Source organism: Camellia sinensis, chromosome 10, assembly GCF_055761805.1.
Source record: "Camellia sinensis isolate YWXY chromosome 10, ASM5576180v1, whole genome shotgun sequence".
NCBI classification, from domain to species: domain Eukaryota; kingdom Viridiplantae; phylum Streptophyta; class Magnoliopsida; order Ericales; family Theaceae; genus Camellia; species Camellia sinensis.
In genome coordinates, this window is record NC_138970.1 from 2,490,413 (window position 1) to 2,562,501 (window position 72,089).

General features: G+C 35.1%; 2 protein-coding genes and 1 pseudogene across 3 annotated transcripts; all 3 read right to left on the reverse strand.

The window, feature by feature from the left end:
• Window positions 1-2,326: 2,326 nt before the first annotated feature.
• LOC114308788 (TATA-box-binding protein) lies at window positions 2,327-8,240 on the reverse strand. Its single transcript, XM_082890744.1, has 9 exons — window positions 7,486-8,240; window positions 6,440-6,527; window positions 6,082-6,153; window positions 5,566-5,616; window positions 4,068-4,112; window positions 3,847-3,939; window positions 3,484-3,585; window positions 3,318-3,391; window positions 2,327-2,663 (listed from the first exon to the last, which is right to left on the reverse strand). Coding segments are annotated over exons 1-9 (603 nt in total). The 5' UTR covers window positions 7,563-8,240; the 3' UTR covers window positions 2,327-2,662.
• A 2,905-nt stretch (window positions 8,241-11,145) lies between these two features.
• LOC114318374 (T-complex protein 1 subunit theta-like) lies at window positions 11,146-23,814 on the reverse strand (annotated as a pseudogene). Its single transcript, XR_014341544.1, has 13 exons — window positions 23,583-23,814; window positions 22,537-22,798; window positions 22,293-22,439; window positions 22,042-22,203; window positions 20,414-20,488; window positions 19,289-19,425; window positions 18,484-18,556; window positions 18,320-18,397; window positions 18,095-18,217; window positions 17,805-17,899; window positions 16,689-16,898; window positions 12,834-12,891; window positions 11,146-11,529 (listed from the first exon to the last, which is right to left on the reverse strand). The product of XR_014341544.1 is annotated as a T-complex protein 1 subunit theta-like (transcript).
• Window positions 23,815-59,110: 35,296 nt separating this feature from the next.
• On the reverse strand, window positions 59,111-63,793 carry LOC114308786 (putative galactose-1-phosphate uridyltransferase). The gene is made up of 3 exons (XM_028254458.2): window positions 63,134-63,793; window positions 62,648-62,938; window positions 59,111-59,436 (listed from the first exon to the last, which is right to left on the reverse strand). Exons 1-3 carry the CDS (start codon window positions 63,599-63,601, stop codon window positions 59,173-59,175), a joined length of 1,023 nt encoding a protein of 340 aa, XP_028110259.2. The 5' UTR covers window positions 63,602-63,793; the 3' UTR covers window positions 59,111-59,172.
• Between the last annotated feature and the right edge of the window lie 8,296 nt (window positions 63,794-72,089).

The window sequence follows — 72,089 nt, forward strand, 5'->3', positions numbered from 1 at the left end:
TATATATTGAAAAAAATAGAAAAGCGCATTTGGCCTTCATTTTTTATTGAAAAATTCAATCAATAAAATCATGTTTTTGTCAAATGCATGGAAAATTAACTTATTGAAAAATTCAATCAATAAAATCATGTTTTTGTCAAATGTATGGAAAATTAACTTATAAATATTTTTCGTTTTATATTATATTTAGATCATCTTAAAATTTGATTGTTCATTGTGAATACATTTATAATCATTTGATCAAGTAATCAAATATACAGAGCTTAAAAGTCTTTCTACCTTCATTCTTACATTTGGGGGTATTGGCGTATCAGTGGTGGTTCTTACATTTAGGCTATATTTGTTTGGACAGACTAGATTAGGTTGGATTAATATTTTTATAATTAATAGTTTCACGACTACGAATTTTTCGGATTATATATCCTATTCTATGTTTGGATTGAATTAGAATTATAGGGAGGGACTAATAGTCCAGATTTTGACTTGGGGGTTATTTGTGGTGTCTTAAATAAATACACTTTTTATCTTTTTGGACTAAAAAGTTAAGGAAAAAATATGGATGTTTGGATTAACTTTTTGACTTTTTTATGAAAAAATGTGTATTAAAATATTGTATAAATAAGTGTGTAGGAGAAGATAATTAATTAATCCGTACAGGTTGGGCAGTGCATTTGGCTGCGTAGGACATGGGAAAAGATTGCCTCATGTTCGGGTTTTGACTGGACGGTGTTGTTCGGCCCATGAGGGCCTACCATGGGTCCCGTTTTTCTAATCGGAACCGTTTAATGTGTAGAAATCGTCGAATACTATATGCTCGTAAAAAATCGCGTTGATTGGATATCGATAGCTATCTGATCGTGTTAGTTTTTTTGTCAACTGTCAACTATAACACCATCCATTTTTTAATACAAAACTGATTGGATCATGTAGTTAGCGATATTCAATAGACGTGATGTTTTACAGGCATATAGTACTAGACGAGTTCTACATATTAGGCGGTTCAGATTATCAAAACAGAACCCATAGTGGGCCCCCACAGGCCCAACTTTACCGTCCGAAAGCCTCGTTTGGGAACAGGCTAATTTAGTAACTTTTTGACTATTTGGCTAAAAAGGTAGGTAAAAAAAACTTGTATGTTTGGGATGACTTTTTGGCTAATTACGAAAAAATGTGCAAAAAGTAGAAAGAAAATAGAATCTTTGACTTTTTGGTATGGGTTGTTGACTTTTTGACTAATTTAATAACTTTTTGACTAATTGGCTAAAATAACCTCTTACCAAACGAGTTCATATACACATGTAAAAAAAAAATTCCTGCCTTTGCGTTGACATCCATACCTAAGTTGGTGCAAAACTAATTTGTATTTTAATATTTGTATATTAAATTTTTTTTTTTGATGAATAGTAATAACTTTTTAATTTTTTTAGTAATTTTTTAACTTTTTTGAAATTGCCAAACCAGCCCTTAATCCTCTAATTTATATCCCACCCCCCTCTATCAGAATGTATAGTCCATCGTAAATAGAATACTATATTCGAATAGATTGTTAATCCATACTTCAATTATTTAACCAAATATCAAATTAATAATTTTATTAGACTATTAATCTAATCTCAAGCTCATAACCACCCAAAACAAACATAACAAAAGTAATGGTGTGGTGGAATTGCCGTAGATTGTGGCAGTAGTGGATGCTGAGGAAAAGGGCATATTTTGTCTCAGAAGTATCCAATTCCGTATCTTTGAAATAAATCTTTTCACAAGTGCCGTAACAAGAAGATTTGGATGGAATCACATTTCTATTCATACACAGTATTATTACTGGCATTCAAGCATAGGATACATATGGCAAAACTAACATCATCCATGCACATATTGCAAGATCCATTTGAATCTGCAACCAGCAACTCATTGATATTTTTCAGACAAAAATATTGTAGAAACAGCAGGCACTTGAAGCGGCTGGCTGCTGCATAAACATCCACATTTTGGTATAATTATGGCCTTACTTTTGTGCAAAATATTGAGAGGCCAAACCACCGCATAAGGTTGGCATTAATGTTTCACCTGACCACAGCACAGCCCAATCATTGGCTTAGTAGTCACAGGCAACTAGCATGGGAGGCGCATAGTCTCCAAGCAGCAGCAATGACCAGTCTTTTAACACATTCGACTCAGTGACGATCATCAGCAACCATAATATTCCCACCACTAGAATTATCAAATAATCCACACTACCACAATTAGTATTCCTTTACAGCCAAAATTTTAGACTAAAAGAGTCACAGTTATACCACAATAAAAGTATTAGGAAAAGAAAAAAAGAAAAAAAAAAACCAGAATTCTTATTGATTAAGAGGAGCCCATAAAAAAGAACCAAACAAAACAAAGAAACTATTCTCCAGTCCCTTCTTCTCATCCATCAAATATTTTAATTGACACAAGTTTGAGAGGGTCATCGTGGGACAACCAACACCCAAAACTCTAGAAGAGAGAATCTTTAAGAACCCAAAGGTTTAACTTGTCAGACCCACAACTACAATCACCCGCATATCCGTCTTCACATATTCACAGTTGAGCACCACCTTCAACAAGAGCCCCAGTGAAAGTAACAGTGATTTGCACTCGAACACCATTGAGCTCATGCCTTCCTCAAACACAGTCTGCCACCAAAAGGACACATCAAACATCAAACACCAAACAAAAGATCAGCAAATTGTGCATTCATACTATCGGTCCAATAACAAGTAGACAAAACATGAACAAAATCCACCAAATCTCTCAGAAACTGAGAGACTCTCTGTGCAGTTTTGATAATCAAGATCCCCGAAGCTCGCTCTCCAAAAACAATGAAAATTAATTCTTATTCTAATATCCTTAACTGAGAAACAAAAGACAGAAGAGAAAAACATCATTTAATACGACTTCAGAAAACAGTTCCCAAATTTTGACCCTGTTTTCAGTTTCTGTGTATTTCTACAACACACAGCAGACAAATGTTTCTTAAACACTCCAACCATTCCCTAAATTTTCTAGTTTAAATTCAAATGAACAATACTTCTTTCTTTGACAAGAATTTTATTTATACATATATATACACACACACTAGATGTACAACGAAACTTGAGACGCATCACCAAAAGGATACAAAGAGCCATTCAGATGGCCAAACATCACCACCAGGGAAACCCAACCCAAGCCTACATTCTGATCATACCACAGAAACTGGAGTGCAAAAAAATACAAATCTAACATGAACTCTCACAACCTGAGAGTGTTAGGTGGAAAAAAGCAGTGGAGAGAGAGAGAGATGCTACCATTGTTGATTCTTCCTGAACTCAGTAAGGACAGGGTATATGTTCTCGAAGGCTGTATATGTCTCATCCCTCACCTGTGAATAAAAAATGACAAGCCAGTGACAGGCATGAAAAACAGCATATAAAATCCAGATATTAATAGATACCAAGAAAAATCCTTCATTACCTTGGCTCCTGTAAGGACAATCTTTCCAGAAACAAAGATGAGTAGCACAATCTTTGGTTGCTTCATACGATATATTAAGCCTGGAAATAGTTCTGGTTCATACTACACCAAGACAACACAAATGAGTCCTGTCAAAGTGCATATTCAGAGCATATGGTACAGCAGAAGTCTACATTCTATCCTACATACAAATTATAAATTTTTAACATCAAACGTCGGATAGGTAGACATAAAATTGATTTACTTTGTGACTCCTCAAATGACAGCAGACAAAGGAATGTGATACTATGATTAATAAAAGAACATTGCAAGAAACCCATATTCAACAGTTGGAGAAACTTTTAAAAGAGGCTTGCCACTCACACTTGAAAAGGCACCATGGGAATATGCAAGACCTTCAAGTCTGATGGGAAATTTTACGTCACAGGAACCAACTATGTTCTGAATCTTGAAATCCTACATATCAGAATAATAAAAATTAATGAGGGGAACAATAAAAATTAATCAACCTAGCAGTAACCAGCATGTACATGTAACTGTATTTTATCACACAGAACAGAAGACAGATGGGTTGGGTGGTGTACCTTGAATTTGGCAGGAAACCCAAGCTTTTGAATAATTCGTGCATACTAGAAGAGAAAAGTTCAGGCCAGATCAAGGAAACTCTTTAGTTACATTGGTCACCAAAATGCAATACATGCATATAATATTATCATAATGATTAAAATATCAGCAATTACAAGAAGGATTTTGCATGATTAAGTTTTCAAAACACAGTTCAAGAAGATTGTAGCTGATACAGACATACAGGCCTGGATTTCAATCAAGAAGCTTTAAAAAAAAATTAAAACCAAAAAAAAAAATACTATGAACAGATAATATCTTAGTTTAAAAATGGATATAGAATATAAGTGAAAGACCATTTTTTAAATTTTAGGGCGAATTCCACTAATAGTCCCTATAGCTTGGGGCTAGTGTTACTTTGGTCCTGACTTTTCAATTATGACACATTTGATCATGAATTTTAAATCTTATTCCAAATAAGGATAATTAAAGATACCATTGCTTAATTTCAAAGGCAAAATCGTCAATTTGATAAAATATAGACTAATTTGACAAAAATAAAACAACATATTTTAAAAATTTTAAAAATTACTTCTACCCACCAAAGATAAAATTATGTAAAATTGATAAATCTTTTAGATATTTATTTATTTATTTTTTTATCAAATTAATTTTTATGTGTTTGGATAATAATCATGTAATGGATGATTGTTAGGATTTTAATATGTAATTGATATATTTAATATATGAAATGTTTTTAGTTTTGAATTTTTTTGATTTAATGGATTGGTTAAATAATGATATTAAAATTGTTGCCATATTTGACTTTTGAAAAAATAAAAATTAATTTAATGAAAATAAAAACTAGATCATCATCCAAACATATAATAAATAGTTTGATAAAAATGAAGAAATAAATAAATGTACACAAGATTTATCAATTTTACATAATTTTATCTTTAGTGGGTAGAAATAATTTTTAAAAATTCAAAAATATTTTTTTGACATTTATTTTTATCAAATTAGTTTATATTTTATCAAATTGACAATTTTACTCTTAAAATTAAGCAATGGTATCTTCAATTGTCCTTATTTGAAACAAGGTTCCAAATTCAAAGTTAAATATGTCACAATTGAAAAGTTAGGGACCAAAGTGACACAAGCCCCAAACTATAGAGACCGTTAATGTAATTCGTCCTACATTTTATAGCTATGGTGATGATCAAACTTACGAATTTGCATTTCAACCCAACTCCACAAGCCTTTGTCCCATAACTTGGGGTCAACTAAGACTTACTAATTTGCATGCTAAATGCATTTCAAATCATTGTATACCTTTCTCAAGTCCCAAATTATAGAGATCGTTAGTGTAATTCACCCTAAATTTTACAGCTATGGTGATTGATCAAACTTACAAATTTGCATTTCAACCCAACTCCACAAGCCTTCGTCCCATAACTTGGGGTCAACTAAGACTTACTAATTTGCATGCTAAATGCATTTCAAATCATTGTATACCTTTCTTGCTGCCAGTTTTGAAAGTTGTTCGCTCTTTGCACCAGTGCAAACCTGATACAGCATGGACAACTTTTGATGAGAAAATATTTTCAGTGGAGAGAGAACTTTAGCAGTGATTTTGTCTAGTGCTCAAACAGATTGATAGGAGCCTGAAAACCCCAAAACAACCCCAATGCAACAAATAAATAATCACCATCTTCACAAGGAAACAAAGATTAAGCCATTTCCCATCCCCGGAATTTGATGTGCCTATATTATACAAGCCTTCAAGCAATATACCAAGAAACAACACAATGGTCACAAATAAATTCAAATATCACTTCTTAAAAAAGGTTGAAACGAATAGCATGAAACATAGAAGTTTTCATGAAAAGCTGATAACGCCAATGTAAGCAAGCCTTGGCACAATAAAATTTCTAAACTATTCAATAAATCTGAAAACTCTGAAAGCAATAGATAACACAAAATCATGCTGTAGTTTATGAGAAGGATTTCAAATAACTTCACAAAACTTACCATCTTCCCAGAGGCAAAAATCAAAGCTGTCGTCTTTGGATCCCTTATCCTCATAATAACAGCAGCAAAACGCTACAGGGCGTCAAAAGGAAAGGCAAAGAGGAGCAGAAAAGAACAGAAGTTAGTAATCAAATATCCAAAAAAGGATAACGGCACCTGGCTGGTATAATAAAGGAATCGCCTTCACAGAAAACTATAGAAGTGAAACAAATGCACCCTTCAGAAAAGTGAATGCTTGAGTGCCGGCATATTGTGTGTGTGTGTGTGTGGTGGGGGGGGGGGGGGGAGAGGAGAGAGAGAGAGAGAGACTTGGAGATGCAATTGAACTTCACAAATCAGTTAAGTTCAGTATCAAAACCTTGGGATTGTATTCGGCATTACGAGCTTGCAAAGCAATGGCTTTGAGATCTAACTTGCAATCGAGGTTCACTGTTGACACAATATTCCTAGAAAGGAATGACGTATGACAATTAGAATGCATAATAAAGCAATTATTTTTCACAATCCAAGTATGCCAGTATCTTAGCAAGACAGTACAATAAAGTAAGGGCAGCTCAACCGAACAGAAAAGACAATAAACACCTAGCTGAGAACAAATAATTATGTTTATGTTCAACATTTCAAACCCTAATCCCCACAATACAGTGAACCCAACTTTTAAATGGCTCAGGCAACAAGTACTCAAAATTATTGTGCGAATGTGTATTCAGTAGTTTTTCAATTCAATAGCCTGTAACAAATTGATAGGCATGTAAAAGACATCCTTACAATTTATAGGCATGAAGGTATCCGTGTAAATCCCCTATTAAAAAATCTCCTTGGTTTAAAAAATTCCTCAAAATGTTGAATGACAGAATCATATCCACTTCATGAGAAGAGCAAATGAAACACTCTAACAAGAAAGCATCCATCCCAAACTTTCCTGTCTTTAAATTAAGCAAATTGAATACATTTTTTTTATCCTCCTCGTGTCCATTCATTTGTAACACAAAACTATAAGCCCAAGTTTGTACCAACTTCTAAAAGGGAATGAATTTCAAACCCAATCATGGTCTTTCCAAGCATTGCATATTTTTCTTTGTAATTACAAATAAAACATTTAAAAACAAACTGCTAAAGCAATTGTGCAACAAAAAAGCCTCTATAAATTAGAGATATCATCCAAATTTACAATCCGGAGCAAAAAATTGTTTACATGAACTTTCTTTCAGTTTACTTATTTCCTTTAGAAAAAATTATACCATTACAACAGGACCTCAACGCTTACAAAATTTGGCTACAAAACACTCTATGCAAACCAACCCAAAAACTGTATATTTATGTGCGTCTATATTGTGTCGATCAGCTCCACAGTCGATAAGAAAATGAATGGATTAAAGGAGGGGGGGAGAAAGAGAAACTCACTGAAGAGTAGGAACGATGCCAGACGGGTGCTTGGAGAGATCCACGGGTTGGCTCCCTTCCAACACTTGATCCGCCATGTCCCCAAACTCTTCTCCTCTCACACAAACTCCGATTTATAATACCTAATACCCTTTTCCCCACACACACACACAAAAAAAAAACGATTCCCAACAAAGATCTTTCTGGGTTATATGAAGACCTCAATCAATCGATGGGTTGTTATCTACTTGCGAGCTCTCTCTTCACCGCCTTTTACGAAATTCGATTTTATGAATTAATTACTGTTTTTGGATGATAAACAATAGAGCTCGGGACAGACCAGAACTTATGTTTTATGGGTTTGCGTATTTCGACAACGACGATCTCTATCAAATCTTGAAGTCTATGGACGATCAGAGATTCCCACGAAGAACAAAGAAGGATACCGAAAAGGTTTGACAGAGATCGAACGATGAACAAGAGCGCTGAGATCTGAAGAACGGAAATCGTGACAAGGGATTGGGGATCTAGGGTTTTGAAGACGATCAGAGCGAGAAATCTATGGGAATTGGTGAGAGAAAATTGAGATGCAGCGGCAAAAAAATTTGAAATCGATCGTTTTTATATGTATGAAAGTATATGTAGTGTGAGGATTTGAAGCATCTTATGGAACAATTGAGAGAGAGAAAGAAAGAGAAATATCTGAGAGGAGGCGAGGAAAGGAAAGGAAAGACAGAGAGAGGATGATAGAGGCGGCGATGGGAAATCTATATCAATCCGGAGCCTTGTATTTATAGCTGGTAACCGGGTAGGGTATTGGTCAGCCGGTGGACCTCATATCTTTACCGGGTGTTGCCGGTTTCGATATCTCAAAAATTGTTGTATTTGGCTGAATTTTTTTTAAATATTTTATTTATTTAGGTTTTGTTTGAGATAAATTTAAGAGTGAATTACATTGAAACCTTTTGAAATTTGGTCTAATTACTATTTATTTTTTGACATTTTGAATATTACAGTTCTACTCTTGTGGTTAATAGTCTCATCTTACAAATCTCCTACTTATATAAAAAGTAACAACTCTTAATAAAAAAATAAAAAAAATTACATTAAAAAAAATAAAGGAAAATGGGAAAAAAAAAGAAAGTAAAGTAAAGGGAAAAAAAAAGAGTGCATAAGTTTAGTATTTTCATTCCGTCTAAATAATTACAATGACAGGGGGTTAGTGTAATTTCTCAAATGTCAGAAAACGATATGTATTAAACTCAAAGCTCAAGGGGTGTAAGTGTAATTTATCTTAAATTAAAAAAGTCAAAAAAAATTAAAAGTTAAAAAAGTCTATACTATTCAAGAGTTGAGTAATTTTATTTCTACACTTATATAACACATTTCAAACAACTACTTAATCACAATGGCTTTTTTGAAATTTCTGGACCTCAACTCTAGTTTTTAAAATTGTAACCTCCTCCATTATTTTACTTGATAATATAAAATGACTTCCTTTTTATATTAAGCTAGTTTGGATATGATTTATTTTATTGACTTATTAACTTTTTGTGAAAATACATATGAAAAAGTAAAGAGGTGGTGTGATGATTCATAATCAATTTTAAATTGGAAAATGATTGGTGGCCCTAAAAAAATTGGCCCTAATACCCCTAATTTCCAGTTTTGGAAACTGTTCTCTTTTTTTCTTTCTTTTTTCCTTTTTTTTTTTTTTTTTTTTTACCTGAAATGGAAATTTCGGGCAATTCGGGGCACGGCTTTCGGGCCCTCAATCACCGCCCTTTTAAATTATGATAATCAAAATATTCTTAAATTACAAAAACACAATTAAAAAAATAATAAAATTAACTTTTCCTAATGCAGATAACCAAATACCCCTTAACAACTCTTTACCAATAATCAAACATCTATTTTTCTTCTTTATTATCATTCTCTTTCTCATTTTTCCTATCAAAATTTTCACTCTGGCCGACACTCTCTTATTATCATGAGTCATTATCCATTTTCACTACACATCTAAGTAGTTGTGGGCAAATTGAAAGATAGCGGTAGTTCTTATTAATTCTCTATTTTTCTCATTAGATGATGTAGTACTATTCTTAAATCACTGATAGTGCAAAAACATAACTAATTATCAAAATCTACCATCACCAAATTATAATACATCGATGAACCCTATCATATAACTATATTACAACTCTCTCCCGTAATGGCTATTGAAGGAGATGGAAAAATATAAAGGTGCAACTATACAACAAAAAAAAAAGAAAAAGAGAAAAGGAAAAAGACATGAAGGGGTGAACAATTCGAGTACAGGTGTAGTTGAAAGTGCGACTTACAAAACTAGAAGTAAATTGTGGGTGGTGATGGTGGTGACCGTGGCAGAGATAGCCCATTGAAAGAGAAAAATAGTGTAAAAAGAGAAAAAGAGAGGTTGGTGGCTAGTATTGGGTAACGGGCAATTTGGATAGGGGCTAGCAGATGTGCTTGTGGACTAAGAATTTGGCCGAAGAACAGAATTGTAGAGATAGCAATCATCATGTTTGTTTTTAGTTTTTTGAAAAAAAATTTAAGAAAAAGCTATTCTTTTATTTTTTGTATTTTTTTTATTTTTATTAAATTTTTTTAGAATAAATTACAAACACGTCCCTTAAGATTTATTTAAATTATAAATTACTCCTTATAATTGTAGAAATTACATTATGCTCTCTAAGTTTTTTAATTTCATAACAAATATGTATTTTTATTAATAAATCATCAAATTAATTAATAATTTTTAATAATGTTAAAATTTTATTTCAATTAATAATTTAGATAATTTTATTATTGTATATGTGAACAGTTAAAATTTTCACTTTTTCAATTAATTATGATTTAAAAAAAAATCTAACAAGGAGGTATTTGTAATTTCACAAACCACAGAGACAATTCGTATTTTAAACAAATCTCAAAAAGTGTATTTGTAATTTATCATATTTTTTTAATATTTTAAACAATTTTTTTTTCTAATTTTTAAATACACCTAACATAAATACACTTAAAAAGTATAATTTTCATAAAAAAAAACTTTGAAAAATTCGCTAAAAAACAAAAAATATAAAATAAAAAAAAACGAAAATTCAATATATTTTTCATATTTTTGTGTATTTATTAATTTTTTAAAATATTTTTTTACAAATATTTTACTTTTTAGATACATCTAGGTAAAGTACATCTAAAAAATATTTTAAATTTTAAAAATATTCACTAAAAATAAAACAAAAAACACGAGAGAAAAAAAAAAAAAAAAAAAAAAAAAAGGCAATACTGATTCATACCAGTAATACTAGTGCTTCAGCAAAATGGGTGCACCATAGTAATGTGTGATGGCGAGTGGATATTGGTTGATGCTGGTAGGCCAATGCTTATCAATTGATCGAGGAAATGCCTATGAAAAAGATTAAATGCATGCCTGTTTTCTTTTTCCCCATGCCATTTGTTTCAATGTTACTTGGGCCCTTAGTCAACATCTGTGAAGTTGATACCTGAAAATTATGCGTTGAAACAGTGCTAATAGTTAGAGAGTACACAAACAATACTAATAGTCGTTACAATTTCTATTTTGAAGAGAGAAATTCACCCACTGAATGGAAAAAAAATAATAAATAAATTGAAAAAATAAAATCTGCCCCCAGACAGTAATTGGAAATCAGGCTCTAAGATTTCAACCAAACAATTTAAATGCTAAATGCCAAGTGGTATCCCTGGTATCAGTTTTAAGTTCAGCACCACAGCACTAATGCAAGAAAAATTAGGATCACCCCAAAAACAAACTTCAATTTTTTTTTCCACAAAAAAATAAAATAAAATACAAGTAAATTATACAAGAAAGAACACCATCTATGCCATTTTAAAACAAAAATTTCTTAGGCTGTGTCTTTGGCATGCAAAAGGAACAAAAGCATAGCCCAAGCATGGTCATTACAGTCACTTGCCCCAAGCTCATACAAAACCATAGTCCTCATCCATCCCCGCAGCAGGCTGCTCCCTCCTTGGGCCACCAGCTGGTTTTGCCATTATAATCTGCAGTATATACAAGTCAAGGGATGATTTAATAAAAGAAATGACACCAGGTGGACTGCATGGGTTGACACTACACTTCCAAAAGATAAAAAAAAATATTGCAAAAACAATAAGCTCCAATAGATAGACTAAAAATCACTGGACAAATCATTTCCGTATTTGGTGACAGCTCTAAGTAGCCTTTTGATTTTGGTCTGTCAAACCAAATTCCCCTCCCCACCAGAACAAACAAAATAAAAAAAAGTTTTGGAAACAACAGTTCTGCTTTTTAACCCAAGCATCAAATCCACATTTCAACCAATTTCCTCTCAACACTCTAGTGGATCACACAGGTAAATTTGTTATGGCACTGGCATCTCACGCTAATGGAGATTTTACCACAATGCCCAAATCATTTTCAGCAGTTGATTTAAGTTTTTCAAATATTGTTTTGACTGATGTGTCTTTCAGTGTGACGCACCTAATTAAATTTTTGGGAAAATACAATTCAGTGTAAAAAACCAAAAATAATTACAAACACATGGGGCTGCAACTTTTTCTGTGCAACAAAACCACAGCAAAAGGTGCACCCCCCATCTTTTGGTAAATATTTCCCCATTTCCTACTGTCTTGTAATTTCCGCTTAAATTTTTTGTCATCTCCTGTCATGCATATTCATTAACTACATGTTTTAAAGTTCATGATTCATTTCTCTTTAGTTCTCTTACTTGGTCTAAAGTTCATTATTCACTTCTCTTTAGTTCTCTTACTTGGTCTCCCCTCCCAAAAGCCAAAATATACGTAACAGCCGTTTTTGCCAAAATGGACCCCTTGATTTATGTATTATTGGACAAATTTTACAAGTGTCTACAATATTCTCAAGTTTAAATTCCTTGTATTTTTCTCTATATTTTGCGTACTCCAATCCTGTAGTCTTTGATGATACATGTTCATTGAACTCATTGTCCATCACAAAATAAAAATATTTCTTCCCACTAGGGATCAGTACTTCACATATTGTTCATTCAAGAGAATTTACTCTCTCCACCAATTCAGTATTATGTTGATGACCTATTACTGCATTGTGATTTGAACAAGTTTGTTCAAGGAGCCTCTGAATTCTTTAGTTCTTTGATTTGAACAAGTTTGATTTGTTCCTTTTAACGGCCCAAATAAATCCCATCACATCTTGATTTATAAACTTCACCCCTCAAAATGAAATCATTAAGGATGAATTGAACAGCCAGAGATGAGGGATTCAATAGTCAATTCAAAGGTGGTATCTCAGAAGAAATAAACCATGAAACCAGTAGTTAATGGCTTACCTGATCTACACGCAGCACAGTGCAAGCAGCATCTGCAGCATATTTGAGAGCAAAAAACCTGTAAACAGCAAAATAGTTTGCATCACATAAAATGAGTCAAAATTTTAGCATGGCATGCATACCAATCCCTCATCTAAGTAACTGTGAATAAGTATTTTCTGCCATGTATTTTCAGAACAACTCAAGCAGGGTATATTAGTGTTAAAGGCCAGGACAAGTCCAACCTTGCCTCAGCTTCAAAACACTTTGGACAAATACTTCAGGTACACACAATATGATCAAAAAAGTAAGAAAAGGTTGGATCACAATAACGAAGTTAATATATGTAAATTACTTTAGCATGAAAATTTAAAAACAAAAAGCCGACAAATATACTAGTTAAAAGTCCCCCTAAGTTCATAACCAATAGACTATACTGTTAGTATATTATTCTATGTTAGTGTATATCAGCTGTTAGTAGGGTATATTTCTTTTCCTTTTACTTTATTTTATTAGTGCAACTTTCGGCTCCTCTCCTATATAGAGGAGTTCAACTGAACCTTTGTAATATCGATCAATAACATTCAATACAACATTTCAATACACAATTCTTTCGCTTTCTTTATACATAAAACTTTCATGGTATCAGAGCTAAGTTAAAAACTTAGTATTTTTCGCTTCACCGGCGGGCGGCAACCTCGCCTTGGCCGCCCGCCGGACCTCAACCTAATCTGCTAAAATTTTCTACACATACCTTGAAATTTCCTTTCTTCAACCTACTGAGTGCACAAAACACAGACAGCACAACCTGCTACATCAAGGACCTCATCCACGATTTTTGCTATCTTGTTGAAATGCTCATATTGCCTTTTCGTATCTCGCTTTACCTTCCTCAGCAAGTGCCTTGGCGAATCCTTCTGCGGTACCAGTCTGTGTGCCAAAGAAGATGACAACCTTCGTCTTTCCGTCATCGACCTCCGGTTCCGGCTCCGGATCCGTCGTCACCGTCAGAGGTTTCAAAGGCTCGGCCACCTTGGAAGACTTCTGGCCGGCCGATCGCCGCCACACCAGTACCACCACGCAGCAGATCAGCACCGCCACCTGAGGCAACTCAATCTTCGGAAGCTCGCTGCCACCGCTGATGGGAGCGAAGGTGTCTTGAAGCTTGTTGATGATGGGGGTTTACGGAGGAGCCGATTGAGGATGGCTTGGAGGATGTGGATAAAGAGGGAGAGAGTAAACAAAATGATGCTGCGTTTTTGCCTTCTAATAGACCCACACGGATTTGCCAACTCCACTAACACCTAGACTGGTTCTCCAACAACCCGAATCAGTTCATGCTTACATGAGGAGTGGCAGAGAACCCATCATCCCCATCCCAGCTGCGATTCTCCAACCCATAACCCACTCCTGTTCCCCACTCACTATTCTTTTGTTTAATAATAACAATAATAGTAATATAGTAAGGGAAAGCATGTGTGGGTTCTGAATGCGGTCCGAAAAATAATAATAAGAAAAAAAAAAAAAATACACAGTTTTTCAACACCCAGCACCCCATTGCCACAGACCACCCACTCACACAACGCATGTGGTCTCATTTTTTTTTTTTTTTTTTTTATTCACACGCCCACCCCAGTGGTCTCATTTTTTTATTATTATTAAAAAAAAAAAAACAACAAAAAAAAAAAACAAAAAATGGTCTCCTTACTACCCTCATGTTTTTCACTGGCAGTATCCACCTTTTGCACTCCACTTTCTTTCTTTTATTTTCTTTATTTCTTTCTTTATTTATTTATTTTTTTTTTTGAATGAAAAAAAAAAAAAAAAAAAACAGCCGAAGACGACTTGCACACCAACCTCCTTTTATTCATGTCGGGGCTCCCCCGTTCACCATTTTACATCAAAACAAAAAAAAAAAAAAAAAAAAAAAAAACACAAACAAATCAACCACACCCACCACAGTGGGATTTTTCTTCTCTACTCTGCTACGGGTCTCTTCTTTTTGCCTCCGTCCTGGGCGACCCTTGCCGGTGTTGCCTCCGTGTTTCCCACTCCACTGGGCATGATCACTACTCCCTGCTCCTCCACTGCCGCATATGGCGGCCCTCCAAATCGGAACATCACGGTGGCCTTCCGCATCAGCTCCTTGTTTTCTGCCCTTAGCACGCTTATCTCTGCTCGCGCATCCTTATACATGCGTTGGAGCAGAGCCAGCTGGGAGTTTAACTACTGCACCTCATTTGTCCTACTCTGCAGCCGGTGCGACAAGTTTGTGACCGCCGTCATGGACTCCACACATGCCTTCAAAGTATACTGATTAGCCTCCACATCCGTTTGCACTGCCATTTTTTGCTCCACCGACTGCATCGGAAAGTTCAATGGAGCAAACCCAGTGGTGTTTGGTTGAGGTTCACGGGACACCGCACCCGTTATCTCTCTTGTTGACTCGTTGAGGTCGGGAAAGAGAGTCAGCAGACCACGGGACAACGAAGCCATTTTCTCTCGCAACAGAGTGTTACAGACTCTCTCTCTCAGCACAACAGTGTTACAGCCTCTCTCTCTCTCAGCACAACGAAGAGTTTTACAGAGGATTTCGCAAGTTTCTTGCTTCTGCCTCGGCCTCAGGCTCTGTCTTGGTTAAATAGCCGAGGCAGCCACGCGCATCGCGCGCCTCTTGACGCCAAACAAACGGGCACGCCAGCCAAAGCACTCACGTGCCTCGCCATCATATCTGGCACGCCTTTTGATGCATCGGGCACGCCTTTTGATGGCACGCCTTTTGACAGATTGGGCACACCTTTTGAGGGCACGACTTTTGAGGGCTCGATATCTACATCCATGTATATTTTTTTTTGGGCAGCCTATATACACACTCATACAGTGTCTTCTACACCGGTCAGCTTTATCAATCCCTTTGTTTCAACCTCAAATAGGTTTCTATCTTCACACCTATTTGAGTTTGAGGGGGGGTTATACACAGTATCATGTATAAGTCGCTCATGGCGCACTCCCTAAGTCGCCCCCTTGGTGCACCACCACAACCTCTGCTACAACGGTCCGACATGACCCCATAAACTGTCCCGACATTGATTCCGGTCAGCTTCTACAACGGTCCGACATGACCCCATAAACTGTCTTCTACAACGGTCCGACATGACCCCATAAACTGTCTTCTACAACGGTCCGACATGACCCCATAAACTGTCTTCTACATCGGTCTGACACGACCACACAATGTCTGCTACAACGGTCCGACATGACCCCGTAAACTGTCTTCTACATCGGTTTGACACGACCACACAGTGTCTGCTACAACGGTCCGATATGACCCCGTAAACTGTCTGCTACAACGGTCCGACATGACCCCATAAACTGTCTGCTACATCGGTCTGACACAACCATACAGTGTCTCCTATCCCATTTTTAATTTGTCAGCTTATTTTTCTGTTTTGTTACTCTCTCCAAACTCAAGTTGGCTAGTATCTATCCTCCTTGAGTTTGAGGGGGGCTGTTAGTATATTATTCTATGTTAGTGTATATCAGCTGTTAGTAGGGTATATTTCTTTTCCTTTTACTTTATTTTATTAGTGCAACTTTCGGCTCCTCTCCTATATAGAGGAGTTCAACTGAACCTTTGTAATATCGATCAATAACATTCAATACAACATTTCAATACACAATTCTTTCGCTTTCTTTATACATAAAACTTTCATATACACCAAAAAGATGATACATATACTATATATAAGCAAACAATGATTTTTATACCATATATACCATGCTATATTTTGACAACAACAAGCTTTTTACCATACCATTGAAGAAGCTCTTAGAAGGAAAGAATAAATGGCTTTAAGACAGTGAGAAGTAGCTTACTTGGTGACATGCAGGTCCCAAATGTTCATGGGAGAGACATCCTTGCATACACCTTCCTCCAAGTCAATGCCTACCTTGGTGTTTCCAGAAGCGTGTTCAGCATACAAAGAAGATATTATTTCCATTGCGTTCAGGCCAGCATTCTCAGCCAGGGTTTTAGGTACCATCTCAAAGCTATCAGCAAATTTTGCAATAGCATATTGATCCAATCTGCAAAGAAAGAGTGTTAAATCCTATCACCGAGCAAGTGGAAACACTACGCACAGTGAATCTTTATGCAAAAGAAGAAAAACTACATATTTAGCCAGTTCACAATCATTAGTTTAGTAGAAGAAATATCCAATGCACAGGTAATAATAAAACGTACGGTTTTGAAATATAGCCATCAGCTGAGATAAGCACTAATCAACAAATCATAAAGGTAACATCTATTTTGCACAGACATCTTAGACATGGTTATCAAAATCGCGATCTAGATCGTAGGATCATAAGATCCTAAATTGCCAAAACAATCTAAATCATTGTAGAATCGGTGTTATAGCAGGATAGGTAGGTTCATAAGTAAGATGCTGAGTTTTTTACTTTTAATACACATCATCCTTGTTTGCATTTTTATTTTATTTTTAACAGAAAGCAGAATATTATGCACAAGACCCTCTCACCAATCCTACATAGGATCCGGATTTTAACAACCATGATCTTAGAATGTGTAAAACAATTGTCTCAAATGATAAATGGGGGTGGAAATGACTCTAATATGTGCTGAATAAGCCTGCTGTAAGATGAGTAACAACTAAGAAGAAACACAATTTTGACAAACATGATCAAAACAGAATTCAAGCTTCTTCTCTGGAACCTCCCCAGGATACTGTCATCATCTACCATAGTGTTACACAGATCTCCAAAAACAGTGATGTAGCATGTTGGACATGCAAAAAAAATACATAGACAATTCACCCAACCTTGAAGCACATGAGTACATTAAATTAGGCACTCCCATGAGCATCACAAACATTCTCAACCATGCATCATATCACAATATATACATCATAAAATATATCTCAACATGGCATATCTCATATCTATCTATCTATGGAGAGAGAGGAAACTATGTACCCTGTTTCCTTGAAAGAAAACTCCTTCAGTCTTCTAGCCAACTCAATTTCAGTAGCTGCAGCTCCAGGTACCATACGGCTGTCCCTGCACATTGCCTGGCACAAAGATGCATAAAGCCACATTCAGATTAGCTCCTTAAGGTTCAGTAGAAACCGATGCAACACTTATTTAAAAAAAAAAATCAATATGCAACACTTTTTATGAAGTGAAGGATAGATTCAAATAAAAATGACAGGTAAAAGATGACCTACCTAAAATAAGTATCATAGATGTGTTATAGATAGAATTACCTTGTATGTATTCACACCATCATCCACTGCTCTTTCAAGGTCATCCAATATACTATCGGTACTTCCTCGTAGGACCACAGTGCATACGGAGTTTCCACCATCTTCATTTCTCACAATGGTGACCTATTATTTATTAGATATAAAGATCATGTTGGGGGAGAAGAAGATGAAGAAACACAAGGAAAAAGCCCAACAAAATTAAAACCAAAAGCAGCTTGATCATACCCTAACACCGCCAATTTCCTCCACTGACACAGAATCAACGTACCCCAAATCATCTGGATTTGGTGGGCCAAGCTTCAACTGTTTCCAAAATTTAATAAGAACATGAGAAAGAGGTCAAATAAATTTTTGCACCGAATGAAATGCAAATGCGCTAGTATGCTTACAAGAGCAACAGCACCAGTTGTACGGCAAAATCGTCGCAGTTCAAATTTGGAGCTGATTTTTAAGACCATAAGCCTGTGAATAAATTTGTTGTGAATTAGATTAGTAAAGCAGGCTTAAGAGAACCTCCAGAAGAGCATATGTAAGGTGGTAGCACTACATAATAGAAATTTCCCGTATAGAACTTGGCTTCAAATTGGATGGGGAATGACAACGTTGCATCATGCATACCAATCAGAATAAAATCAACAGAAAAAAAAAGAAAAGGAATAAAATAAAATACTGACAAATAAAAAGATGTAGATGATATTGTCTAATGGACATGGATACACAGACACGCTTACCAAAAATATTATACATACACTGACAGGAATACAAGAGAGGATGTGAGAATGATAGCTGATGTCTGTAAATGCATCACTAGAGGGTTATTTAAGGGACATTATTCACTTCACCAACTACGAAAGTGGAAGAAAAAAATATTGAGTTACAATTGCAACTATCCATTAAAAATCAGCTGCTGCTTCAGAAGGAAAAGAATCTTGTATGTCTCCGAATATACACAATACCTTTACAGTGTTGCCTTAGCTATGATTCTAATATGTTTACATATAAGCAGTGAGAATCATACACATGTAACAAGGACCATTCCAACTGGAAAAATAATTGTGTAACATGGAGCATTAACCATCTTTCAAAACTATTCAAACCACAATTGTTGGTAAATACTTTTGGCCACAGGTTCAATAGAAACATGATAGCAAATGAAAATGACAAAGAAAAAAAAAGGTTGGAGAGACAATATACTTGTAACACTCACAGAAATGCAGTGCCATCTCTCCAACTACTGCTCCACTAACAATAACCTTGGCACCTGAGTTTGCAACTGCTTTGATGAGCTCCTCAACTTTGGCTTCTTCAGTTTTTGCATAATTCTCTAGTTGGAGGATTCCAAAATGACAAGAGGAAGATTGCCAGGAAAATTTAGCATCAAATAATGAAAGAAGCTATACAAACAATATCTGACTACAAGTATATGCATCAATTGTTACAAAAAAGCTATAGAAAAATATCTGAATCCAAGCATGCATTGACAATCCAAAGAACAGTGAACGAAGAATTACATAACAGCCGGTGCATCCAACAACAGAACCAAGATATAATGTACATCACAACATATAGTCATTCACCGGAGGCAAATAGGAAAAGAAGGAAACTGAGAAGATGCCATCTCAATAAATCAACTCATGAGACATCATCACTGTCAGCAGTACACACCAATGAAAAAGTTAGCAATCATTAACATCTATCCATTCTCAGAGCTAGTTGGATCCTATATTTCTTGAGGATTTACACACAAGGTAAATTAGTTACTCAACTAACACTGAGTGGAAAACCTATGCACAAATTCTTTCAATTCTGAATGACAACAACTCATTTAAGCCAAACCAAAACAAACAAACAATCAAATGCTATCGAAAGCCAGGACCTTTGGGGAAACTGAAAAAATATATATATTAAAAGCATTCTCAACTCAATGCACAAATACCCTATCCAGACTCACAACCAATATGTTAACTAAAAACACATGCTGCAATCAAAAGAGTGAGTCCAATGAGCAAAGCAGGCAGTTAAGCTCCAAGTTATCGACTAAACTGTCACTTGCAAGATGATAAGCCGTTTGTCAACACTTATAGTTTTTTCAATTATTAGCTTTGAATAAGTAGTAAACAAGTCAATTATGTATCAAGACAATTTTGCACATTATAAGAAAAGAAGCACTTTTAGGTTCACACACAACACCCCCAACTCCACCCCCACCACCACCACCACCACCAAAATAAAAAGAATTAGGCATGATTATCTAAGGAAGACATCAGAAATAGTAAAGTACAGAAAGCACATGGTAGAATGTAGACAAGAATGTACCTGCTCAGCACTATGAATAAGGATTGTTCCTTTTGTTTCAGTTGCAGATGTATCAACACCACCAACAAACACAGCAACCTACAAAATTATGAATAACAAGTGAAGTTCAGTAACTTGATACACAATGAATTTCCACTTCAAAGCAATATACCCATTCATCTTTGGCCTATACATATAAAGTCGTCATTCACATAATTTGCTCATACGGCCAAAGAATTGTGTTGATAGTCTATAAAACCATTTCACAACGAGCTTTTTAAGATGCAATCACAAAAATACAATTACAACCTACCTTCAACTACAATTACAATATCAAAATGATCATAGAATATTATTCTTATTATTTTTTGATAAATAATGATCACAGAATATTATTGATAGTAGTTAGTCCACTAAAAATTGATGAGTGTAATCTATCTCGCATCAGGTAGATATAAACTTCTAGGCAACATTTAATATGTGGAAAAACAAGGGAAAGAGAGAAGGGCGAGGACCCATGAGTCTGTACACTGCCACACGTAAGAAACTGCCTAATTTAAACATCTTGTGATTGTGATGACTTGCAGAATAATATGCCCACCAAAGAATTATGCAAATACTGCAAGCAAGAAGTTGAGCTACACAAGGCGATATAGAAACCCCAAAATATGTTACAATGGTTTAACCCTTAGGATCATAATCGTTAAAAGATGCCATTCTTGTTTTTTTTTCCCGGTCCTAGTACAGGTTTGAATAGTACGCTTTGGAGACCCGCATCTAGGCCTTTTATATAATCGAGTAGCAAGAGAACTTCCAGAAACATGTAATACAATGATTTCCACAAAGGCTGCAAATTGATCAACCCAATTTAATTTGATATCACATTTAATCTAACCAAGTAGATTTGTATATTTTTATACACACATGCACTACACATGCACACTTTAGATGTTCATGTTAAATTTTGTTGCAATTAATTGATCTTCTATTGATTTATATTTGGGACCTTCTGGAATAAAATAACCTTGAACTGTAGAATGAAAACAGAACCAAACTGTGGGTCAGTTGCATAGCTTCAACAGTCTGGTTTTGGTTCCAAGTTTTCTAGAACTATATGGATCAGTTTGGTGCCAAATTCACTTTGAAACAATACCAATTCGGTCCATGAACACACCTAAATTCTTTCCCGCAAGGGAATCACAATGATTTAATTTATCAAACAAAAAGTGCCAATAACAATTCATTCTACATGTAAATCATTGGAGTTTGATACTGCTTCAAATTATTTCCTTACTTGAGAAATTCCATAAACCCATTCCACCATATAAATCATTTACGTAACAAAAGCAATAGCATCCAAATAAAGGTTAATAATAGCAAGTAAAAGTTTAACCTTATATATGAATAGCAGTCAGAGAATGACACGTACTAAACTAAGTTCCCTATCCTATTCCAAGCATCAAACAAGAAAATTGAAATTTTCCTCAAGGGAAAAAATAAAAGTAAAAAACTACAGAACTGGAAGAAATTCAAGATAAGATCATAGGTGGAAAAAAATTGCAATATATCCTACGGTTCAACATCAGTGCGCGAGAGAAAAATGTCTATGAAAACTGAAAAGACTTTAAGAAAATGGATAGATTGGAGCCTACCTTGGATTTCTCTACTCGCTTTATGGACCCAACAGTATCATTCTTCAGAACCATAACTCGAACAATAGTGCAATTATGCAAACCTCCACCCAAAAGCCTTGCAACCCGGACATTGTCCACATTAAAGTTTGCAGGATTCTTGGGGCATACTTGTATGCAAGCCTATATTGCAGCCATACACCGATAGTTAGAATCTAATATACCTAATGCTATTGCTAAAAACAACAATGGCAAAGGTAGGGAAGATTCACCTCAGCAATAAGAGGACATAAAATATCCTCCAGCCCAAATTGCTTGCTAGCAACAGCAGCTTTCATTCGTTTAATAACTTCATCCTTATTCCTTACATCCATCTTTTCAGAACCTTTTGCAACCAATTCATCCAAGATTTCAATAGTCTGCAAGCATGGTAAAAGATAATGAGATATAACAATTACTTGTACTTTTTGTACATAAGAAATACAAGTGATTCCGGACACAGTAAGATTGGCAAACCTTATTAATTGCTTTCGTGTAGCCTATGATTATCTCACTTGGGTGCAATCCCATCCTTATGAGCTCCTCAGCATTTTGAAGGAGCTCCCCAGCAAACGAAACAGTCAAATTAGCTCCATCTCCTATCTCCTCCTGTTGAGCCTTGCCCGCCAAAACCAAAATCTTGGCTGCAGGATGCTGAACCTCAAGTTCATTCACAATAGTGGCAGCATCATTTGTAATGAAAAGCTTGTCCAATGATTGATAACCATCTTGTTCATACCTGAATATATCAATGCATTCACGATAAAAACAGAAAGACGGAATATTCCAGAAGTTCACTAAAATTAAGACTTAAACTGCTTCTACAATAGCAAAAACCACAGGCGTTGAAATACCAGTTCTGCGAAGTAAGTCTTTAATCTTTAATTGAAGTAAGTATTGCATAAGGATCCCCCCCCCCCCCCCCACAGGCTTTGTTTCGATTAAGGATTTAACCCAAAAAATAAAATATAGAAAAAAACTTATATTTCATTCACCTTCCCTCCTCCTTTTATTTTCCCTCTACAAATCCCTACCCAAACCCTTGGTTCAAACACAGGGTACTAGCATTTTATGGTTAGAGTGTTGTAGAATGTTCTCCCCCTACAAATTATTCAATCAAACAATTCAAGTTTTAATTCCTCACAAAACTTAAGTGGTAATTGTTTCCACACACCAACGTTTAAGCAATAGAGTACATAAAGGGACCAACAAACTCTCCGGAAATTCAAAATGATGTCTATTTTATGTTAAATTGAATGACAATTAACTCAAATCCAGCACTTGAACGAATATTTTTTCATATTTAGATGAAGAAATTTTGAAATATGTAAATCACAAACAAGCAAATCTACTTATCTACACATTTCAGAAAACAAGTAGCCTCTTTACATATCCGAGACACTCAAAATTTTGCATACATGCAAGTGAATGTACAAATCTTGTCAAAGTAAAAGGCATGGAGGAAATTATGAGTATGAAGAGATCTAAAAGAGGGTAGAGAGAAACAAAGAGAATAGGAGTACCATTGGGACCGAGAGAAGTTCTGGTGATGGTAGAGAGCTGTTTGCAGGCATCGATGTTCTTGAGCACAGCTTCGTCCAGTCCAGACATATGCTTGTGCTCTTCTTTCAGCATTGATTGAATCCCATATGGTGGCATTTGGTACACCATTTTCTTCCAACTACGAAAAACAGAGAGAGAGAGAAACCCTAGCAAATGAGCTCGGTGGTGTGTACTCTACTTTGGTCGAAAAGGGCGGGAAACCTAAAGAAAACCTAGAACTTCACTCCTCTGCTGCCTGTGTCTCTGTGCTCATCGATTTAAAAAGGCCCCGCTAAGATTACACGGGGCTATAACCTTGGAAAATAACAGCCAATTGGAGTTCTATTGAATGACACCTGGTAACAATTTTTTTTTAAAGGATAAATTATAAAGGTTTGCTTTTTAAGTATAGATTATCTTATATAATTTGAAAAATTACAAATATTACTTATTAAAAATTTTTATTTAATAAAATTAATTAAAAAAATAAAATTTATATATAATAATAAAATTATTTAAATTATTAGTTGAAACATATTTCTAACATCATTAAAAATAGTTAATTGAGTTAATGATTTCTCAATAAAATGGGCAATTTTTTATGAAAATAGTAATCTCAAGAATGAAATGTAATTTTCATAATCATAAGAGGACGATTCGTATTTTAAGAAAATCTTAGGAGCGTATTTATAATTTATTCTTTTTTAAATATACTCTATATAATAATAAATAGCACCTTCATGTTTTACTCCTAACTAACAATTTAATTTTTAATTAACATGCCATAAACTTAATTAAATTATTTATGTGTATGCAACATATAAATTATAATTTTAATCCTATTGTGCTATACAAATATAATTTAAATAAATATACATAATAATAAAATTTAGTTATTTCCTTTTTGATGTATCTAAAAATAATAATAATATTTAGTTATTTACATTTATGTCTATGTGCATATATTTGATTATTTTAAATTTTATGTCGCAATATATGTAACACAAAATAATAATCACTTTGCTTGTTTTTTGTTTTTAAAAACATTTTTCAAAAAATTTTGCTTTCTTGTCTTTCATTTTTTTTATTGATTTTTTTTTATATATTTTAAGCAAAAAAAAAAATTAGACATGCCTAACATAATTACACATAAAAAATTAATTTTTGTGAAAAAATATTTTAAAAATTCACTAAATACCAAAAATACAAAAAAAAAGGCGAGAATTCAGTATTTTTTCGTATTTTTATGTATTTATTAATTTTTAAAAATATTTGTCACAATTTTTTTACTTATTAGATACATCTAAGTAAGGTGCATCTAAAAAAGTAAAAACAAATGCTTAGGCGTCGTTTGGTAACACTTACGTTTTCAGTTTTTTATTTATATTTACAAAAATTTTAAAAACTCAAATAAAAACTTATTTGGTAAAATTTTTGATTTATAAATTAGTGGTCTTAGTTTATAAATTTGGCCAAAAAATGAAAATACAAAAAATGTGTTTCCATTTAGAGTTTTCACTTTTTTTTTTTTTTATCACCCAACACTAGCCACCACCTGCCACCATTTTCCACCATTGTCTTCCAACACCACCATGCACCCCCACCATCACCTGCCACCGCCACTCACCCCTGATAACCCACCTGTCACCACCACCCACCCACTCGCCACCACCCACCCACTCGCCACCACCACCCACCCCTCGCCGCCGCCACCACTACCACCCACCTACCATCCACCCGCCACCCGTCACTACCATCCACCGCCCACCACCACCACCCACTCCTCGCCACCACCACTACTACCACTACCACCACCACCCACCTGTCATCCACCAGCCACCACCCACCGCCCGCCACCACCACCCGCTGCCCCGCCACCTACTTGCCACCACCACTCACTACCCACCTGTCACCTGCAACTCACCCACCGCCACCACCACCACCACCACCCACTCGCTACCACCTACCACCCGTCACCGTCACCCACCCACCAACCACCACCAGCCATCCGTCACCCACCTACCGCCACCACCCACCACCCGCCGCCATCACCAACTCGGTACCACCCGCCACCGTCACCCACCCACCCACCCTCATCCCCACCCCCACCCCGCCACCTACCCGCCACCACCGCCTCTACCCGTCATCCACCACCCACCACCCGCCACTGCCACTGCCCACTCGCTACCACCCACCCATCTAACACCACCACCCACCCGCCACCACCAGCTACCCACCACCCACCGTCACCACTTTCCACCACCGTCTTCCGCCGTCACTTACCACTACTTGCCATTTCTCACTCTTTTTTATATTTTTAAATTTTTTTAAACATTTTGTCAATTACCAAACGCGTTTGTAGTTTATATTTTTCTAAAAATAAACAAAAACTAATTTATAAAATTTTTATAAACATAAACGTTACCAAACACACCCTTAAAATTTTAAAAATATTCACTAAAAACTAAAAAATACTAAAAACAAAAAACTTAGTTTTCAAAAAACTTAATCTAAAAAACTCAAACCAAACACACACAACATGTTTTATGAAAATTATGTTTATTCTCAAATACATTTATAAAAATTGGTATAATCACAATATCATAATGTGCAGACCATTAAAACTAATATTAACATTTATATTATTATGTTAGCAATATCAATTTAATACTCGAATTGGTGAATGAATTGTGAATTGTGAATTGTGAATTGTGATTTTTCGTTCATGATAGGTGAGTTTAAGACACCGAGACCATCCATAATAATATAAGTGTGAATGTAAATGGAAAAGAGGAATGTTTAAGTGTAAATGACATCATTTTTATAAGAGTCCCGTTGCATACCCTCAGTGGGGGTCGCACCCCAGAGACGTGGCGCGCCCTCACTAGCTGAAAACCAAAAAAAAAAAAAACAACTTTTTTTTTGTCCAATGACAGAGCTACACCTCACTGGGGGTCGACCCCAGTGGGTGTCTGAAGCATTTTTGTTTTTATAATACATCAATTAAAAAGATGCAATCTAGCAATGGTCTCTTAGAGTATCTTTAATTCTGCATCAATTTCTTTATTAAATTTGGAAAAAAATTTGAGTAAAAATTTCATTTGATATAAAATGCTCCATTGAAGAGTTTTGGAGTTCATCAAACCACTGGATGATCGGCCGGTGCAACTTTTTTATAATTTTTTGTCTTGAGGTGGTCATCTAGAGGACGATCGGACGGACGATCGGCAATGGTAATGAACAATAATTTGATAAAAAACACATTGATCCTCAGTTTGGTAAAAAAAAAAAAATGAAATACTCAATTTAATACCTATTTGATGAAGCCGTTAAAGCAGAAAAATGAATTATTTTTCATCAAATTCAATTTTAATGAATGATTTAAGTAACTATTAGAGATAGTCTTATGTCCCAATAAATAGTATAAATAAATAAACAATCTTTTCATCTTTTCACTCCCTCTTCTCTCGTTTTGACTTTCATCAGGATGAGACCCAAACAGCCAACACCAACTCCGGTGACACCAAACCAAATTTGTATCCTATCCCTTCTCCGACCCCCACCACCTTCTTCTTAATTTCCGGCTACCGACGTAAATCTTCTCTCTCTATCTTCACATTCAACGTTGGCTCGAGAAGCCCTAGTAAGTCCAATCCAAAAGATATTGAAATTATATCAAGCACATTTATTACAGTTGTGGGTTCGCATTATTTGGTTGGTACTATAATGAAAATTATGGGGGCAGAGTAGTTTAATGGCAGTGATTTCTTAAACCAAGCATGATCCGATAAGGCCTTGATGCTCATTCCCCCTGAACTTGAACTGGGGGTTTGGATCAAGCATTTGACAGATTATGAACTTTGCTTGATTTTACACCCACCGATGCACCAAAATTCGCAGCGGCAGATTTCTGGTGCGTAGCTGCAAATTTGGAGTCATCGAAATTGAGGAGGTCGCTAGTTGAAAAAGGAAGAGGATGACCCCATTAGACCAGGCATTGGCTTTGGGCATCAACCTGCCGAGAATCATAACAAAGGGATGATGGGATGAAATGAAACAATGAAACTTCTATTTGTTTCCCTTCTATTAAAGATAACTAGTGTAACTGGTGCTATGTACTGAATTTTATAAATTAAAAAAAAAAATTATTATAATTATTTTAAAGTAATTTAATATTTTATATTGCAATATACATGAAATTTGTAAGTTAACTTTTATATTTATAACTTTTTAAATTATTAATTTAAAAAAATTAAAAAATATATATATATATATATATATTTAGTGCAATTTTGATAATTTGTATTAAAAAAGAGTTAAACCTGATTAAATGAGACTAATTGACTGATGACATATCTCTTCTTGTTCAAAAAATATACAAATTTAAAAGTTATAATTAAAACAAATATATAATTTTATTATTAAATATGAAGTGAAGTGATATTTAACAATAATTAATATGATGTTTCTATTATTAATCCAATAATTTAAGTTATATTTTTTTTATTTCAATTTCATAACTAAAAATACAATATGAATATAATACACACATGAATTTCTAGTTTTTATGAATAAGAAGGTTTCAAAATATTTTCAAACTTTCATCATTTTTTTTTTTTTTTTTTATTTATCTAATTTGATTTTAAATTTGAATAAAATTTTTTATTTGATATGAATTACTTTAACTTTTTTATTCATTTTTTATCAATTTTTAAAAGAATTTTCATTCTTATCCCAAATTTTTTTCTTTTCGCCAATTTTGATGGAAAAAGCATAATTTTCAACGTTTCATTTTAAATTTTTTTTATCAAATTATAATTTGATAAAAAAAATATATTAAGAATTAGAAATTCTCTTAATTGGAATTATAATGAAATAACATCTTGAAATAGTCAAAGTTTAAGTATGTGGTTGGTTGAAATGTATTTAATTAATTCTCTTTTCATATTTGTATAAAAATTGACACTTATAACTACATCATTATAAATTGGATTATGGAAAAAAAATTTGGGGCGTCAAATATTTTCTATTTCTAAATATGTTACATATTAAAAAAATGAAAAAGAAAAAGAAAAAAAATGTGTGGCTTTTTGATATGTGTTTATCAGTTTTTTTTTTTTTCTATATGGACATAAACAATTGATGTTTCAATTTAAAAAATTAAAAAGTAAAAAAAAAAAGATTGGATTTTTTAGAGATAAAAGAAATCATCTAACTCTTCTATATGCTATTAAGATCGACTATTTTAATCACATAAAAAAATAGAAATTATATTTAGAGGTAATCCTTATATATTATGCTATTATATACAACTATACCTGTAACAAATTAATTATAATATATATGAAAAGTTATAGTAAGCTTTCATTTTCAATTAATTAAATTATAATTAACAAACTAACAAATAGTAGTAATAGTCTAATGGGATAGAAGGAGGATAAAAAAATAAAAAATAATGATATTTAAAAGTTTTAAATTTACCTAATTATACAAAAATCTAATATTATAGTAAAATCTTAAATTATCAATAAATTTTCACATTTTTTATAAAATAAAATGACAATAAAAAATTTGACACCCATTTTTTTTTTTTGCTTTCATTGAAGAAAACAAAATCCGATCAAAATCCTTGGCATGGAATGGACATAGATATTTCAGTTGCAACCAAAATCACAAATAATTATTCTCTATCATGCAAACTTGTAAAGAAACACATAAACCTTCCTAAAACTAAAACTAAGACTAAAACAAAACCAATAATAAAGAAAGAGAATCATACAGGGAAAAATAAAATTAAAAAATAAATAAATTTATAGAGCTGATAATGTTACCTCAACAACTTAAATCTCACCTAACTCAATCCGTTAGCTCCTTTGCCAGTGCCTGCAAAGTTTAGGAGTTGGGATGATTAATCAAATTATTCTTTAAATAAGACTTGAAAATTGATTAATTTTTCTTATTAAGTGATTTAAAATTTTGATATATATATATATATACACCAGAAAAATAGATAATTATCTTACAAAATCATATTTTTTTTTAGTTTCATATCTAAATCTTATCTTTTTTATTGTTGTGTAGTTTCTATTCGGGTTTTTTTTTTTCCAATTTATTTAAGATAGAGTTGTAGGTTTTTATTTTTAAAAAAATTAATTTATCTGTGATTTCTATTTATTTTTAATTATTATTATTTAGGTAAATTATGATGTGAGTTAGATATGTGACAGACATGCGAGTTTTATTGGTTTAAAGTATAATGGTGGGAGATATTTTCAAATTAAATTAGTTTAGATAAACTTTAAAGATTTTTAAAACTTAAAATTGGATACTGAGATACAAAAGAAAGATTTTAACTGAATAAATGAAAATCAGATTTATTAATTTTATCTGTTTGTATATCTGATTTTTAGTTTTTTTTTAAAATTTTTTTTATGTTATGATATAATATATAAGATATAGATAGATATCTACAACTTTCATGGAAAATATTATTTGATTTTTTGGGAAAGAGAGAAGGAAGACAAGTTTTAATATTTTTTCTTTTGGAAATCAGTAAGAGATATTAGAATGGAGAGATTATGAAATATTTTTGTTATTAAATAAATAAAGCAGTCAATAGTTTTTTAATCTATTTTATAAATTAAAAAATCAATAATTTTAGAAAATTGATTAATTTGTCACATTAAGTGGAGTTAAAATTTTGATAGATATATATTAAAAAAACAGATAATTATATTACTAAATCATAATTCCAATTTAGATGTCGTTATATATTTGTAAGTTCTATAGTTAAATTCTTATCTTCTTTATTTTTGTGTGTAACTATAGTATATGAGAGAAATTGAAAAGGACATTGCAGTAATTATGAGAGAAGCCAAAAATGTTTGTGAGTTAAGAGAAGTTAATAAATGCTGAGATTTTTTTTTTAAATCAAAAAATTAAAAAATTAAAATTAAAATATTGAAACTCTCACAAAGCTTGTAGATTAAAAATCTCATTTTCCTTATATAATATATATAGATAGATAGATAGTGAATAAAGTGTAAACCCATTATTATTATTATTTCAGTAATAAAATATCCAAACAAAGAATTTTATGAATGTGGCCTGAATTATTCTAACCAAGTAAAAGTTGATGTCACACCAAGCAGCAACAATGTTGACATATAGTCGAGAAATGTATAGTGATATCATTCAGAATTCACAGATAACTCCCTATTGGATCGAATAATACAGGACCAGCATGGTAATCCCCTCATCCAAACAGCATTGAATCATTTTTAGGTTAGTATTTAGTCTTATTATTACTATTTGGTAAGATATAATTCATTTAAAAACACACGCACCAATATACGTAGCAGAGGCAATGGGGCATACCCACTCGTAACCAACAAAAGAAACAACCACCACCTCAATAAAGTGGAGGCTATGGTCAAGTTTGGAATATTTAAAAAAAAATTAAAAAGTAAAAAATTATTCAAAAAGTTAAAAAGTTAACACTATTCATCAAAATTCAACAATTATGGCTGCACAACTCCCAATCCTAATTTTTCTCTATAAATTAATTTTTACAATTTTTTATTACACATTTTTCCATAAAAAGTCAAAAAGTTAACCCAAACATTCATATTTTTTCCCTCAACTTTTTAGTCCAAAAAGATAAAAAGTTCACTTATTTAGGACACCCCAAACAACCCCTAAATTACAATCTGCAAACTAATACAGATACATAGTAGAAGAAAAAAAAAACCACCAGATATTTTCAACACAAAAACAAACAACTCCTACAAAAAAAAACTATAGTCATACTGAGATTGTTTGAGATGTCCTAAATAAATGTACTTTTTGATTTTTTCGACTAAAAAGTTGAGAAAAAAAATATAATTATTTGGGTTAACTTTTTGACTTTTTATAAAAAAATATGTATTAAAAAATTGTATAAATTACTGTGTAAAGAAAAATTAGAATTGAGAGTTGTGCAGCCGTACTTTTTAACTTTTAATAAATAATAATAATTTTTTAATTTTTTAAATAACTTTTTAACTTTTTAGACACATGCAAAACCTGACCAGTAGACACTGCATTACAACAACCTTATTAGTCCCGTCCTCATTTTTCTGCAAGACTTTCGGGGAAATGTTACAAGATAAACATGTGACGGTGTTTGGGGAAAGGATTTTTTTTTGTTTTTTTTTGTTTTGTTAGTTTTTTGTTAAAAGGCAAAATAAGTTAAAAAATTCAAAAAATAAATCTAGATAAAATATTACATTAAATCTATAATCATTTCATTTTCTCTCTCACAAACATCAAATCAAACTACAAAAAAATCTAACTATCTTTCCAAATACAAAAAAAATTTCCTCCAAAAATAATCCAAAACAAAAAAATCTACTAAAATAACAACTTCCCAAACACTCACATAGTTGCTAGTTAGGAAGACTATCTTGAACATTCTTCCAACAACTTTTAAATATTTTATTTATTTTTTTAATATTCTTACAAGAATTTGTTATGGACCTCACATGCTTTGGTAACCAGTAAAAAGCCAACTTTTAGCTTTGTACTCATTTTAAATCACATCACCTTTCACATTTTTTACACACAAAAAAATAAAATAGACTAAAGAAACCAAAAAACCAACTTTTTACCAACTTTTCAAAATACCACATCCTCTTCTAGCAGCTTGATCACACTTCCAGATCTATTTTTTTCTAAACAAACACCCTGTTATTCCCTTTTCTCTCTCAAAAAACGGTACACAGAGTCAGCCATCTATATAATAAGGAAGCTCTGTTTTTCAAACCAGATGGGACATCTATCTTAGGTGGCAATGAGATTGAAAGGCTGAGATTAATTTGAGGGTTGTGTTTTTACCTTTACCATTGGATATATACTTCGATTTTGAAACCCATTTCAAACACATTTCAGTCTTTTCGTCATCTCTCTCTTCAAACCCATTTCACTGTTTCTCTTCACCGTTGGATATACCCTTCAATTTTGAAACCCATTTCAAACACATTTCATCGTCTCTCTCTTCAAACCCATTTCATTGTTTCTCTCTCTCTTCAAACCCATTTCACTGTTTCTCTCTTCAAACCCATCTCTCTCTCTCTACAGTGGTTGTATTCAAACCCATTCCTCATCACTGCTTCGGTGGTTCTTCGTTACTTCATCGGCTCTTCGTTGCTTCGGTGGTTGTCGTCGGTAGCAGCTGTTCGCCTTCAGGTAACACCTCTCCTTCCCCCTCAAGATCTAAGTCCCCCCTCTCTTCCCAACCCCACCTCAAACTCCCCACTCTCGCCTTCAGACAGCAGTTGTTCATTGCTTCGGTTGTTTTTCTTTGTTGTTTTCTCTCAAATCGGATAGTTTTTTTTTTAATTTCTGTTTTACCATATTAATCAACAAAACCAATTTTAAACCCTTAATTAATGACTTCGGAAGTACGAGTTTCTGTCTTCATGGTTTTGCTCTGTTAAAAAAGCCACAGACAAAGCATCGATCGAACGAATTGGGGCAACGATTACACTGAAGATCTCCTCGAATCAGGTCTATTTCTCTCTCTAATGCTCAATATACTTATTGGGTTTTCACTTCTCATCAAAATCTCATAAGGGTTTTCAATTACTTCTCAGAATCACACTTTAATTTTGTTCATCTTACTTTGTTTATCTTTCTCCCAATTTTGTTCTAATTTTTGTTCATTTTATTTTTTGTTCATCTTAATTTGTTCATCATATTTTTTGTTCATCTTAGTTTGTTGAGATTTAGAGATTGGAATATGTATGTATATATATAAGGTTGAAATGTGAACATTGAAATGCTTAGAGATCACCCCTGTTATTTTTTTTTTTATTTGTTTTTTTTTTTGGTAGTTGTCATCTATGTATATATATATATATGCATTTCTGTGTATTATATACATAATTTTATGTATGATTATGTATCTATCCCTGTTTTTTTTTTTTTTAGTTGTCATCTAGGTAGAGTTGTGTTGAATGTATCCCTATATGTATATGTTCAGTACTTATTTAGGGGTTGGATTGATGTAATAAAACATACAAACTGAACTTTGAGACCCCAACAGCAAGGGTGCAAAAGTTTTATCTGGTTGCTTTAATTTTGATTATGTATGTATGTATATATATGATTATGATTATGTATATAACTGATTTCAATATGTAAATCTAAACAACATTTCATTTTTCTGTTTCAACAAATAGGCTCTTATAGAATTCATGAGTTAATTTTTTAAATTAATTGATTTTTAAATTCATACTGTGGTAGCATACCGTTTGATTTCTCAAATTCATACTTTGGTTTGAATATGTGGTGTTATATATTGTTCGAACTTTAATTAATCTCATACTTTAATTAATCTTATTCGAAACCTTGAAACCCTTGTTACTAAAATTTATTTCTTTTTCAAAAGGAAAAAGACAAGGCTAAGGTGTCTTAATAAAAAAGAAAATGAAAGCTATGCAGGAATGGGAACACAAAATGTACCGCAAATGGTATGATTCTTCAATCATTACTTTTTGAGTTTGTTTTTTGAATATTTAGCAAGTAAAGCAATCACTACAGAATGTGTATATTTTGGAGCATGCAGAACCTATTTTAGTGTAAAGTTTCTAAAGATGAGCATGATTCTTTTCTACTAAATGATTGTATAAATTTAATCTATAATTTTTTCTTATAAACTGAAAGTGTATTTTTGTAGTTGCTATGGTCCATTTTTTATTCTTATTCTCATTCCCTCTCTCTCTCTCTTTCTTTTTTTTTTTTTCAAGACCTCTGAATCTCATTTGTGATTGGTAGTAATAGGCATTGACAGGTGTGCTTTCTTATCAACTAAGCTGTGCATATATCTTTGCTTATACTCTACAAAATTGAAGACTCTTATGAAATAGTTTTAATCGAGTGTGACATAGTTTTTTAAAAAATTATTGTTGACATAAATTGAAAAACTTCATTTTTTTTATAAAATTTTGTAGTGTTTCCAATATTAGGTAATCCATTATATTGTCATTGCTAACTTAGTTTTAGTTTTAGTTGCCAAGAAACATGAAGGGAGAAGCATGGGAACAACGTGGATACATCTATTTTAGATTGGAAGATTTAACCTAACAGGAAAATGTGCATAATGAAAAAAATAAAATAGAAAATATTGCAGATCTTAAGATAATATATATATCTTTGTAAATTTTGAGTTACTTTAGGAATAACATTGTGCTAAGTTGTTGTCAATATTGAAATTTATGTCTAATTGCAAATGTTTTTTTTTCCGTTTCCCGTCTCTATCGTATTTGTTTTAATCTCCAAACCAAGCCTTAAGTTCCATCAAATGGAGTTGGCTACATGAATTCCTTTGTTTTAATCCCCATTGGAATAAAAGCTAACAAAATCATAGTGTAGTGCTTTTGTTGTCCCATTGTTCTTCCTACATGTGAGCTCATTTTTTTGTTAAGAGAAAATATGTGTGCTCATTTTTTTATCAAGTGCTTTAGAGGAGATAGTAAAAGTAGATGAGGAAAATAGGTGAAGAACGTGGGAGCAGGTACCACAAGAATTAGCATATTTTTTAGCAGTTACAAAGTTCATTGCTTACTATGTGACATGATTTGGAAATACCAAACATTAGTTATTTTTTTAGGAAACGATTTTGATTTCTTTGTTAAGATTTTCTATTTAAAGTTTTGAGAAATATGGAAGTGCCTTTCTCCCTTTAATAATTAGTTTTCCTAAATTCCAGTTTGTTTCTTTTTGCCATTTTCATGTTATGTTGTGTCTTTTTGTTGTAGGTCATCAATTTATGGGTTTGCGATATAATCAAAGGTATAAACTCTAAATGATTTTTTATTTTATTTTATTATATTTGTTTCATTACTCAGAAAATTTTAGAATTTTCTTTTTTTTTTAGGTCTATTACTTATTAGGTCTTTTGTTGGATCTTTTGGTATTTTGTGCTTTTTTTCCCCCACTCCTCTCCTCCTCTTCTCTCCTTAATCTTTCTTTCATTTGAATGGTGGTATTGTGGAAGTCTTTGTAGCTTTCTTGTGAGTGGTTTCGATAGATGTTAGAGTTGTATACTGAAATATAATGACTTTTGCATGATATTTTGGTTTCTGTATTTTGCTATTTGTTAGCTCCGGGCTGTGCACAACTAGCATAGTTTCCCACCCATAAAAAATTGTTGGCTTGACTATTTCATATTTTGTTGATTGTTGGGATGACTTCAATTCCATGTCATGTAATAAATGCGTTGAAGATTTAAACTAACAGGAAAATGTGTATAATGAACAAAATAAAATAGAAAGCATTGCAGGTCTTAAGATAATATATATCTTTGTAAATTTTGAGTTACTATAGGAGTAACTCTGTGCTAAGTTATTGTCAATATTGAAATTTATGTCTAATTGTGATTTTATTTGGGTTTTTGGTTTGTATACATTTTAAGCGGTCTTTATATGGGAGTGCTTTGTGGTTAAACAAATTATAGCCGGGCCTTTTTTTCTTTATTTTTCTCACTATATTTCGGGTTTATAATTTGCAAAGAACTGTTAAAATGTGATTGGTAGTAATAACACTAGCAGGGTGTACATTGTTTGGTGAGATTGTAGAGCACCAACTAATGTGCATTTTAATTTTAATTTTTTTGAATTGCAGAGTATTGGCTAGTGTCCATTTTATTTTTACTTTTTTTTTATATTGTAGTGTACTGGCTGATGTACATTGTTTGATGTTTAGTTTTAATTTTTTGGGATTGCAAAACACTTGCTGGTGTGCTTACTATTTTTTTTTTTTGGATTATAGAGTTAACATGTGTACTATAGCTTTGGTTTGTGTGCTTTGCTTAGTTTTACAATTTTTTCTTGACTTTCTTAGCAGGTGTGGGGACATATTTTCTGAATACCAACACGTGGCATGGTGACGCCGACGTGTCAGCCGAGGTGCCACGTGCCCTGATAGTTAAGCCGAGGTAATCTCGGATAAGCCGAGGTCATCTCCGAAGATGTCGGAATCCGAAGATAAGGGACAAGAGTCCTGAAGCAAAGAGGGGACTTAATTAAGATAAGGATAAACCTCTTAGGGAGTTTATCTCTATCTCCCAAAGAGTCCAGAGTAAGTACTAAGATTGGGGTACACAGAAGTCATATTTCTAGTTGGACTTGGATTAGGTATATTATAAAAGAGAGGCACCCCCGTGGGTCTAAGGTATGTAATTCATACTTTGAGTATTCAGTTTAATACTTGATTATCCTTGAGAAACATACTGACTTGATCGTCGGAGTACCCCCGGGTGGAAGAACCACCGCCGGAGCTTTTCCTTTCTATTACAGGTTGTTAGAGCCATCTATTCTGCCGGTGCTTTGCTGCTGATCACTAAACGGGCAGTGTGGTCAGATTTTTACCCACACAATTTGGCGCCGTCTGTGGGAATCGAAGGAAGAATAGATGGCCAGTAACGGACAGCAGGAAAATATTGGGGAGGACGCTCCCACTGGGAGGGACAGCCCAATTGATCTCGATATCGAAGGAGATAATCGCAATACAGAAGCCCGTGACTAGGGTCACAGAGAGAACGACGTCATCCCAGAAGGCGACACGACAAAAAGAGCTAACCAAGGAAAATACTACAATGAAGATAACCTCCAGGTATGGAGGGACAAGTGCTTACGGAGAGATGAGGAAGTAAAGGAACTAGCAAACAAGTTGGCGGACCTTCAGTCAGTCGTCAACTTCATGATGCAAAACAATGTAATGCAGCCACCATACCCGCTGCAAGATACGCCGATACCAGCGACCAACACCCAAAAGGGCGGAAGAAAAACAATCCCCGAGGTTCCTCAGCATACCAGGAGCGGAAGGCACTCTCACCGGCCTTCCGGGGAAGTCGGGCGAGAAAAGCCGAGGCAAGAGGAGTCCCGAAGGACGCAACACATGAAGAATCCAGATCCCAAAGAACATCGACACGTTTAGGGGCAAATACTCCACTTTGACACAACCCATGAAGAAAGACCCAAACGGACCCACCTCGAGGCCGAAAGCAGTGTGCCAAAAAGATTAAAATCCAGAGACAGCCGAGCCCCAGGGAGGAGCAAGGAAGACCTAAGGGACTACCTCAAGAGGAGGCAACAGAATGGAGAAGCCGAGGTAAACTCCCCAGTGAAACCAAAGACGGCCTTCTCGGCGGAACTGGACAAATTTGAACCACCCAAAAGATTCAGTATGCCGAGGTTTCAAATCTATGACGGTAAATCAGATCCGAACTTTCATGTTGGGTTGTACCTAAATTCAATGGCACTATATAGCGGAAACGAGCCGTTGCTCTGCAAAGTATTCCCCTCGTCCTTTGGGGAAATTGCATCTGATTGGTTCCACAAGTTACCAAAAGGAAGTATAAAGACATGGGAAGGCTTGGCCGAGATGTTTGTGGCCAGATTCGTGACCAACAAGCTGCAACCCCTGAGGGTTGATGCTTTGATGGCTCTACGGATCACCAAAGAAGAAGGCCTCAGGGCCTATGCGAAGAGGTACTACGAGGTGTTCAACCGAATACCTGAATGCAACCAGGAAGTAGCAGTCGTATCCTTCAAGAACGGCCTGAAAGATGACTGCCCACTACGGAAATCTTTGGCAAAAACATTGCCAAAAAGCATGGAAGAACTCATGGCAAGAATTGAGAAATACGCCAGGGCCGAGGAAGATACATCGGGAAACAAAGAGGTGAAGCAAGAAAAGGGAAACGGCTCGCCAAAGCGAGGCCGAGTCAACAATGGACCCACCAGGCAAGAAATAGAATTAAGAAATAAACAGGCGGTAACCACGGTATTCCGGATCCCAATCCATAAAATCTTGGATCGGATTCGAAATCAACCATATTTCAAGGTTCCGGAAAGAGCACCAGGGGAATACATGGGAAGAAACGTCGGCAGACGTTGCGCCTACCACAATGAAGAAGGGCATCCAACTCAAGGTTGCAGAGCCTTAAAAGCACACTTGGAGGACCTAGTAAGGCAAGGCCTTCTAAGGGACCTGGTCGATGAGGCCAGAACAAGGGAAGAACAGGCAAGGTTGCCTCAAGCACCAGCAGCACCCCCTCCCCCAGCACAGCAACCACAGGCAGGAGAACCAAGGGTGGTCAATGTGATCCACTCAAGGGTCAACGAAAACGAAGTCAGAGGAGAAACCCAGAGGGTAAGACATCTACAGCATATCTACCAAGTCGGGGACAAGAGACATCGGCCAGAAGAATGCCAAGGGCCAATGATAGCCTTTACCGAAGCCGACCTAGAATTAGTCCAACATCCGCATAATGATGCCTTGGTAGTATCCCTCCAGGTTGGGGAGTGCCAAGTAAAACGCATCCTAATAGACCAAGGCAGCTCCTGTGATATCATGTACGTCAGATGTTACAAAGAGCTAGGCCTTCACCCCGATGACCTAGAGCAATCCAGCGGCCCGATGGTCGGCTTTAATGGAACGCCGACATGGCCACTGGGTGCAACAAGCTTGGAGGTTCAAGCCGGCACTAAGAAGATCAGGACAGAATTCCTGGTCATTGACACACCCTCACCATACAACATCATCCTTGGAAGACCGTGGTTGCATGCAATGGGGGCAGTTCCCTCGACGTTGCATCAACTACTACGGTTCCCAACAGAGCATGGGATTGAAGAAGTCAGAGGGGACCAACTACAAGCCAAAAATTGCTCCATGGCAGCGATAAAGTCCACCTGTAGTATACGGGAGCCAAAGAAAGCAGAAGTTGAAGATGAGGACGTAGAAGTCCTGGAAGATGTAGGGAAAGAACCAGCCGAGAAAAGCGAAGAGGCGCTAAAGAAAATCCTCGTCCAGGAGGGCGACGAAGAACGATTTTTTCTTCTCGGCTCCGGCTTAGCCAGAGAAGAGGAAAAGGAACTGGAAGATTTTTTAAGGGCAAACATAGAGGCGTTCGCCTGGACACCCTATGAAATGCCTGGCATTGACCCCGAGGTCACTTGCCACAGTCTGAACGTCGACAGATCGGCAAAACCAGTGATTCAACGAGCCAGAAGGCCGACGTTATTGCACGTCGAAGCAGTGGAAGAGGAGGTAGACAGACTCCTCGAAGCCGGGGCCATCCGAGAAGTTCAGTACCCGACATGGCTGTCCAACACAGTAGTAGTAAAAAAGAAGAATGGCAAGTGGAGGGTTTGTGTAGATTTTACCAGCCTCAACAAGGCTTGCCCAAAAGACAGCTTTCCTCTACCCAAAATCGACCAACTGGTAGACGCCACCTCGGGACATGAAAGGATGAGTTTTTTAGATGCGTACAGAGGGTACCACCAGATTGCTATGTACCCTCCAGTTGAGGAGAAAACCGCGTTCATCACCCCGAAAGGCCTGTACTGTTACAGGGTAATGCCTTTCGGGCTGAAAAACGCAGGAGCAACCTATCAGAGGTTAGTGACAAAGATGTTTAAACACCTGATTGGCAAAACGGTGGAAGTTTACATCGATGACATGGTCGTAAAGACCAAGAAATCAGAAGGTCATCTTGCCGACCTAAAAGAAGTCTTTGACATACTTAAACAATATCGGCTCCGACTCAACGCCTCGAAATGTGCCTTCGGAGTTGGGTCAGGTAAATTTCTAGGGTACCTGGTAACAAGAAAGGGCATTGAAGCCAGCCCAGACCAAATCAAGGCCATCCTGGAACTACAGAGTCCAACATCGGCAAAGCAAGTTCAAGTGCTTACTGGAAGGGCCGCAGCCCTGAACCGATTCATCAGCAGAAGCTCAGACAAGTGCAGACCCTTCTTTAACCTGGTGAAAAAAGCCACAGACTTCCTGTGGACGGAAGAATGTGAAGCTGCTTTAGCCGACCTGAAAAAGTACCTAACCACAACCCCAGTCCATTCTAACCCAGTCCCAGGGGAGGAATTATTTTTATACTTAGCAGTCTCTGAGCACGCAGTCAGTGCAGTGCTAATCCGAGAGGAAAAAGGGGAGCAGAAGGCTGTCTATTATGTAAGCAAGACTTTGGCTAACGCGGAAACAAGGTACCTTCCACTGGAAAAATTAATGCTAGCCTTGGTAATGGCCTCAAAGAAATTAAGCCATTACTTTCAGGCACACAAGATTGTGATTCTAACAGAGCACCCATTGAAGTCCTTATTACATCAAGGAGACTTGACAGGAAGGATAGCAAAATGGGCAGTAACACTGGGCCAGTTTGACCTGGAATTCAGGCCAAGAACAACAATAAAAGGCCAAGTTTTGGCCGACTTCGTCGCAGAACTCACACCTGAAGCCATCACACCTCAGGCCCCGTCGAGCCGAGATAAGCATCACCCCGACAAACAAAAAGAAACCCAGTCAAAGACAAAACAGCAAGAGAAAGAAAAATTCAGACCATGCAGCATCTACATCGGCGATTCATTCAGACTATTTGTCGATGGAAGTTCAAACCGCCAGGGAGCAGGAGCAGGAGTACTGCTGATATCTCCAGATGGAGAAATTGTAGAACAGTCCATCCGGCTGGGGTTCAAAGCCTCCAATAATGAAGCGGAATATGAGGCATTAATTGCAGGACTAAAGCTAGCAGCAGCAGCAGAGGCAGACGAGGTAATTGTTTTTTGTGATTCACAATTAATTGTTAACCAGTCAACAGGAGAATTTGCAGCCAGAGACGAAAGAATGTCGGCATATGCAAAGGAAGTCATCCGACTGGCGGGCCTATTCCAGAACTGCAGATTACTCCAAGTAAGCCGAGATGACAACACCCACGCCGACGCGTTAGCCAACCTGGCCAGCTCAATACAAACTGGAAAAACAAGGACAATTATGATCGACTACATGTCGGCCCCGAGCATAGATAAACAGAACATCGAACAAAAAGCAATGTGCGTGGGCTTTGGACCAAGTTGGATGGATGCAATCATTGCATTCCTGAAAGAGGGGAAGCTGCCAGCAGACCATAAAGAAGCACATAAAATTAGGCTGAAATCGGCCAGATTCAGTCTAACAGCGGAAGGCCATCTCTACAGGAGGTCCTTCACTGGACCACTTTTAAGGTGCGTACACCCTTTACAGGTTGAAGATTTTCTTTATGAGATTCATGAAGGAATTTGCGGAAGCCATACTGGGGGCAGATCGTTAGCCCATAGGGCCATTACCCAAGGATATTGGTGGCCCTACATGCAAAAGGATGCCGAAGCCTATGTAAAGAAGTGTGAGCAATGTCAAAATTTTGCACCTCTGATACATCAGCCAGCTGCCGACCTAAACCCAGTATCCAGCCCTTGGCCGTTTGCCCAATGGGGCATGGATCTGGTTGGACAACTTCCCCAGGCAACTGGGCAGAGAAAGTACTTGTTGGTAGCAACAGACTACTTCACAAAATGGATAGAGGCAGAACCTCTTGCCAAAATCCGAGATGTGGATGTCAAGAATTTTATTTGGAAAAACATAATCACCAGATTTGGGATTCCAAGAGCTATAGTTGCCGACAACGGAACACAATTCGACAGCAAACTCATCAAGAACTTTTGTGCAAAATTCAAGATCAAGAATTATTTCTCAACACCAAGCTTTCCTCAAAGCAATGGGCAAGCAGAGGCATCCAACAAAGTAATCCTGGATGGAATAAAGAAGAGGCTCCAGGCAGCAAAAGGAAAGTGGGTGGACGAGCTACCCAACGTACTTTGGGCATACCGGACTACGCCGAGAAGATCAACAGGAGAATCCCCCTTTGCCATGGCCTATGGCACAGAAGCAGTCATCCCATTAGAGATCGGCATCCCAGGGATCAGAACCCAGGGAGTAGAGAATGGCACCAATGACATACTCTTAGCCCGAAACCTGGATTTACTAGAAGAACGAAGAGAGAAGGCTGCAATTCAGCTTGCAGTATACCAGCAACAGCTTGCCAGAGCTTACAACAAGAAAGTTAATCCAAGGGATTTTCAAGTCGGCGACTTAGTCCTAAGAAAAGTCGTCGGGAACAAGAAGGATCCCAGGGAGGGCAAGCTTGGCCCAAACTGGGAAGGACCCTACAGAGTTACTTCAGTATTAGGCAATGGAGCATATCGGCTTGAAGACAACGAGGGCAAAGCATTGCCCAGACCTTGGAATACTTGTAATTTGAAATTTTTCTACCATTAGAAAAACATCATTGTTTGGCCGATGCTATCAATAAAATCTTTTCAGAATCCTTTCAACATGATCAATTGATAAAGTTATGCATGGATGTTTTTGAAGGCATGTCAAACTCGAAGATAAGCCGATGTTATTCCTTGATCCACTTGTTGAAATTTGTAGCAATTTACAAGTTGGAATCAAGCTGATTCCTTATCTTCACTTGTTGAAATTTGTAGCAATTTACAAGTTGAAGATAAGCCGATGTTATTCCTTGATCCACTTGTTGAAATTTGTAGCAATTTACAAGTTGGAATCAAGCTGATTCCTTATCTTCACTTGTTGAAATTTGTAGCAATTTACAAGTTGAAGATAAGCCGATGTTATTCCTTGATCCACTTATTGAAATTTGTAGCAATTTACAAGTTGGAATCAAGCTGATTCCTTATCTTCACTTGTTGAAATTTGTAGCAATTTACAAGTTGAAGATAAGCCGATGTTATTCCTTGATCCACTTGTTGAAATTTGTAGCAATTTACAAGTTGGAATCAAGCTAATTCCTTATCTTCACTTGTTGAAATTTGCAGCAATTTACAAGTTGGAATTAAACTGATTCCTCATCTTCACTTGTTGAAATTTGTAGCAATTTACAAGTCGAAGATAGGCCGAGGCTATTGCTTAAGTTTTCATAGCAATATGTGGGTTGTTTAAACCCTAGAGAAGATGCTTAACACTTGTTGAAATTTATAGCGATTTACAAGTTTATGTTAAGCCGACGTATGACCACCCACTAAGGTATACAGAAAATCAACGGGTTGAAGCAAAGGTTAAGTATATTGTTTAGACGCTTGTTGAAATTTGTAGCAATTTACAAATAGATTAGAACGAAATCATTATTTAAGTACTTGTTGAAAACTTAAAAAAAAAAGAAGAAAGAGAAGAGATGGCAAAAGTATACATTGAGTAGTATATGTTTTGTGCTTATCAAAATTTATACAAGGTTTGCAGGTTAGTATCTTGCCGAAGTAAAGCTTTGCAGTTATACCCGAGGTATGCAACCCCGAGAAGATTGCACAAAGAAAGCAGAAAACAAGCAAAAATTTCTAAGTATAGAACTACGCAGAAGCAAACACCAGAACATCATAAGATTGAAATATCCATAGCAAGAACAGTTGCAGTTACATACTGAAAAAGGCACATCGGCCATAAGAAGGAATATACATTGTCCAGGAATTGAAAGAAAAAACAAAGTCCAAAATCCAGAAAAGAAAGAAGGAAAAATCAAGACTCTCGAACATCAGCAGCAGCAGGAACTGGAACCTCGGATGATTCAGCTGGAATCTCCTCGGGCACCTTCTCCGCTTGTATTTCGGCATCTATCTCTGCCAAAGTTGTGTCAAGACTTTTTTCAGTCAGGAGGAGGTCAGATGATAGACGCCCTGAAACAGACTCCTTGGACACTTCCTCAGCATCATCACCCCCCTCATCTTGAGTTAAGTCCATAACCAGTTCAGCGGGAGGAGGGGACTTGACTTCGGCAGCATTCTTGGGCTTTCTCACCAAGGCCTCACCATCATCATTTTCTTCATTTTCCTCCTCGGCCTCGGACTCTGACTCACCAGCAGGAGGAGGTGGAGGAAATGGTAACGGAATAGCATCGGCCTGACGCAATGGCGAGTCAGCAGGAAGGTCAAGCTTCTTTATCAAGGACATCCAACCAAGGGAAAATCCCCTATTTCATGCTTGCCTGACTTGGAGCTTGTAGTCTTCTGCAACGTCGGCCATACCTTGAGCATAGGCTTTTTCATCGGCCTCTTTGATTTCGACCTCCTTGGTGGCCAGCGCTTGTCGAAGTTCTTTTTGCGCTTGGACCTTCTGAGCCTCGGCCTCCCTTTTCTCGGCTTCAGCTACTTTTTTAACGGCTTCAGCAGCTTCGGCCTTTTCAAGAGCTAAGGTTTGGTTCTTTGTTGCAGCCTCGGCTTGATCCTCTAGTTTTTTCATTTTTACTTCAAGGGCCCTTAATTCTCTCTTCATTGAAGTCGCTTCCCTCTTCATATCAACCAATCTTTGACGATTTTCAAAGGATTGCATTGAAAATGAATGGGCATGTTGGATAGCCTGAATGAAAACAGAAGTATCAGAAAATTTTCTCAGAAAGAAAAAGAAGGAAGAAACATAAATACAGACAGAAATACTTACTTGAGCAGAATGTTGGAGCATAAGAGCATAATTTTCATACTCACTAAAACTGGCATTTCGCTCCAAGTCATTCGGTAGAAGGAGAGCAGTGCTAAGAGCGACAGCAACATTAATGTCGTCAGCACTCTCGCTAGCCATAATGGGCCTGTCCTCCAGAGATAGATCGGGGGCCCATGGGACGTCGGGCTTCTTTGAAGCCGAGGTCATCGCAGACGACGACCTTGGCCGCTTCGTTTGTGTAGACCCTGAGGGTTGACCCTCAGCAGATCTCTTGGTGGAGACAGAGGCTGATTTCTTGCTTTCTGCCAGCTTTGAAATAGGCACAGCATCTTCAGCTTCGGCATCTATAGCCTTGGCCTTAGGCTGAGCCCTTTTTACTCTCTTTTGTTTGGGTGGGAGCATTGTTTGCACTGGTGCGGCTTCGGCGTCAGTTGGAATGTCGGCAAGAAGATCTTGGACGACAGGCTTTGAACGAACCATTTCGGCTGTTTTTACAAGCTTTCTTCGGCGTTTACGTTCTGAAATTGGTATTAAGTAGGGGGCCAAAGTTGATGGAAGATCGGCTGGGTCAGATGTGGATTCTTGATCTGTTCGGGATGTAGAAGCAGTTAAGGTTGTGGCTGTAGGTGGAGAAAGGCTCTTTCTTGGGACGTCGGGTAAGGTGGATTTGTATGTAGGGATGAAGTTTAGTAATACTGGGGCTTTTCGTTTATGGATTGGGAGGCCAAGAAGTGTTTTCAGGTCTGTTCCTGGGAAGAAGGATTGGCGAAAATTTTTCGGTGGTTGATGAAGATCTGCAAAGAATCAGACGTCAGAAATAAAGTATTAAAATCTTAAGTAAAAACAACTAAGTGTTGACTCAGGGCTCTTACTCTTGCCCTCTGTAAGTGTTCGAGGAAGAGGGTAGAGGTGGACATCTTCATCTGGGCCAAATTCCCAATTTCCAGAGGCAATAAGAAAGTCATCTCCAGCCCCCTTGTTGGAGTCTGGAAGGTCGGCTATAATCTTGTACTGAGTGGATCTCGGCTTAAGGTAATAGACAAAACCCCTATCCTTCAGATCGAGAGGACACATGGTATAACAATATTGAAGGTCGGCTAGGGTGATTCTAAGGTTTTCTTGCCTAGCTAAGGCAATTATACCGTTAATTACCCTATAGGAGTTAATAGTGAGTTGCATAGGGTTCAGCCTATAGAAATGGAGAACTTGACGAAAGAGGGGATCGAGTGGAAGCCGAAGTCCACATTCGGTAAAAGCAACTATTGGAAAGGGCATTGTATGATCTGTGGGCACGATGGTATCATTATCCCCAGCCAATTTAAGATGAACATCGGCTGGGATAGAGAATTCTTGTCTAAAGTATTCAAGTTTTGTTGGGGTATTCACCCTATGCCTCCACATACCCATTATGTTGGCTTAAACTAAGAGGAATCTGTCTTAAAAGATGGGCGTTTTTCAAGTTTCCCTAAGGTTTGAGGGTTCTACAGACAAATCCCAAATCTATGAACTATGAAGATAAAGGTCGAGGGCATAGATCTGGGACAGATACAAAAAAAAAAGAAAACAAAGACGAAGTTTCAGATTCAAGAACAGAGGTATAGTTCTCAGAAGCAGTAGAGATACAGAAACAAATCAAGAAACAGCAGCAAAGAGAATAATGGAAAAGCATAGAAACTCAAAGTATAGCCACAAATTCAAGAGACAAATAAATCCCAGACCTCGAATAAAAACAGTAATGGCAGTAGACAGACAAGAGCACACAAAGAGAATTGAAGAATTAAAAGAAAGGGTCTTACCGGAACAAATGAAGCCAGGGCAGTGCTCACCGAACCCAGAAACCAGTTGCAACAACGAAGAAGGCTTTTGCAAGAATGAAGAATCAAAAGCAGTTCCAGAAGAAAGTTTGAAGCAATGGCGGATTCAAAGAAGAAAAAGCTTTCAGAAAGAGAGAGAACGAGAAGACAGAATGAAAAAGTGAAGGAAAAGAAGAGGCAAAAAAGAGTTTTGTCAAAAATTTGAAACGGCGGCAAAAATAGGGCAATTATTGCGCCTAGAGCAACGCACGCGTCAGACGGCGCAGACGAACGAACAGACGGCTTCAGGCGCGTCTCTAACACGCTCCAATAAAGATGAAACACGTAAAAGAAACAGTTAGATATGCATGACAGCTCATGCGCGTAGGGGAGTACGACCGAAGCCTCGTTCTCCGAAGAGAACACGTCGGCTGAAAGAAGATAATTTTGGCAAAACAGTTTTTTTTTGAACCATTGCTCAGAAAAGAAGTAACAAAATTTCGAAACAGTGTAGGTTCCATCACCTCAGAATGCCGAGGTAATGGAATCTAGGGGGCAGTTGTGGGGACATATTTTCTGAATACCAACACGTGGCATGGTGACGCCGACGTGTCAGCCGAGGTGCCACGTGCCCTGATAGTTAAGCCGAGGTAATCTCGGATAAGCCGAGGTCATCTCCGAAGATGTCGGAATCCGAAGATAAGGGACAAGAGTCCTGAAGCAAAGAGGGGACTTAATTAAGATAAGGATAAACCTCTTAGGGAGTTTATCTCTATCTCCCAAAGAGTCCAGAGTAAGTACTAAGATTGGGGTACACAGAAGTCATATTTCTAGTTGGACTTGGATTAGGTATATTATAAAAGAGAGGCACCCCCGTGGGTCTAAGGTATGTAATTCATACTTTGAGTATTCAGTTTAATACTTGATTATCCTTGAGAAACATACTGACTTGATCGTCGGAGTACCCCCGGGTGGAAGAACCACCGCCGGAGCTTTTCCTTTCTATTACAGGTTGTTAGAGCCATCTATTCTGCCGGTGCTTTGCTGCTGATCACTAAACGGGCAGTGTGGTCAGATTTTTACCCACACAGCAGGTGTGTTTTTATTTTTTATTTTTGTGTTGACGCGCGGTTTATACTTTGGTATTGATGTGAAGCTTACACTTTGGTGTTTGTTAATAGAAACGAAATGTCTATAATAAAATTAAAATATATTCTTAAGTTTTATTGGGCGTGCCTTCAAGCACAGGGTTATTCCTAGAGTTTACACATAAAGCCTTCAGGCATGCCTGATGACTGTAATTGGAGCCTCTATTAAAGTACAAATATGCAAGAAGCCTAATTTTTTATTATTATTTGGGAATATGGATTGGTATGTTGTGATAGAAACTATACTTCGAGCTTTGTTTATTAATTTTTTTCCTTCTTTTTTAGACTCGATAACTCAAGCAGTGCTTAAAGCTCAAACAATTACATTTTTTCTCATTTGTTTTGTTATGCATGTGTTGCAGTTGAATTGGGATTTTAATGAATCAATTTGATTTGGGTAATGCTTTACATTTGAATGACTTCTTTTTTCTTTTTCTTTTTTTTTTTCTTTTTCTTTTTTTTTCTTTTTCTTTTTCTGTCAATCACTTCATTCATCTTAGTAACAAAATGATTTTTTTTCTTTAGTTCGTGTTTTAGGTGTGATTTTTTTTTTTTTTTTTTTTTGAAAATGCTATACTCTGTAGAGTATGGACATCCATGTTGATGATAATGAACTATGAAAGTGATTCGAGCTGTGACTATATTTCTATAAATCAATTTCTAATATCTGATTTCCTCTTGCTGCAGTTCATTAATTTTTTACGCAGTTTTTAAAAAAATTATTGTTGACATAAATTGAAAAACTTCATTTTTTCTATAAAATTTGGTAGTGTTTCCAATATTAGGTAATCCATTATATTGTCATTGTTAACTTAGTTTTAGTTGCCAAATCCATGGACACATTATTTGGAGTTTGGATTTACAGAAAAACAAGAAACATGAAGGGAGAAGCATGGGAACATGGTGGATACATCTATTTTGGATTGGAAGATTTAACATAACAGGAAAATGTGCATAATGAAAAAAATAAAATAGAAAACATTGCAGGTCTTAAGATAATATATATATCTTTGTAAATTTTGAGTTACTTTAGGAATAACTTTGTGCTAAGCTATTGTCAATATTGAAATTTATGTTTAATTGCAAATATTTTTTTTCCATTCCCTGTATCTATCGTATTTGTTTTAATCCCCAAAGCAAACCAAACCAAGCCTTAAGTTCCATCAAATGGAGTCGGTTACATGAATCCCTTTGTTTTAATCCCTATTGGAATAAAAGCTAACAAAATCATAGTGCAGTGCTTTTGTTGTCCCATTGTTCTTCCTACATGTGAGATTATTTTTTTGTTAAGAGAAAATATGTGTGCTCATTTTTTTATCAAGTGCTTTAGAGGAGATAATAAAAGTAGATGAGAAAAACAGGTGAAGAACATGGGAGCAGGTACCACAAGAGTTAGTATATTTTTTAGCAGTCACAAAGTTCATTGCTTACTATGTGACATGATTTGGAATACCAAAAATTAGTTATTTTTTTAGGAAACGATTTCGATTTCTTTGTTAAGATTTTCCATTTAAAGTTTTGATAAATATGGAAGTGCCTTTCTCCCTTTAATAATTAGTTTTCCTAAATTCCAGTTTGTTTCTTTCTGCCATTTTCATGTTGTGTTGTGTCTTTTTGTTGTAAGTCATCAATTTATGGGTTTTCGATATAATCAGAGGTATAAACTCTAAACGATTTTTTATTTTATTTTATTTTATTATATCTGTTTTATTACTCAGAATATTTTAAAAAATTTATTTTTTTTAGGTCTATTACTTATTGGGTCTTTTGGTATTTTGTGCTTCCCCCCCCCCCACTCCTCTCCTCATCTTCTCTTCTTAATCTTTCTTTCTTTTGAATGGTGGTATTGTGGAAGTCTTTGTAGCTTTCCTGTGAGTAGTTTCGGTAGATGTTAGAGTTGTATACTAAAATATAATGACTTTTGCATGATATTTTGGTTTCTGTATTTTGCTATTTATTGGCTCTGGGCTGTGCACAACTAGCTTAGTTTCCCACCCATAAAAAATTGTTGGCTTGACTATTTCATATTTTATTGATTGTTGCGATGGCTTCAATTCCATATCATGTAATAAATGTGTTGAAGATTAAAACTAACAGGAAAATGTGCATAATGAAAAAAATAAAATAGAAAACATTGCAGGTCTTAAGATGATATATATCTTTGTAAATTTTGAGTTACTATAGGAATAACTTTGCGCTAAGTTATTGTCAATATTAAAATTTATGTCTAATTGTGATTTTATTTGGGTTTTTGGTTTGTATACCATTTATTTACAGAGACTATAAATTGCAAATGTTTTTTTCCCTTCCCCGTCTCTATCGCATTTGTTTTAATCCCCATTGGAATAAAAGCTAACAAAATCATAGTGTAGTGCTTTTGTGTCCCATTGTTCTTCCTACATGTGAGCTCATTTTTTAACAAGTGCTTTAGAGGATATAGAAAAAGTAGATGAGGAAAACAAGTGATGAACATGGGAGCAGGTACCACAAGAATTAGCATATTTTTTAGCAATTAGAAAATTAATTGCTTACTATGTGACGTCATTTGGAAATACCAAACATTAGTTATTTTTTATTTGAAAATGACTTTAATCCATCTCGACTTATTCTTTTCAAATCCTTTTAATTTGGCTATTTTTTAGGGATATGTTTTTTTTTATTTTTATAGAGAGTAAATTTCACCATTTAAGTGATCTTTTATATGGGAGTGCTTTGTGGTTAAAAAAATTATAGCAATGCCCTTTTTGCTTTATTTTTCTCACTATATTTCGGGTTTATAATTGCAAAGAACTGTTAAAATGTGATTGGCAGTAATAGCACTAGCAGGTGTACATTGTTTGGTGAGATTGTAGAGCACCAACTAATATGCATTTTAATTTTAATTTTTTTGAATAGCAGAGTATTGGCTAGTGTCCATTTTATTTTTACTTTTTTTTTATATTGCAGAGTACTGGTTGATGTATATTGTTTGGTGTTTTGTTTTAATTTTTTGGGATTGCAAAACACTTGCTGGTGTGCTTACTAATTTTTTTTTATTTTTTTTTCTTGGATTATAGAGTTAACATGTGTACAATAGCTTTGGTTTGTACAATTTTTTCTTGACTTTCTTAGCTGGTGCGTTTTTATTTTTTATTTTTGTGTTGACGTGTGTAGACACCCCATTTTTGACCGACCATAAGACTCAGACGTCACCGATTGAGCGCTTGGTGATATTACATAATGTGCTCGTTCAGAAGTCTCAGAGTCGCGGCCGTGAGCCCTGCCTCCGGACTTCCGAACCCTCTTCTGTGCCTTGCCTCGGTTTGCGAACCAGACTCGGTTTTCTCTATTTCTTTTCCCGAGGGGAGGGAGAGGTCCCGTAGACCACCTCTCAGTGGCCGTGGGCTACATTTGGTGGCCGTAGGCCATTTTGCCCATTTCGGAGCTCGGTTTTCGATTTTTCGGAATCATTGGCCATGTGCCTCGGTTCGGGACCGCCTAACCATCTCCGTTTGCTCTGATTTTCGGCATACTTCTTATTTACTCCCTTTTGAGGGACACTGGGGTCTGAGAGACCCACTTTGTGGCCGAACGCCATTTTCGGTGCTTAACAGGCAATTTTCGGGACCCCAAACTGCGTGTTTCGGCCCCCGAGCATTCGTTTTGCATCGGTTTTCGTTCATTTTTGGCGAGTGCCTCTGTTTCATCACCAGGAAGGTCACTGGAGGGTGGGAGGCCAGCAATTATCTTAGCAACCGGTTATATTCCATTTTTGCCCTCCGGCGCCCGTTTTTCTCACTTCCGAGCCAATGTTGAACACCTTGGGGCCACTTTCTTCAATCCCAAACCAAATATTTGTGTTGTACACACATAGGAGGATCCTAATATGATAAGGCCGGCCAAAAATCCCATTTGAACCTTTTGAACCCCTCTTAAAAATGGCCTATTCTCTATCCTGTTTTACAAATTCCAAATTCGAACCACAGGGTTGTGAAGAGGAGACCTGGGAGGCCACATTTTTGTGGTGGCCGGCCACTAAATCAAGTTGACCCTTTTGACCCCTAGCCGGCCGGCTAGGGGAGGTGGCCGGCCGGCCACCTGCAAGCCCAAAAGGTGGCCGGCCATGTTCCTTATGCTTGGTACTTTACAGCTGTATGGCTGTTTCCCCCAGAAAATATCTCAATCCGGGGGATATTTTGTGGGGAAAAGCCTTGGTCCTTTTCCCCCACCCTTTCCTTCCATACTCCCTCTCCTTTTGATCCTTATAACCAGCTGCAAGCATTGGTTTTAGGGGTTGGAAAAAAATTGCTTCAAGCATAAGCATCCATATCTCCATCCATCTCTCTCATTTTCCTTGAAAAACTCCTAAGTTCTACCTCATTCCTTCATCACCACCAAGCACCACCACCACCACTCCATTCCAGCCGCAAGGGGAGGAATTCCAGCAGCTTAGAATCATGAAAGTTGGTCCAAGAAGCAATAAAAGCATTGGTCTTCAAGGGTGAGTAGCATTTCCCCCTTTTCGGTCCATTTCTTGCACCATTTATAAGCCATACATGCTTGCTGATTTGAGCTCCGACCAAAACTGAAAAGGTCATTTTTTTGAGCTCATTTTCTTGTTTCATTAAGGGTTCAACCCTGTTTGAGCCCTCCATATTGCACTTGCTTCAATATCCTCATTGAATGCCATTTTCTTGCATGCTTTGGCAGCCTATTATGCTTCTGTTTTTGGTCTTTTTACAAGCCTAGAAATAGTCTTATTTTGGCCCATTCTCCATGTTTCATTAAGGGTCTTTGGCCGTTTGTGGAATATTTTGTATACTTTGTGTCATAGCCTCTTTTGAGCCTCATTTTGCATTGCATTTCTAGCATGTTTGTATATTGTTTTGGGTTTTTTAAAGTTCTGTAAACATGCATATTTTTGGTCCCTCTTCAATGTTGTAGAAGGGAATTTTTCATTTTGGGCTTTGCATATGTCACTTGCCTCTTTGGCCACCTTTTGGCCCTTTTTCTTGCATAAGAGTTTAGCCATATCTTTGTTTGTTTTTAGGGTTTTTACAGTTCTGTAAAGTGGCTTATTTTTTGCCCCTCTTCAATGTTGTTGAAGGGCCCTAACCTATTTGGAGTTAGCAGCTGTGAGTTGCTTCATAATCTCATGTTTAGGGCCATTTTTGCATGCCTTTGTTGCCCTATCTTTGCTTGCTTTTTGGCCATGATTTGTACTGTAAAAATGCTTAGTTTGAGGCTGCCTTGCTTCTGTCTTTTCATCTCATGTACCAATTATGCATGCTTTGTATAGCTGTAGTTCATTCTATGTGCCTAATTTTGCATTTCGGGAGAGATCCCATGCATCGGGTGTGTTTTCGCCTCATTTCGGGGCTGTTTGCCCCCACATTTCATTGCTAAAAGTCCATGTTACATTCTATATGCCATTTTAGCCATATTGCATTGCGTATGCCATTGCCTCGGTTTGCGTGCCCGTGTGCACGCACTTCGAGGCACCTCATTTTCATCTATCGGCCTCTTATGTGAGTGTGGCTGAGGCTCTCTCATGTTAGTGTAAGCCCATATCATATTTCTATGTCATTTGCATTGCATATACCATTGCCTCGGTTTGCGTGCCCGTGTGCACGCACTTCGAGGCACTTCATTTTCATCCATCGGCCTCTTATGTGAGTGTGGCTGAGGCTCTCTCATGTTAGTGTAAGCCCACATCATATTTCCATGTCATTTGCATTGCGTATGTCATTTTCTCGGTTTGCGTGCCCGTGTGTACGCATTTCGAGGCATCTCATTTTTACAACATGGTGCATACTAGGTTGTATCTTAGATCGCATTCTGTCATTTTCTCGATTTGCGTGCCCGTGTGCACGTATTTCGAGACATCTCATTTTCATAGCATTGTGCATACTAGGATTGTATCTTAGTTGCATTTCATGCATGCCATGCATATTGCATCGTGTTCGGGATAGGAGTTAGCCCGGGCACGGGAAACGAGGTACGTTTCGTACTCCGAGTGACGGAACGTGTCTCAATTCCCAGTCACCAACACTCCGGATTATCCATGATGGAGTTAGGTTTTGTTGTGTTTATACGTGCATTCATTCTATATTGAGTTGCACATTTCGACTCCTCTGCCATCATGCATCGATATGCGTGATTGGTGGCACGAGGATCGAGGCATGCATATATTTGTGAAAATACATTGCTATGCCCCTTTCCTGCTTTCTGTTGCAGCAAAATGAAGAATTAGCAACTTTTCAAAGTTTGGCACGCTTTCCAAGAATAACTGCTAAACAGAGGCTAATTGGGGCATCCCAGTGGATTTCCGCGCAAGGCAGCCCAGACATGCATCATTCATCAGGAGCAAGGCAGTCCCTGGCTTGCACGCCAGTTTTACAGCTTTCTTAGTTAATTTGATTAATTAATTAGAAATTTGTACATTATTTGGACTGTAACATTTGGACTGTAATATTCTTTTATTCGGGACTGTATTATTTATTCGGACCCTCTGTGCGAGGGCATAATTGTAATAAGTGTGCGTGTGTGTGTTGTATGTCTTCCAACCCCACGTTTTTCTCCCTTTTATTTATCCACTTATGGCGGTTAGATTAGGGCATATTTCAATTAGCATACAGTATGATAGCATGTTTGCATTCATTCATCTGTTTTGCATGCACCGGGCTCGGCGCACCATACTAACTGCATCGTACTTTCAATTCCAAATTGAATACATGTTAGTTGTAGCATTTCATATGCCATGTTTAGAATAGCCGAGCCTGCTATAGTTGCATTTTTGCATGTGTTGCATTAGGCATTTTTGTATACTTAGGATCATGCATGATTTCTAATGTAGTTTCTATTTTGGCTTGGAGTACTCGGTAAGTTCTATGCTTTAGCATCCTTGCATGCGTGTGAGTGACTGCCATGAATAGCATGCTTACCATGAGGCAATATGCTTAAGTGATATAACTGCCTGAATGCCTGTGGGTGAAGGTTGGGTTACTTGGATTGGAATAAATCATCAATTGTTTGTTTTAAGCCCACTAGATAGTGGCGAAACCATCTTTTCCTAAGCCCACCTGCGGGTGACAAAATCTGCATTTTAAGCCTACTTGCGAGTAGCAAACCATCTTTCAAATAAACAAACATGAAATGTTTTGTTCCAATTCAGACGATCCAGTCTATACTTATATGCTGTGTGCATCACATAGTAACCTAGGCTAATAACCGGAATAAGGACATACAAAGTTTTCAAAAATAGATATCATGGTTAGTAGAGGCCGATCTTTGATCGGGCGAGCGGGGGTGCTCACGAAGTGACCTTCCCCAATCGTACCCAAGTTCCCGAGCCGAGGCAACTTTGGTGATGACGGACACGTGGCCTTTGGCACCGAGTCAGGGTTTCCTAAATTTCCCATTAAAAAAACATTTAGGTGGCGACTCTGTATCTGGCAAAGCAGTCCATGTTTGGCACTTCTTTCAAAAATCTGTTTTCTCAAAACGATTTGTCGGATTTGGACTCTTTGGTTCAGACTTAGAACCGTGACAAATTTGAGAGTCCTGAGCTGTAGTGACCCCCAAAATGAACAGAACGGGAGCTCGTTCCTCCCGGGGCGTTCGGGGACGTCTACAACGTGTGGTTTATACTTTGGTGTTGATATGAAGCTTACACTTTGGTGTTTGTTAATAGAAACGAAATGTCTATAATAAAATTAAAATATATTCTTAAGTTTTATTGGGCGTGCCTTCAGGCACGGGTTATTCCTAGAGTTTACACATAAAGCCTTTAGGCACGGTCGATGACTGTAATTGGAGCCTCCATTAAAGTACAAATATGTGAGAAGCCTAATTTTTTTATTATTATTTGGGAATGTGGATTGATATGTTGTGATAGAAACTATACTTCGAGCTTTGTTTATTAATTTTTTTTCCTTCTTTTTTAGACTCGATAACTCAAGCAGTGCTTAAAGCTCAAACAATTACATTTTTTCTCATTTGTTTTGTTATGCATGTGTTGAAGTTGAATTGGGATTTTAATGAATCAATTTGATTTGGGTAATGCTTTACATTTGAATGACTTCTTTTTTCTTTTTCTGTTAATCTCTCCATTCATCTTAGTAACAAAATGATTTTTTTTCTTTAGTTCGTGTTTTAGGTGTGATTTATTTTTTTTTTAAATGCTATACTCTGTAGAGTATGGACATCCATGTTAATGATAATGAACTATGAAAGTGATTCGAACTGTGACAAAGTCACCTAAGATATCATTATTTCCTTTTAGTTACTCTGTATATAATGGACGTCCATGTATATTTTCCCTTGCACTGTCTACAAACATTAATGGTACTTTGATTAATTATTTTCTTTCCTTTGTTTCAATTGCTATATTTCTATAAATCAATTTCTAATATCTGATTTTCTCTTGCTACAGTTCATTAATTTTTGACGCAGTTCATCAGTTTCTTTAATGAAAAGAATTCTATTTTTTGATTTCTTTGATAATATTTTTCATTAAAGTTTTGATAAATATGTCATTTCCTTTCTCCCTCTAATCATTAGTTTTCTCTCAAGTTTTAGTTTGTTATTTTTTGCTATTTTCATATTGTGCTGTGTTTTTTGCTGGTGGTCATCAATTTCTAGGTTCTCGATATAATCAAATGTATAAACCCTCTCACACAAATTTTCTTTATTACATCTGTTTCATTACTCATATAATTTTGATAAAAGTTAAATTTTTTGGTCTGTTACTTTTGTAGTTATGTTTTAAATAAAGCTCCCTTTCCATTTGCATAAAAGATCGAAGCAAAATGGGACTAATGAGTAGTAAACAACGATAAAAATAAAAAATAATAATTAGTATTGCTCAAACATTTTTCTTTAATTTGCTTTTTTCACTAGATTTTTTTCTCAATTTTTCTTTCTTTTTTTCTTATGGAGCTTAGTAAAGGGTGTTGTAGTAGTCTTTGTAGCTTTTCTATGAGTGGTTTTGGTGAATGTTCAAGTAGTGGAATGAAATAGAACAGATTGGTATGACCTATGAGAAACCTAATAGAATGGCTTATTTGAATGACTGTACCCTAGATTTCTTTTCCCCCCCATAAGAAAGTGTTGGCTCGGCCATTACATATTTTGGTGAATGTTGGGAGTATGTGTTGAAGATTTAAACCAAAAAGAAAATGTGCATAATGACGATTGAAAAAATTGAAAAAATAAATAAAAAGGGTAGATAAACATAGATAAATCTCTTTTTTTTTTCTTTTTTTTTTTTGGGTGAACAGACAAACTAATCTTGGTAACAAGATAAATGTCTTTCTTAAAACAATATACGTTGGTAAATTTTGAGTTACTTTGGAACCTTGAAAGTAACTTTGTGCTAAGTTTTGAAATCCCCTGTTGTCAAAATAAAAATTAATGTCTAATTGTCTCTTAAATTGGTTATACATGTGCTTCAGTTGAATTGAGATTTATAAATTTATATTTTATTTAAGAAAAAACTAAAGTTGCAGGTTCTTTTTTCGTCTCTATTTCTATGGTCTCTTTTTTAACCTTTTGGAATATGAGGACAACAAAATTGTGGTGTAGAGCTTTTGTGTCCCATTGTTTTTCTTGCCTGGTTTAGTTAGTAAAGGAAAACATGTGTTTTCATTTTTTGTCAAGTACATAGTAGATGTAGCAAAACTAGATAAGGAAACATGTGAAGAAAGTGAGTTGGACTGTGTGTAATGGCAAGTGGTGTCTAATAAATGATAGATGCTTTTGAGCAATAAAAAAGTTTATTACATATTATGTGACGTTGATTTGAAAATACTGAACATTAGGCATTTTTTCTCCTAATTAGATTTTTTGCTTTAATCCATTTAATCTAACTTTATTATTATTTTTCATTTTTTTTCCGGATATCGATACTAGAATGGCTATTGAATGACTTTCAAATCCTTTTATCTCTGGCTAATTTTTAGGGCAACAATTTCATTTTTAAAATTGTTTTAGTTAATGTAATTGATGACTTTTTTACATTAACTCTTTGGTTTAGCCATTTTCAACCGTTATATGAATGCGATGATTTTTGTTGACAACTTACTCGACTTAGGTTTGGATGTATACTATATATGCCTTTCAAACTATATGATTGGCTGGAAAGAGAGTGTCTTTAGGTTTGGGTAAAAATATTGTTGAAATTATGCACCAATTATAGAGATAAAATTATATAGGCACTGGTGAACCCACTTAATGTAATAAGGTAATTTCAATTTCAAAGTATTTTGATATTATTTTTTTTTCAACAAATATACTAATCTATATTTTTTTGCTTCTACAAATTACCAGATTGTTGTGCATGTTCCTCATTGGGGATACATACAAGTTGATACAAAGACTATTTAGAAAGTAATGAAGAGGAAGTTTGGGCAAACACATATTTGAAGACATTATCGACACATCTTTTGTAAAGCATACATCCACTTTTTATGAAGCAAACACATCTTTTGTAAAGATTTTTCCCATTCTTTTGTAAAGTGTACATATATTATCGGCTCAGGTGTATGGCAATATAATGTTTGTTTTGCTTATATAATTACAATTTGATTAGCAGCAGTAGTACTAGCTGGTGTGTATTTTTATTTTTATTTTTTTTTAGATTGCAGAGCATTGACTGATGTGCATTGTTTGGCATTTAAATTTTTTTTTTTATATATATATTTGATTTGTTTGGAATTATAGAGTACAGGTTGGTGTGCATTGTTTAATATTTAATTTTCAATTTAATTTGTTGAGATTGCAGAATATTTGCTGGTGTGCTTTATGTGGTGTTTAGTAATTTTTTTCCTTTTATTATAGAATGTTAACGAGTATACAATAGCTTCGATTTTTGTATTTTGTTTAGTGTTTTTAATATATATTTTTTTTACTTGCTCATATTTTGATTTGCAATATTGATAAACTTTATAAAACTTATGTTTTTTTGAACGCTACAAAACTTATATGTTTGTTTCTTAATTTGCATTAAGGTTAGGGAGAGTTGTTATTTTATTTGAGTTCTATACAACATGTGGTACAAGCAAAATTGTTACAAGTTTTTAAGAAGAATAATATTTCTTTATTTTTTTTAGTATCTTATCAAAAAAAAATGGTGCCTTTATTATAACTAGATTTTAATTCCAACATTATTTATAAGCACGGGCATACACTAGTACAGCTTATAAACAGACTAGTAAACGTCACCACCTTTTTTCTACCAACAGTTTGTAGCATGGCACGCAGATACAAAACTTTGAAATTTCAAACAGGACCCACTTGAAAAATATGATATGAACAACTCATGCTTGTAAAAATTACTCAATTGTAATACACACTTCCCTCAAAACTTTGGCAGCATCCTCTGGAAAAACAGGATTAATGTAACAACCAGTTCCTATCTCAAAACCACCCACCCCAGTTAATTGAGGTACTATTTGAAGATACCAGTGAGCATATGGTAATTGTGAGGGAGTACTCTGAATTGGAGAAGTGTGAATCATGAAATTGAATGGCGGGTTGTTCAACTGCAAATACATCTTCCTAAGCATAAGTTTCAGTAACCCACCAAGATCGGCTGCCTGCAGAATTGCACATTGAGCACTGTTTTTAAATATCTAAAGAAACAACCCCTCCAAGAGCAACTCACATTCAAAAAAAAGAAAGAAAAAGATAAAAGAAGAGCATCTAAAAATGTTGAACATGTGAAACGAGAGCAGTAAAAGAAAATGTATTTGGACCACATGGTAACCACTTGCAGCTGCCAATTATTTTGTCCATATTGATCCTGATTCAGTATTAGAAGTGCATTGATTTTTCACTGATTACCAAACAATTGTGTTTTAATATAGTCCATATTTTTTTGAACATCAAGTTCTGGTCTCAATAAGAATGCTAGTTCTTTAAATACCACACCGAATTGTTCTGTATGGACAAAGAGATACCATTGATACAGAGCCAACAAGGGTACCATTGGCATGCATCCAATAAGAATTGGACCTACTAATTCTCCCATTATGGGTTATGGGTTTTAACCACACAGCCATGGATGGTTATTGGCTATCCTTGTACATGACAAATCAATGAAAGCGCATGTAACACCCAGCTATTCCCTTTCTTGGCAAATGCTAATGTTTATCATTTTTTTTTTTTTTTGTATTATATTGAGAGATTAAAATTCTCAATATTTCTTAGCTTCATGGACCCAGTGTAATTAAATGAGATCTTTCGTTCTTGTTTTCCCCCCACCAAGAATGTTTTTTCACAAGGTTCAACGAGTAATCAATATTTCCTAATAAAAAATGTGTTATTATGTACTTCATTGTAGTAGTGATCCTCATTTATTGTTTGAACAATTTATATATGTTCAAAAGGAAGGGGGGAATCTCTATTTGATAGATCTTCTTCCTATACCTACAAAATATGTTGAAAGCAGAACAATTCAGTATTTCACTAACTTGATCTAATGGTCTAGTATCTTAATTGTCTTTTGTAATTGTAACACATCACAACAATTTCTGAATAACATCCTTATGCATAGATGTCCACAAAAAAATGACTCATCAACTTCATTATAAATATTTTCAATGATGTTTCATCAAAATGCCACTTTTTCGTTGTTAATCATCATCGAAATCCAAACTCTCCATCTTAGAAGTATGGACACACGACACGGCACAAATACGAAGGATATGCTGACCCAATTTTTTTTAAAAAAAATAAATAAATTACAAGATATGACACATGGAAACACGTGCAAAATTTATGGTAGCGTTTGGTTTACTTTTCAGAACTCAACTCTATTTTTAAATCATGATTTGGATGAAACATGCTAACCAAATATATTTTTAAATACAACTCAAAATTACTTTCAAAACTCCTCTCTTCTCTTCTCTTATTTATTTATTTATTTATTATTATTTAATCAATCAATCATTTTTTCTCTCTCATCTCACATTCTATACATCGATCGATCAAAAAAATAATAAATAAAAATACAAATCATCCAAAAATTATTTTCAAAACTCATAATCAAACAAATTTTCTCTTTTCAAATCATGATTCAAAAACTCAAAACTCAAAACATAACTTTACACTCAAATAATAATTCTAAAACTAAACCAAACGGACCCTATAATTTTATATGTTTATTATAATCAAAGATAGTAATGAAATGCTACATAATACTAGTTCCTAAAGTTTAAAAGATGATGAAATTAATAGATATAAATCTACATTTTTTCTCTTCTTTTTTATCTGCATTTATTGTTTCTCCTTTATGATTGTATCTTTTGGCCCTGTTTGATTCCAGGATATAAAGGGTGGGATTGGATATTATATCCTGTGGGGTCCACATATCCCATGTTTGCAATTTTTTTCCAAAGAGGATATAATATACTATGGGATTGTATATCCCCAAAATTGGAGGATATACAATACCACCACCCCCCATTATATCATATCCCCTTGGTTGGGATATGATTTAAAGGGCCCAATTTACCCTTTTGTCTATATAACATAATATAATTTAATATATTTTTTGAATATAATATAATACAAATTTTGAATTTAATATAATATAATTTAATATAATATAATATTATTGAATTTAATTTAATATAATATAATTTAATATAAATTTTGAATTTAATATAATATAACATTATTTAATTTAATTTAATATAATATAATATTATTTAATATAAATTTTGAATTTAATATAATATAATATAATATAATATAATATAATATAATATTATGAGGGCAATCTTGGAAATTATTTATTTATATCCCACAATATATTTTGTAAAACAAACATGAATAATATATATCCAATCTTATATATCAAGTCAACAAGCATGAATTGAGGGATATATTATTCAATACCTATATCCTATTCATTATATATCCTGACTAAATCCCACATCATATTATATCCTCCATTTTATATCCAGTGAAACAAACCGGGCCTTTAAGTTTGTGTTTAATGTGTGTTTAAATTATGGACACTTATATTCCCCAAAGTGCCTGAACTATATATGAGCCTGCAAAAATTAAAAAATAATGACACGTTTGGATGTGTGTTGAGTATCAATACAAGTCGGGAAGTGTCTTGTAAGTGTCAATGTCCTAGGGACACACTACCTTCTTAGGATTTTTATGTGCTTGTTAGCTTTCCATTATGTAGTACACTCGATAAAAAGCAATTGCACATGATGCTCCAAAAATCCAACTTTGTCAAACTTCACAGGATCTCAACTACTCTAAGATATTACAGAAACAACAGTATCCAATAATGCACTTCTATCCACAGTCATTCAATATTTTTGACTGCCATAGGCTCTGCTGTTTCTCCAAAATGTGTCACCATAATTTTTATGGCTTTAGGGCTTCATTAGAACCATAAAATGGCATTATGCCAATACACCTAAAATAGCATCAAGATACACCAGAGGTTGTTAGTTCACATACATAATGGTGATCTCTCTCTCTCTGAAATTGAAGCTTTTAATTAACTACAACACTCTTTTCTTGGTCTCTCCAACAGCTTGCTTGCCTTGAAGAAAAAATTAGAGCAATTTTCACACTCAAAAATATATTTGCTTCCAAACAACATAAAAGCTGTACCTACTGGAGTCTGGACTATGATAATCATTGAAATTTTACTAATGAAAACAGAGAGAAAAAAAAGAAGCAAACCCCAGTTATCAAATAGCTATTACCTTTGATGAGCAAGACGGGTTTATTAAAGCAATGATAAAAGAAAGGAAAGCAAGAAGCATTGACAAATACCTTCTCGCCATCTATTTCATGGAAATGAGAAGAGTGACACAGGGGAATAATCCATATCTCGAAAGGAAAAGTAGCGGCAAAGGGCGCAATGGAAATGAAATGGGTTGATTGATCAATTAAAAAATTGTTTGATTGAATTTCACAGAGACTACACTTCCCTGTCTGATCAAAGTTCTCCTTCATACTGTCAAGGCGGGCAGAAACAGCAGGAGGGACGAATGGAAGTCCCATCATCTGACTGTGAGAATGAGTCATTGAAGCCCCAGCTGACGCACCATGGTTTTTAAACACCTTTAAGTCACAAAATCAATATCGGTAAACTTAATAATAATAATACTAAGAAGAAGAAGAAGAAGAAGAAGATGTAAGAATCTTAAAAACTATCAATGGATCCACGGCGTGAAAACTGAGGAAGGGTATATCAGTAGTCTACCCATAATTCATATCCATTTCAAAAACCACAATTCATATCAATGGGCAACAAACCTGAACGTATTTGATGGAATCGTGAGAGCGTAGCTGTTCAATCCTCTTCTTGTAAGCCAACAAGACATCACCGACATGGACCGGGTTGAGATCGGACAAGTGAAGAGAGTGAAGTGGGGATTCAATGACCACGTCGTGAAAACCAAACCCACTGAGAGTAGGAGTAGGAGTTGGGTTTTGGGGAAGAGAGGAGGGTTGGATGTCTCTGGAGAGAGCTGGGTAGAGGTTTTGGATTACTCGGAGTTTCCAATTGGAGGTGGAATCGGAGGGGAAGCGGAAGATCTCGGGGGCGCATTCGTGCTCGTGGCCGATGCAAAATGGGCATTCAGATTGGTTAGGGTTAGGGTTAGGGTTAGATTTGGATTTGAAATCGGAAGGACGCCGAGCTCTGGCGGGAGAGAAGATGACCCATCGGTTATTTACAGTGTCTTTCCTGATTTCTGCGCTCCGATTTTCTGATGATCCCATCGTTGTACTGATTCCTGCTCCGTCCTGTTGAGATAGATAGGTACTGCAAATCTTATAAGTTATACACCATACAATACAAACAAAAATACAAATACAAATTGAGAGAAAGGAATGAGAATGGATTCTCTCTCTCTCTCTCTATCTGAGCGAGCATCTATCTAATTACAGAGGCCGTATAATGTTACGAGAAATGTTAGGGCTCACGAAAATTTTGTCATGAAAATGATCATGAAAATTTGTGATCTTTAGATTACCTTGATTAGTGTGTGGTGTTTTAATGTAAGTGTAATCCAAAGGTCACAAATCTTTCATAACTATTTTCATGAAAGACTTTTCGTGATACCTAGCATTGCTGATAATGTTACACGTTGGGCTCGGTGGACGGTCCATGTGACTGACTACTGAATTTAACACATTATTTTGTATAGTTTCGAAAATTATTTGACATTTGGAGTCGGTAATTTTTTATTCACAGTGTTTTAAAAATAATAATCTAATAAATATAAAATATTATAAGGAAATTTATTTGGAGGGATTGAATCATGGATGAGATTCATATTTGGTAGATAGAATAGTCTATTATTTAGTTTAAAATTTTTATATTGAATTATTAATTCCAAACATATGCAATTGTTCTATCTCATATGGGGGTTGGGACACAAATCATAGCATGGTTTTGAAAATCGGATCAGATTAGTCGCTTTGACTGGATGAACCATCGAACGATCGAGATTTCGGTTTGAATATACGCCTAAATTGTTCCAGCCTAAAAATCGACCTATTTAGAGAGAATCGGAAAAAACTTACAGTTGAATCTCCGAACCGAGTGACTCGAGGACGGGTCGCATAAGGAAATTAATTTTTTTTTTATAGATATTTTCTAAATTTTTTTATTCTTTCTTCTTTTTTTTTTTTTTTTTTGCCCTTTCTTCTTTCTTTCTTATTATATATATAAAGAAAATTTTAATTATAAACTCTTTTTCATCGGTCTCTTCTAAGGGTTTCTTCTTGTGAGGAATCCCATTGAAAGTTTCAAATTATTGTGAAAGTCTCTACCTATTTATAAAAAAAAAAAAATTCTTTCAAAAAAACTTAAAAAATCTATGTGGAATTCAATCAAATTTATTGGAGAGAGGCTTGAAATTTTGATATCCCTCCAAAATCTTTGCTCTTCTTTCAATCAAATCAATTGAATTAAAATCATATGGAGAGAATATTAAATAATTGGTTTTCTCTTCCAAAGTTAACATTAATAATATTTTAAAATATATTATTTTATTTTTTTAGTAAAAAAAATATTAGAAGAAATATTTAAGATAATTTAATATTTTCAATTTTTTAATTTATATTTTTATTTAAATATAATTTTAATATATTTATAACGTTATGGTTCGATTCCGGTTCAACCCAACAGTTGAATCGATGACCCATCCACCTGATTATTTTTTCAGTTCGCTCACCGGTCCCGTTTTTAAAGCATCGAATCATAAGATAACTCATCCCATGGGAATAGATAGTAAAATTACATTTTTGACCCTCTACTATTCAATATATTTTTAAAAATAATATTTATTTATTAAATTATTTATACTTAGTAAAGTATAAATCATTATTTATTTTAATAATTATTTATTTTAATAATCATATGTTATTAATTATACTTAGTAAAGTAAATTTAAATTTTAAAAATCTCAACTATAAATTAAAATAAATTTATGTAATTTTTATTAATATTCTATTTATTTAATTTTTTAAAAGTTATAGTAAAAAAATTAAATAAAATTTATAATTCATATTTAATATTTTTATTAATTAGTAAACAATTCAAAATAACAAAATAGTCTTTTGAGCATACAAATCCAATCAAACCAAATAGTCATGAGACAATGTATCTTAGGACTAATAATTCGATGGATTACAATCTCCCCTTATCTAATCCGTCCAAACAAACACACCCTAAGATTACTAAATAATTACTCATATAATTTGCTTAACAAAATCATTTCTATGTTAAAAAAACAAGTTGTTCTAATATTAATAGTTATACCATCTCATTATTTATTTTAAAAATTAAATTATTATATAAAGTACTTGAAGCGATTTCAGAGTAAGAGAAGCTGTGAGAGATGGAGAGCGGGCTGAAAACGAGCCGAACTTTAATATGTTTGGGTTTGTTTATTAAGATTTTAATGAACTCGAACTCAATAAAAATTTAATGAACCGAGCTCGAACTGAGTTGGCTTAGGCTTGACTCAAGCTCGAAGTTGTTCACGAGTCTTAACGAGTCAACAAATTTATAAATTCACACTTGCGTTAAAGTTACAATTAAAATTTTGATTTTATAATTATATATACAATATATATGAACATTCTAAAAAAAAAGTCAATATTTTACCAAAATAATAATATCTACTACCATTATTATATATATGTACTATCTATAGTTAACTATTATTTACATTGATATTTTTTAAATATATAAATAACATATTTATTTTATTTTTTATACCTATTTTTATATTATTTAATATATAAATAATAAATATTAACGAGTCAGTTAATGAGTCAAGCTTTAGAATGTTTGAGTTTATTTATTAAAAATTTAACGAATTTAAACTCGAGCTCGAATACAAGAAAAAAATTTAACAAATTAAATTCGAACAAGCTCCTACCAAACTGAGCCGGAGGCTGTTCACGAATACCTTTGTTCAATTCCAGCCTAGATGGAGACAAGGAAAATTGAACAAATTATGGATATGGATGGTAATTTTTCTCTGACTCCTTTTGTCCCTATATTCCCATCCACCCGATTTTGTTTTACCCTCACATCATTGGAATTATATTCATATAATATATACTTTAAAATATAATAAAAGTAACATATTCAAATATTACACATAATATTAATTTAAATTTATTTATTTATTATTTTATTAGCGGATAATGCATGTACAATTAAGAAAAAGAAAATTTATTATAAAGTTCTATTTGAAGAACTTGTTTAGTGATGGGTCCTATAAAAATACTTGTAGTCTAAGAAGTCCTACTTATTTAGAGCATCTTTAACGGTAGTAGGCATTTTACCTATCTGAATATTACTATAAAGTATATATTTTATTTTGTCTATCAACTGTTTTATGTTTTTACTCCAACCATGCTCTTTATTTTAGTTATTTATCCAAATACTATTAATTTTATAGAATGCCACGTCAACAACAAAGATGGAGGGAAATGATCCTAATAATTGAATACATTTTGCTTAGCGTTGAAGGCTAGCTACATGTAGCTAGTGAATATGAGTTGAGGCAAAATGCCTAATCATATGCCTAGTGCATTGGAATTGAAAAAAGTGAATCACACTAGGCATTTTAACTAACAAGTATTATATGCCTAGTGCATTGGAGATGCTCTTAGAATTGTATTTTGACAAAGCCCTTTTCTTTTTCTTTTTTAAATTTTGACGTTATTTCATGACCTTATTACCCCTAAGTTAATAGATTCATATCCGTTATGTTTCAATAGTGCAAAAATTGTGACTTTTGTCCAGCCTGCTATAGAATGGTTGAACAAATACGTGGGATTCATGTATCAATATCTCCATTTCCGACTGTGAAGACCGACAATGATTGTGAGGCTCTAGGTATCAATTGTTGTTGCAAAAATGATCCAGAGCTCGAAACTCTACGGCTCGAAACGGCTGGAATTTTTTTTCCCTTTTCAAGCAAAGGAGCTCTGCACAAACAGAGGAGAGGAGAAAGAGGGAGAGAAGAGAGGAAGAAGAGAGGAGAAGAGAAAGAGGAGGAGGCAGCACCACCGTCGTCACAGTCGCCTCGTCGCCGTCGTCGCAGCACCACCTCCTCACCTCCTCGCCGATTGTCGCACCACGGCCTCGCCGATCATCGCAGTCGCAGTCGCAACCCCCTCCTGTCCAGTTCGTCGCAGCAGCTAGCCCGACGCAACCCCGCCTCCTCCTCCAGCCCGATTTTTATGGCCCCCTCCCCTCCCTCCTTCCTCCTCCTCCCGATCTTCTTCTCCACCCTTCTTCTTCTCCCTTCTTTTTCTTCTTCCTTTTCTTCTTCTTCTCCGTTCTCTTTCTCTGCAAACAACATAGGAAAAAAGAAAAAAAAAACAACACCAAAACGACGTCGTTTTGGTGTCGAGCCAAATTCGTGCCAAAGAATTTCGAGCTACGTAGTGGGGTCGTTGTTGTTGGGTTGTGTTCATTCTAGTCTATGGAACTGTTTATCAATGAATTATTGAAGGTATGTATAATATCTCTTTCCATGATTCACAGAATACTTCATTCAGGAGGATTTGTATGTTTTTTAATATGGTTTTTGTGTGTTTGTCGATGAATATTTCTTAAAAATGTAAATCAAACATAGGCCATGTTATATTTTGGGTGAGTTAAATGTGAAATATGATTTGTCTAAACCAGCAATGTGACTACAAAAATACTTTAGTGTGCTTTTTTAAAATGTGACATGTGGAATGTATCATATCTTTTTATGTGATTCACAAAATACTTCGTTCAGGACGGTTTGCGTTTTTTTAATAGGGATTTTGTGGGTTTGTCAATGAATATTTCTTTAAAATGTAAATCAAACATGGGTTATGTCATATTTTGAGTGGATTCAATGTGAAATGTGATTTGTCCAAACCAGTAATGTGACTATAAAAACACTTTAGTATACTTTTTAAAATGTGACATGTGGAGTGTATCATATCTCTTTCCATGATTCACACAATACTTCATAGGTTTCTATTTTTTGAATATGGATTATGTGTGTTTGTCGACAAATATTTTTAAAAAATGTAAATCAAACATAAGCCATGTTACATTTTTGGTGGATTAAATATGAAATGTGATTTGTCCAAACTAACAATGTGACTACAAAAACACTTTAGTGTACTTTTTTTGAAATATGACATGTGGAATGTGGTTTGTCAAAACCAGCAATGTGATTACAAAAATCTTTTAGTGTACTTTTTTAAAATATGACATATGGAATATGATTTGATTTTCAAAATGGGCATGCTATATATAATTTTTTGAAACATGACATGTGAAATGTGGCTTGATTTCCAAAATGGACATACTACATTTTTTTGTAGATTGAATTTGGAATGTGATTTGTCTAAACCAATAATATGACTACAAAAATTTTTAGTGTACTTTTTTGAAATGTGACATAAAATGTGGTAAACAAAATTAAATAGTATGAAAATTTACATTATTGATGAAATGTATGATGAATGCTCACATTTTAAATTGATCGATTTTAAAATGTATAGTGTTTGAAAATGTGAAGTTTATGCTTATAGTTTTCGTATTACATTTTTAAGTGTGAATATTTACATTTACAACTTTATGCTTTCTAAAATTTTATACTTTTTTTTATTATCTATGAATAGTGTGAATTTTTACATTTTTAGATATTATTACATATTTAAACAATTAAATCAAATAATAATTATTGACTTTTTGAATAAAGTTTTTAATTTAATTTTGTATTCCTAAATTAGTGCCTTCAATTCAAATTTATATCCCTAAATTAGTGCCTTTCTATCTATAAAATCTCTATATTTTATTTCATTTACCATTTTCAATTTTCTATTTTAGTATCTATTTTTATGCTTCAATTATATCCATTTATGTAATTAATGGCAAATGAGACATGTTATGTCTTATATGACTTAATAGGTTATAAGAATTTTCATAAGACTAAATGGGGCATAAGTTGTCTAAATGAGATTTTTTAATAAGTGCCCCTTAAAAAAAATATAATAGTATAAGGATAATGATAAAAAAAAAAATGCACATATAGTATTTGTTACTCAAGTGATAAGTGCTTGTTTTGTCAAACGCATGATCTTGGTCTTAAATCTTGTCCTTTTTTTATTTATCTTTTATTTTTTTACATAAACATCAACTATTGGGAAAACCCAAAAATATGAGACACAAATGTGTCAACACGGCTAACAGTCTTTAGGAAAATTTTCACACACCTTTTTATCTTTGTGTACATAATATCTCAATTCACACATTTATGAATTTGATTATATATTGTTATTCTCATTCCACACACTATATGTGCATACACCATAGCCAATTATAACCCTAACTCATTTTCATTCCAATTATAACCCTAACTTAAATATTGTGCATACACCACCCAAATAGAATTTCCACCCCTCTTGAAACACAGCCACATACGGTGGTGAAGACGTATCTTGCGTTGGCAAATGGCTTTAAAAATCCTTATTTTTTGCTAACTTTGAGCATTAATTAAGGTAGGACCTAAGCGTTATTTTTAACGTTTTCCATTGGGTTCATGTTTAATGTTGCGTAGTGAATAAAATCATATATTTGGTTGCTCAAAACCATTTCCGGATGAAAGACAATTTAACGCGCGTTTTCGGGTTTATGGATAAGGCTTTAGGTGGGTTTCTTACATATTTGTGAAATGTGTTTGTCCCACATTGGAAAGGCTTATGGATTTGGGTGAGTTTATATACCTTAGCTTGGGATACTTGTGATGGGCCCCAAGGAGTACCCAAGTTTGTGGAAGTGTGAGGTTATGGGTAAAGTGGTTAGACCCATTGGACCCAAAACAAAAACCACATGCACGCACTGCCGTTGCCAGTCGGGCGAGCTGGGCTTGCGCGTGGATGCAAGTTTAGGTTGGGCTTGTCTGGCCCAATACTTTTCTTTTTGGGCCAAAAACTTTTGTAATTTATTTATTTATTTTTATTTTTAGTTTCAAAATTCAAAATAAATTGGTCCAAAAACTTTTGTAATTTATTTATTTATTTTTATTTTTAGTTTCAAAATTCAAAATAAATTGGTTCAAAATTTTTCCTTCACCCGAACAAGTTCAAATGGTTCAAAACAGGTTCATACCTGTTGAATTTAAATATGTATCTGCTCAAACAGATTTGTACCTGCTCAATCTGTCTGAACAAGTTTCTATCTGTTCGGAAAAGTTATCATTCTTCCTATATAAAGCCTGCATTCTAGCAATTCTTGTATCAGATTTTTCCATCAGATTTTCATCATTTTTTTCTGTTCGTCTATGTGTTTCTACATCTGTTCTGCATTTAATTTTTTATGAAAAAAGAGAAAGGGTTACAACATTGTTTGGTTCGCCAGACTTGATTTTTTAGTGCTGTAAAATCAAGTGTTAGTCATTGCATATTAGGAAGTAGACGCCGATAAATCTCAAAGCACCAGAGCGAGGGTGAAATCTACTTTAAGGAGATTGTGTTCAATACAAGTCTCGACTTTAATTTCTGTAATCGTTTAATTCGGAATTTAATTTATATAATTGTTTTCTGAATTATTTTATTTTGTTGTTTATTTAATTTACACACACACTCCACTGTGGGTGTAACAATCTTAAAGTAGATTTCCGATTTTTATTTATTTTTGTGTTAGATAGACAAATATTTTGTTTCGGAAAATTAAATAGTAGTCATATACTGTTTAATTTCTTAAATAGTAGTAATATATTGTTTAATGATTTCTTTGATAACATAGTAGTAATATATTGTTTATCATTGGAATTTTGTTACAAAATATTATTCTATTTATTTTGTGTGTAAATTCTTTTTCTGTATAAATTTGTGATTGGTATATTATTATTTCGTTAGAATTATGACAACTGAAATAAACAGTACTGAGATGTTATTACTCCAATTCCCACACTTGTTGTGCCAGTGGTGACTCCGACAGTACCAATAAATCATGGGGAGAAGCCAGAAAAATTCAATGGAAATGATTTTAAAAGATGACAACAAAAGATGATGTTTTATCTTACCACATTGAATTTGGCTCGCTCCACTCATGAAAAAGCACCGGCATTGAACGAGGGAGAAACTAATCGGCAAGTGGTTGCCGCAGTCGATGCATGGAAACATGGTGATTTTCTGTGTTGGAATTATATCCTCAATGGATTGGATAATACACTGTACAATGTGTATAGTGTCAAAAGCACTGCTAAAGAACTGTGGGAATCTCTAGATCATATATATAAGATAGATGATGCTGGTACAAAGAAATTTGTTGTCGGTCGTTTTCTAGATTTTAAAATGATAGATTCGAAAACAGTTATTAGCCAAGTTCAAGATCTCTAATTAATTCTCCATGACACACATGCGGAAGGGATGGTTCTCAATTTCCAAGTAGCGACAATCATTGAAAAATTGCCACTATCTTGTAAAGAATTCAAGAATTATCTAAAGCATAAGCGCAAGGAGATGAAATTGGAGGAACTGATAGTGCGACTCAAAATTGAGGAGGACAACCGTGGTTCCAACAAGAAGTCAGGAAACCATGTCATGCCGGCTAAAACAAATGTTGCGGAACATGGATATAGGTCAAAGTTTAGCAATAAGAAGCGGAAGCATGATGGCAATGGTCCCAAACAAGGATCCATTAGTAAGATCAAAGATATCAACAATGGGTTCAACAAGAGGTTCAAAGGCA

Excerpts from the sequence above, each read along its gene's own strand:
- LOC114308788 (XM_082890744.1), bottom strand. The coding sequence starts at position 7,562 with ATGGCGGATCAAGTGTTGGAAGGGAGCCAACCCGTGGATCTCTCCAAG. Across the intron at positions 5,617-6,081 it reads TTTTTGCCTCTGGGAAGATG|GTTTGCACTGGTGCAAAGAG; the intron begins GTAAGTTTTGTG and ends ATGCTGTATCAG. Across the intron at positions 3,392-3,483 it reads TTGTCCTTACAGGAGCCAAG|GTGAGGGATGAGACATATAC; the intron begins GTAATGAAGGAT and ends TTTTATTCACAG.
- LOC114308786 (XM_028254458.2), bottom strand. The coding sequence starts at position 63,601 with ATGGGATCATCAGAAAATCGGAGCGCAGAAATCAGGAAAGACACTGTA. Across the intron at positions 62,939-63,133 it reads ATTCCATCAAATACGTTCAG|GTGTTTAAAAACCATGGTGC; the intron begins GTTTGTTGCCCA and ends TGTGACTTAAAG. Across the intron at positions 59,437-62,647 it reads ATGAAATAGATGGCGAGAAG|GCAGCCGATCTTGGTGGGTT; the intron begins GTATTTGTCAAT and ends GCAATTCTGCAG.